Source organism: Dendrobates tinctorius, unplaced genomic scaffold (genome assembly GCF_039654945.1).
Source record: "Dendrobates tinctorius isolate UK_male_01 unplaced genomic scaffold, ASM3965494v1 ptg000014l, whole genome shotgun sequence".
Lineage (NCBI taxonomy): Eukaryota > Metazoa > Chordata > Amphibia > Anura > Dendrobatidae > Dendrobates > Dendrobates tinctorius.
Window position 1 is genome coordinate 17,153,905 of NW_027361682.1, and position 72,089 is coordinate 17,225,993.

Here is a 72,089-nt window from a genome sequence, read left to right on the forward strand (position 1 = left end):
TCTCCAGATCTCAACCCTATAGAAAACCTTTGGAGGGAGTTGAAAGTCCGTGTTGCCAAGCGAAAAGCCAAAAACATCACTGCTCTAGAGGAGATCTGCATGGAGGAATGGGCCAACATACCAACAACAGTGTGTGGCAACCTTGTGAAGACTTACAGAAAACGTTTGACCTCTGTCATTGCCAACAAAGGATATATCACAAAGTATTGAGATGAAATTTTGTTTCTGACCAAATACTTATTTTCCACCATAATATGCAAATAAAATGAAAAAAAAACAGACAATGTGATTTTCTGGATTTTTTTTTCTCAGTTTGTCTCCCATAGTTGAGGTCTACCTATGATGTAAATTACAGACGCCTCTCATCTTTTTAAGTGGTGGAACTTGCACTATTGCTGACTGACTAAATACTTTTTTGCCCCACTGTATACTAGCTGAAGAGCTCGGCGCTGCCCGGGCATAGTAACTAACTGTGGTTAGTTATAGCAAATTATAATTATCCTCCATCCCATAGTCCCGTGCCCATATACCCATCATACTTATCTACGATCCCGTAGGCCGTGCCCATATACCCATCATACATATCCTCCATCCCATAGTCGAGTGCCCATATACCCATCACACATCCTCCATCCCATAGTCCCATGCCCATAAACCCATCATACATATTCTCCATCCCATAGTCCCATGCCCATATACCCATCATACATATTCGCCATCCCATAGTCGAGTGCCCATATACCCATCACACATCCTTCATCTCATAGTCCAATGCCCATATACCCATCATATATATCCTCCATCCCATAGTCCCGTGCCCATATACCCATCTTACATATCCGCCATCCCATAGTCCCGTGCCCATATACCCGTGTCATACATATCCTCCATCCCATAGTCCAGTGCCCATATACCCATCACACATCCTCCATCCCATAGTCAACCATTATGACCTCATAATGAGCGGTGGGTCTTGCAACCTATGATGACATCAGCGTCGCCATGGCAACCATTGTGACATCATAATGAGGGGCGGGGCATGATACGCACACACTTTTTCCCCAGTATAACCACAACCAAAAGAATAAAAAACGGTCAAGTCCATAGTAAATATATAAATATTTTATTGATTGGCAAAAATACAGCAGGTACAAGTGATATACACCAAAGTGCTATGTGCAGTTTGAAATTAAAACCAAAACAAACGGGACACAGTTGTACTGCCATACATATCATAGAACTATCAATTTCTGAATACAGATGACAAAATTGTCTTTTAAATATATATTCCCTCAATATTATGCCGTATACATCACAAAAAGAGGGAATATACATCCCCCCAAAAACCCTGACAAAGGCTCGCCGAAACGCGCGTCGCGGCGACGCGGTTGTGCTGCCATTTGCACTTTCCCCCTGACAGTATCTCCCTCGTAGTTCAGCAGTCCCAAGTGGGTATGTTTTGGGTAATATATCCCTGTGTCCCTATAGCGCTGTATGTGTTAGGTTGAGCTGACCGGGGAGTTATTTCAATCATGTTTTTCGAGCTATATGATATTATATCTACTATACTATGCTGTTTTTGGGGGGATGTGTATTCCCTCTTTTTGTGATGTATACGGCATAATATTGAGGGAATATATATTTAAAAGACAATTTTTTCATCTGTATACAGAAATTGATAGTTCTATGATATGTATGGCAGTACAACTGAGTCCCGTTTGTTTTGGTTTTAATTTTAAACTGCACATAGCACTTTGGTGTATATCACTTGTACCTGCTGTATTTTTGCCAATCAATAAAATATTTATATATTTACTATGGACTTGATGATCGTTTTTTCTTCTTTTGGTTGTGGTTGAATTGTATAGAGATCAGTCCTTTACTACTTGTCCATTATATGGGGTATTATATCTCTATATATGTCATATTACTTGATGAGTTATGCTATCCCCCTGTTTGCTGAGTTATTTGTTTATTTTTCCCCAGTATGTAGATAGGGGCAAAATTGTTTGGTGAATTGGAACACGCGGGGTTAAAATTTTGCCTCACAACATAGCTTAGGACACTCTCAGGGTCCAGACGTGTGACTGTGCCAAATATTGTGGCTGTAGCTGCGACGGTGCGGATGCCTATCCCGGACATACACACATACACACACATACACACACTTGAGCTTTATATAATAGATGTACTGTGTGTATATGTGTATGTATAGATATATGCACCTTATGTGTCTGTATATGTACTGTATATGTGTGTGTATATGTACTGTAAGGCTATGTGCACCTATGCGGATTTTTAGCGGAATTTCCGCAACTCCATGCCGCGGGAAATGCGTGAAAAATCCGCATGCTGATTGACAGGTTGGTCACACTGGTTAATTATAGTGTTTGACCAGTGTGACCAACTTTTTGCTATTGAGGCTGCCTATGCAGCATCAGTAGTAAAACGACATAATGTAAAAAAAAAAAAAAAAAAAAAAAAATCGGAATATTCTTACCTTCCGGCGTTCCCTGCAGCGTTCCCAGGCCTCAGCGATCCTCCCGGCAGCTTGCGTTCCCAGCGATGCCTTGCGACAATGACCCCAGATGACGTCGGTCTCGCGAGACCGCTATGTCATCACAGGTCATTGTCATGCAAGGCATCGCTGGGAACGGGAGCTGCCAGGAGCATCGCTGAGGCCTGGGAACGCTGCGGGGAACGCCGGAAGGTGAGAATAGCAACAATTTTTTATTTTAATTCTATTTTTTACAGGGATATGGTATCCAGAGCCCGGAGGAGAATCTCCTCTCCTCCGAACCGTGGGTACCATCCGCAAATGTTCTGCTTACTTTTCGCATGGTGGGCACAGCCACATGCGGAAAGTAAGCAGAACAATGCATTCCTATGTGGGCGGAATCCCCGGGATTCCGCAAAATTAATGAGCATGCTGCGTATTTTTCCGCGATGCGATTCCATCGCGGGAAAATCCGCAGCATTAGCACAGCATTGCGGAATCCCATAGGAATGCATGGGATGCAGTTTTTTTGCGTTTTCGTGGCAAAAAACGCGCTTTAAAAAAACACCTCGAAAATGCGAAAAAAACGCAACGTGTGAACGCAGCCTAATTCTTTTTTTACAAGGGATATGGTACCCAGAGCCCAGACGAGAATCTCCTCTCCTCCTGACCCTGGGTACCATCCGCACATTTTCCGCAAAAAGAATGAGCCTGCTGCATATTTTTCTGCGATGCAATTTTGCCACGGATAAATACGCAGCATTAGCACAGCATGGGCGGAATGCAATTGAATACAATGGCTTGCTTATTTTATGCGTTTTCACGGTGAAAAAACACAGCAAAACGCATAAAATACGCAGGAATTTCAGACATGTGCACCTAACCTTATAGTTGCAAGTGCCAGAATGTGCTACTTCTTTTAATGGCCTCAGTTTCCAAGCACAGAAGCAGTTAAAAGAAGTAACAGACGGAGCAGGTACAGCAATGTGGTTTTACATTGCTGTGCACTAAAGTTCATGTTTAGCGGCAGGTTTGTGGCGCTTTTTCAATCCGCCTGAAAAAGATGCGTGCACATACCCTTAGGCTAGGCTCACATTGCGTTAATGCAGTCCGTTCAATGCATAGCGTTGACGGACTGCATTAATGCTACTGTCATTTTGTGATTGCGCTTAGCAATCACGCAAGTGCAGCTTCCCTGTCTGTGCTAGCGGTGACGGACCCCCGAACGCTGCAGCCCGCGTCCGAGGGTCCGTCACAGAATGACGGCACATCGCGACCGCATGCCGATTATGACATGCGTTGGCAAGGCGGTCATCTATTGCAGTCTATGGAAAAGAAATAATGAAAACCACAGATAGAACATGTACGTGAGAAATGGACGTCTGAATGAGACTTTACTGTCATTACTGTGCTCTAGCATGTACATGACCACCAACCAGCCATATACACGTTACACGTCAGTCAGTGTCCTATACGGCCTATTCACACAGGAGGACGCACTTCTCTGTGCACACAGCGATTGGTAATATGTTCTGTGCACACAGAATGTCCTGTTCTCAGGAGTGCATGTCCTGTTTACACGGAGCAATGTGCTACCAAGATCCTTGATTTTTAAGCCAGCTAAAAATTGTCCACGTGACTAATAATCATTTTGCTCTTACATCAGGTGATTACTAACCTATTTAAACGAGCCAATAATCAGGAAGACGCGCTCTTACAATCACACATTTCTTGATTATTGGCTCATCTAAATTGACCATAATTTTGTGGCTTTTGGCTATGCAGGTTTGCAACACAAAACGTTTTGATTGTATGCTGCTTAGACTATCTAGAGAGCAAGATTACAGAAGTTACAAGACGTGGGCCTGTGTACTTAAAAAATGCCAGGGCTGAATTTCAGTCCCAGTCCGGCCCTGCTTGCAGCACTGGGATTCTGGGTACAAATCCCACCAAGGACAACATCTTCAAGGAGTTTGTATGTTCTCCTTGTGTTTGCATGGGTTTCCTCCGGGTACTCTGGATTTATCTTTATCTCACACTCAAAAGATATTGATAGGAAATTTAGTTTGTGAGCCCCCATGTGGACAGTGCCGAAAATGTCTGTGAAGAGCTGTTTAAGTAATGGCACTATACAGGTACGGACTTGGGGTGAAAATCGGAAGTGATTGTTCAGCATGTGGTAGGTGGAGTAGTGGACCAAGAAGTCATGATAGCTCGTATAATAGCTGTGGTCCAGCGAGGACGCGTCCTCATAGGAGCTTAGAACGTGGGCCCCGGGGAAGTCACCTTGCCACGAGGGACAGATCTGGCTCTGGTGAAACTACATAAGGGCGAAGTGGTGAGTCAGAAGGAGATGTTTTTATCGCCAATGGAAGGTTCGAGGTGGACCCTGGCAGTCGCTGCGGGGCCCAAAAAGACGCCATCCCCGGAGTGGAATGGGCAGGTCATCCTTGATCAAATGGAAGTGGATATGAAGGCTCTAGGCCATAAGCGTGTGCAGGCGATAGAAGCTATGCTGTGGGAAAATCAGGCTGCATTCGTCCATCATGCCGAAGATTTCGGCTGTACTGAAGCGATCACACATGAGATACCAACCGGGGATGCTTGTCCAATTCGAGAACAATACCGGCAAATCCCACCCAAGATGAACCAAGAAGTAAAGACATTACTGAGGCAAATGCTGGAGTCAGGAGTAGTGCAGAGTAGTCAGAGCCTTTAGTCGGCCCCAGTGGTGCTCGTCAAGAAGAAGGATGGGACCATCCGGTTCTGTGTAGATTACAGGAAACTCAATGCCTGCACTGTGTGAGACTCATACCGTTACCCCGCATCAAGGATTCCTTGACAGCGTTGGGGAAAGCCAAGTACTTCTCTACCTTGGACCTAGCAAGCGGATACTGGCAAGTAGCCGTGGCAGAGAAAGACAGGGCAAAAAACCACCTTCATCCTCTTTATGGGATTGTTTGAGTTTAACCAGTTGCCCTTTGGGCTCTCCAATGCTCCGGGCATGTTTCAACGGCTGATGGAAAAGTGTTTGGGAGACTTAAACTTCGAGGCTACCCTGATCTACCTGGATGACATCATTGTGTTTTCTGCCTCGTTCGAAGACCACCTTGCCCGGCTCGGACAGGTACTCGGAAGACTTCGGGCTCATAACCTGAAAGTGAAGCCAAAGAAGCGCCACCTCTTCAAGAGGGAGATCGAGTACCTGCACCACATAGTGTCACAAGATGGAGTCCTACCCTCACCAGAAAAAGTGGCTGCTATCCAGAACTAGCCAGTCCCTGGAACAGTGAGGGAACTCCAGGCCTTCCTTAGGCTCGCCGGGTACTACCGACGGTTTGTCAAAGATTTTGCAAAGATGGCGGGCCCTCTGAATGAGCTGCTGAGGGGGACCACCAGAGTGCTGAAGAATCAGTGCATCCCTTGGGACCAGAGACAAGATGTGGCCTTCCAGGCTATAAAGAATGCTCTTACTTCAGCCCCTATTTTGGCCTACGCAGATTTCAGTCAACCATTCCTGTTGTACACAGGCGTAAGCCTTCATGGACTCGGTGCAGTACTTTCTCAAATACAGGATGGACATGAGAGAGTCATCAGGTATGCCAGTAGGTTCCTGCAAGACAGCAAAAGAAACCCCCACAATTACAGCTCTTTCTGGTTAGAGCTCCTGGCCCTGGTGAGGGCCATGACAGAGAAGTTTGTGGGCTTCCTGACAGGGACCAAGATTCAAGTTTGAAGGACAATAATCCCCTGGCCCACATTGAGAATGTTAAATTGGGGGCTTTGGAACAACAGTGGCCCTCATAGCCAAGTTTGACTGTACCATCCATTATCGCTCTGCTACCGAAAATGCAGATGCCGACGGGCTGTCATGAGTGACGGTGGAGACTCCAGTGGGGGATCTCGATGAACAACTTGAAGAGGAAGAAACCTCAGACTTTCATAAGTTTAGGTCCGCAGTGGTTGTGATCCAGTCAAGTAGGGAGGCCTGCGCACTACCCCGATTCCTGGGGAGAACCAATGAGGAATGGGGACATGTTCAGGACGAAGACGAAAGGCTAAAACAGATTAAATGGTGGGTAACTCAGAAGTGGAAGCCGAGCAAACAAGAAAGAGATGGTCTGGACGCTGAGATGAAGAGTGTCTTACACCAGTGGGATAGACTGGAAGTGCGAGAGTCAGTGTTATATCGCAAGAGACAACAGCCAAAAGATATGGAAGTAAGGTGGCAGGTGGTCATCTCAGAAGGAATAGCGCAAGAAGTAGCTAAAGAAGCCCATGAATTCGGAGCTCACTTCGGGTCCACAAAGACCTACCAATGGTTACAGCGGTACGTCTACTGCCCCCGGTTGGAGTCTGTGGTGGAAGAGGCTTGCCGGCAATGTTGGGTATGCTCTCTCGTTAAGAGTACCGAACAAAGGGCCATACAAACTAAGGAACCGCTAGAAGTCTTGATGATCGACTATCTCCATGTGAGTCACTCGGCTCGGGGGCTGCAGTACTGTTTGGTGATGACCGACCATTTCTCCAAGTTCGCAGTAGTCACCCCGACTAGAGATCAAACTGCCGAGTCGGCAGCTCGGGCCATATGTCAAGATTTCATCCGAGTGTATGGATGCCCAAAGCGCATCCACTCTGACCAAGGCATATGTTTGCAAGGCAAGGTGATGGTAGAACTGCATATGTATGGCATAGAGCGGTCCTGGACCACCCCTTACCATCCTCAAGGCAACGGAGCATGTGAACGCTTCAACAGAAGCCTACTTCAAATGCTGAGAATGTTGGAGGAGGATAAGAAGGCATGCTGGCCAGACTACCTGCCAGAGTTGGTCTGGACCTACAACAATCGGGTCCACTCCATCATGGATTACACCCCATATCTGCTGCTGTTTGGAAGAGCTGGATGAGAGGTCATTGAGTAGAAGTTGGAACATCCAGAGGAGCTGATGGAGCGAAATGTCACTTCATGGGTGAAAGAGCATCAGCAGCGATTGCAAACAATACAGCGGTTGGTGGGTCAGCAGCGACAGGAAAAAGAATATACGGGATACCGCTTCAAACCATGGACCGAGTATTAGAGAGAAACGCCCCAAGGGTAAACTAAGCGAGAGATGGGAAGTACAAGGTACTCCAGCAAGTATATGCTGACGGCTCGGTCTACAAGGTGCAGATTGAGAGTGGGGCATCTGCCCCTAGAGTACTCCACAGAAATATGCTGCGGCCATGCCAGTCTGAGGCTCGTTCTGTGCCATTGCCTCCTGAAGGCGCTACTCCACTTCCTGAACCTGTGTTGCCTGCTGGTGAAATCAGTGACTGGTGGACCGTCCCTGACACAGTGGGGCATCCTCAGCCGGACAAAGATGGTAATCTTTTGGATGTGCCACTACCGCCACATGTGGACGAAACCCAACAAGAGCCTACTACGTCTCCTGCAGCAAGTGTTCCTCTGGAAGATAGCCAAGAACTCTGGAGATCCTGGAGGTCTACTGCAGGGGTTCCACCTGTCCGATACGTAGAACAGTGTTCTCTGTCTGTTTTTCCTAATCTGTTGCCTCCTCTACCGATTTTGTTGCCTGCTCTATAGGTGCTGTTCCCGCATTGCAAGTTTCTTCATTTCACTGCAACCTTGATGCTGTGATGGCCGAGGACGACCATCCTTAAGTAGGGAGGCATGTAAGGGGATGGCGTTACTATGGACAGCAGAGACACGCTGCCACTTTAAGAGACCGCACCCCCTTGGCTGATGCAATGGAACATTCTGTTCTCCCCTTCAAAAGACTGTATGTGTTGTTCTGCGAGCACTGGAGAGGGGAGGGAGTATTTCCTGGGTGAGTTGAGAGCCGAGATTTCTGCAGGAAGGAGACGTGCCTGGATCTGTGAAGGAAAGACTTTGTAAACTCTTCTGGGGATAACAAGGTGGCTTTCCTGTGTTGCCGTGAGGAGCCACAAAGAAACACAAGAAAGGAATCCAGAGGAGGGAATCCACCGTTTCTGGGAGCATCACTGGACCATCACACAAGGAGAAGACCACGTTGCACAGAGGTTCCAGGAAGATGTGCGCACCATCTTGCAAAGCTGCAGGGGCCCCCCGGGATTGGACTGAGATACCAACGCTACTGTGAGTGTTAAACCCTTCTGTGCACATGCTAGGGTTTAGGATAGGCTGCAGTAGATAGAGCACGGCAGCTGTGTGGACTGCTTAGCAAAGGCCAGATAGGCTATAGTTAGTGTAGCATCATACGTTACTTTACTGTGTTGTCTTGCCAGTTGGATAAATACACTGAGCTGTGATAGTCGGTACTCCGTGCTGTTTGACGGCCCAGCTAAAGAATACCATTCTTGTAAATTGTCTGTTATCATTGCATATCCGTTTTTGCATTTTCCTAAACACTGCATTCCTTGCCTGTAAATAAATTAACCCTTTGCTGTTTGCACCTCATCTTGTGTACCGTAGTCTCCCTGCATTGTGGTGGTTCCCTGGCCATCGCTTCATCTGAGCAGAAGCGAAACATTTCTTCAAAAATACAAATGCTTCACTGGCTGATTTAGACCATCTAGAAAATTCTGTCCTTTTTCGAGTCATATCTGTTAGGGATTTATCCACTATCGAAAAGTCCTTGATGAACCTGCAGCAGTAGCTGGTGAAACCCAGAAACCGACTTTCTCACGGTGCTAGCGGGGATCTTACCACAGTTGAGCACGGTTGGAAACGCAGCCTCAGTGACGTCATTATAAGGGGCTCCTGATTCAATATGGATATTCAAAAACATTTAACCTACTGATGTCTCAATTAATTTTACTTTTATTGGTATCTATTTTTATTTTTGAAAATTAACAGTAGCTGTTGCATTTCCCACCCTAGGCTTATACTCGAGTCAATAAGTTTCCCCAGTTTTTTGTGGAAAAATTAGGGACCTCGGCTTATACTCGGGTCAGCTTATACTCAAGTATATATGGTAATTCTCTTGCAGGAGACAATGGCGTTGGTGGAATGGGTGATGTCGTAAGTATGGTTTAATTAAGATTTATTAAAGGAGTCTGTGTCATTCTTTCAATTAAAGGACTTTTTTCTGTGTGTGTGTTTTTATATGATATGACTATGAGGTTAGTAATGGGGGAGTATTATTGACACCTCTCCATTACTAACCTCTGGACTTGATGTCACCTGACAAAACAAAGGTGATTTCAACCCCTACAACTATCACCTCACTTGTCACCACTACAGGGCAAGTGGGAAGAGCGAGGCTATGTGACAGAATTGGCGTATCTTATAGATGCCCCTTTTCTGGGGCGGCTGAGAGCTGATGTTTTTCGCCTGAGGGGGCAGTATCCATTAATATCAGCCCACAGCTTTCTGAATAGCCTTTGCTGGTTATTAATTACTAGCTATTGAACCCGTTCTATGCCTGGGTGGTGAGCAATTTTATTGGTATATAGTCTCCCATCTTGGTATGTGCTGCTCTCCTCCCATCCTGGTATACATGGCACCCCTCATCCCTATACTGGTATGCATGGTACCCCTCATCCCTTTCCTGGCATGTATGGTACCCCTCATCCCTATCCTGCTATGCATGGCCCCCTCATCCCTATAATGGTATGCATGGTCCCCTCATCCCTATTCTGGTATATATGGTCCCCTCACCCCCCCCAATCCTGGTATGCATGGCACCCCATTCCTCATCCTGGTATGCATGGTCCCCTCACCCCCAATCCTGGTATGCATGGTACCCTCTCATCCCTATCCTGGTATGCATGGTACCCCCTCATCTCTATCCTGGTTTGTATGGTCCCCTCATCCCCCAATCCTGGCAAGAATTGTCCCCTCACCCCCCAATCCTGATATTCATGCTCCCCTCACCCCCCAATCCTGAAATGCATGGTCCCCTCACCCCCCAATCTGTTATGCATGGTCCCCTCACCCCCAATCCTGATATGCATGGTCCCATCACCCCCCAATCCTGGTATGCATGGTCCTCTCACCAATCAATCCTGGTATGCATGGTCCTCTCACCCCCAATCCTGGTATGCATGCTACCCCTCACCCCCCAATCCTGATATGCATGGTCCCCCCCCCCTTTCCTGGTATGCATGCTCTTCTCACCCCCCCTATCCTGGCATGCATGCTACCTTTCACCCCCTATCCTGATATGTATGGTCCCCACATCACTATTAAACTGCACACATGCAAAAAAAAATTTTATACTCACCTTTTTTTTCCTGTGCTCCAGTGCTTTCCCGTTCTGCCGGAGGCCGGGAGAATAGAGTGTAGGGGGAGGAGTGTGGCGCCAGAGTACACGCATGCCCTTACCGTGCTGTCCGGCGCCATGTTGCTGAAGACACATTGCATATGTGCCTTCAGTAAAATGGCGCCGGATAGTGCTATGCACATGCGCGATTCTGACATGCACTCCTGCCCTAGTCTCCGGCGAGAAGAGAAGCTCCTCCCGGTCAGGTAAGTATGTAACTATGGCGCCGGAGATCGCGGTAAGCATTCAGTGTCTACCCGTACCGTGATCTCTGGTGCCATACACACTCCCTATACTGCTGGATGCCTTCTTCTGTCTGGAGCCAGACTGCACAGGAGCGTCGTGCTTGCACAGTCTATAAAGGCTTCGGACAGAGTGACGTTTACAGCGTTATATTATAGATAGGGTGACCCTGCGTCTTTTTTTGGGGGGTCCCCATTTTAATAGCCAGTAAAAGCTATGTATACAGCTGTGAGTTGATATTAATAGCCTGGGAAGCTCTATGGGTATTACCCCCTCCCCAGGCAATAAACATCAGCCCCTAGCCATCAGCTTTCCTTCTGCTGGTTAAGAAAATTACACGGGAGCCCACGCTATTTTTTCAGAAAAATAATCTTTTAATAATTAAATATATCAAATATATCACTAAACAAAATCATTCTATGTGTAAATGTGCATGAGTAGCCCATTCACTATCTCCATCCATCCATCCCTCACTCCCTCAAGATGGCTGGACCATTATTGTAAATACACCTTTGTAAATACACACCTGTTCTTTGTATCTCCCCCACCTCATTGTAGATTGTAAGCTCTCACGAGCAGGGTCATCTTATTTTGCTTTAATTATTGTATTGTTAAAGTTGTTACAGTTTTGAAACTGTTAAACTGTAAAGCGCTGCGGAATATGTTGGCACTATATAAATAAAGATTATTATTATATATGTACAGAAAGCACACACTGTAGTAATTGTATATGTCCCTGACACCTATATATCTATCTATTCTATATTCTGTATGAATTCCATCTGTTCCACCCTGTTGGCTCATGCTGTGATTTCAGTGTACACAGCTGCTGAATTGCCGACTTTTCTTTTAACTATCTATATATGCAGGGCTTCTACTAGGAGTTTCGGGGTCCCATACTGACAAAAATTTTGGGGCCCTCTTGAGACTCTACCCAGGCTCCTCCCCAGCCCCGCCTCCACCCATCGAACTGTCCACAGTCCCTCAAATCTCTCTTGGAAAAACTCCACTTCTCACCAATCACACATTAACAGTTCCCATCACCAAATCACACATATAGCCAGTAGCTTCTGTTTTGGCCAAAAGCTTTTTTAAGCCGCTACCATGACAAGGTAGACTCTTTTGGCTGAGCCCTACTCTACTCTAACCTATTAAACATTTGTTAAAATATGCAATAAAATTTAGGTATATTTTTATTTATTTTCAAATTTTTAAAATGACCAATAATATCACATACAAGGGACAAATACCACCACACCATGACCAGGCACAATATTACCACCACTTAGTGACCTAAAATACCCCATACAAGGAGCAAATACTGCCACACCATTACCATACCACATATTACCACCACATGGTGACCAATAATACCACATACAATAAAAAAATAGCCCACATATTACCACCACATAGTGACCGAGTATTAGCATATACACGGTGACATCATACACAGGAGCTCTGTATACAGTATCAGTGTACAGAAAATACAGTGATCAACAGTGACATTATACACAGGAGCTCTGCATATAGTGTCAGTGTACAGGTAATACAGGGATCACCAGTGACATTATACACAGGAGCGCTGTATATAGTGTATAGGTAATACAGGGATCACCAGTGACATTATACAGAGGAGCTCTGTATATACTGTTAGTGTACAGGTAATACAGTGATCGCCAGTGACATTTTACACAGGAGCTCTGTATATAAACAACAAAAACAAATTGCGACCAAAAATTCCAATACTAAATATATTATGCAAAAGTCAATGCCTTATTAATTACACAGGTAACTGGAAGGGAATGGGTCCACCAAATGACACATGTTAAAAGGGAAGCTCACAGGACATCTAAGTAATAGTCATATTAGTATATACATACATAAATCCATTCCTAGGAACCACAAGTGGGGTAATATTCATCTAATCAATAGGTATATTGCACATTTCCCACGTGGCCTAAAAGGAACTAAACAAACATATAATACCCGCATAGGTAGTTAGTCATCCTTATGTGCCATTACCGGATCAATAAGCGGGAGTATGTCCAGGAGCATCCACCCCCAATGCGTGTTTCGGCAAACAGTGCCTTTCTCAAGGCACTCAAATAGACCACATATTACCACCACATAGTGACCGAGTATTAGCATATACACGGTGACATTATACACAGGAGCTCTGTATACAGTATCAGTGTACAGAAAATACAGTGACCAACAGTGACATTATACACAGGAGCTCTGCATATAGTGTCAGTGTACAGGTAATACAGGGATCACCAGTGACATTATACACAGGAGCGCTGTATATAGTGTATAGGTAATACAGGGATCACCAGTGACATTATACAGAGGAGCTCTGTATATACTGTTAGTGTACAGGTAATACAGTGATCGCCAGTGACATTTTACACAGGAGCTCTGTATATAAACAACAAAAACAAATTGCGACCAAAAATTCCAATACTAAATATATTATGCAAAAGTCAATGCCTTATTAATTACACAGGTAACTGGAAGGGAATGGGTCCACCAAATGACACATGTTAAAAGGGAAGCTCACAGGACATCTAAGTAATAGTCATATTAGTATATACATACATAAATCCATTCCTAGGAACCACAAGTGGGGTAATATTCATCTAATCAATAGGTATATTGCACATTTCCCACGTGGCCTAAAAGGAACTAAACAAACATATAATACCCGCATAGGTAGTTAGTCATCCTTATGTGCCATTACCGGATCAATAAGCGGGAGTATGTCCAGGAGCATCCACCCCAATGCGTGTTTCGGCAAACAGTGCCTTTCTCAAGGCACTCAAATAGACCACATATTACCACCACATAGTGACCGAGTATTAGCATATACACGGTGACATTATACACAGGAGCTCTGTATACAGTATCAGTGTACAGAAAATACAGTGATCAACAGTAACATTATAGACAGGAGCTCTGCATATAGTGTCAGTGTACAGGTAATACAGGGATCACCAGTGACATTATACACAGGAGCGCTGTATATAGTGTATACTGTATAGGTAATACAGTGATCACCAGTGACATTATACACAGGAGCGCGGTATATAGTGTCAATGTACAGGTAATACAGGGATCACCAGTGACATTATACACAGGAGCTCTGTATATAGTGTATACTGTACAGGTAATACAGTGATCACCAGTGACATTATACACAGGAGCTCTGTATATAGTGTATACTGTATAGGTAATACAGTGATCACCAGTGACATTATACACAGGAGCGCTGTATATAGTGTCAATGTACAGGTAATACAGGGATCACCAGTGACATTATACACAGGAGCTCTGTATATAGTGTATACTGTACAGGTAATACAGTGATCACCAGTGACATTATACACAGGAGCTCTGAATATAGTGTCAGTGTACAGGTAATATTGCAAGGTGCTGGTGTAATGGACAGTGAAAGTCCCTAAGAATAAGAGTCAATATTCACTGCACACTCTCTTAAATAAATGCAAAAAGGTGTATTTATTGACGAGACATCAGTAGAAATAATGCAAAGTAAAAAAAAAAAAAATCACAGCAGTTAGGTGCGGGAGCACCGCTCATCTCAAGCCAAACACTAGGTTCCTCATATATTGGGCTATCATTGCCTTTGATAGGCGCCTAACATCTATGTATCCCTTTGGGATTCCTTTGCCCACACTTTCTCTTTAAGACTATTCCTTTGGAAAATAATTGACTCTATGATTAAGATCCGGGATGATCGAACCGTCAACTTAAGTTTAGCTTGGTCTCTTTTTTTGTTATTCTGCTTTTTTTCTACTGATGTCTCTCCAATAAATACACCTTTTTGAATATATTTAAGAGAGTGTGAGGTGAATATTGACTCTTACTGCCAGGTTTTTCTCAGGCTCTGTCACTCCGACTTCGCAAAACGTTTCAGAGTCACAAGTCTTTTCAAACAACACAACTTTATTGGACAGCATTACTTTAATCACATAGGCAGCACATGGCAAGCACAGTGTCATCTTCATACCTGTGACATCGGCGGCTATGTCCGCCGATGCCCCTTCTGTAGCAGCGCGCGCCGCAGCGTTTCCTTACCTGCGCGCTCCCGTCCGGGCGCGCGCCCGTCGTCCACTCTCCCTCACGGCGGCTCCTGGCTCCCGCCCCCTGTCTCGTGCACGCCTCCTCCCGCTCTCTCTCTCCAGCGGTGGGCGGCGCTGAGGGGCTGGACTGGGGGACGCACTTCCGGGGGTTGGTGTATTTCAGGCGTCCTTGCTGTTAGGAGGATGCCTGATGATTGTGTAGTTCTCTGCACCCTCTGGCCGCTACTGTTCTCCTGTAGCTTACCTTTCTCTGCCTTATCTCCCTGCCGTCCTCAGTGTCGTTCCCTTGCTCTTCCCAGTCTGCCCAGGCGCTGCTTCCTTTCCATTCCCTGTGCCCGTCCTCTGTCTCCAGTTCGCCCTGTCCTTCCCCTTGCCATTTCCGTATTGTGTCTTTTCCTGTGCTCCCCGTCCCTGCTTGTATTTCAGTCCGCTGCCTCTCCAGGCCTTTTGTCCGTGGAGCCGTCCCTCTTGGTTCCGGCTGTCGCGCCTCCGTCCTCTGTGGTCCTGCCCCAAACGATCCCTGTATAGGGGTCGGTCATCACCTGGCGTGCTCGGCCCAGGGGCTCCGGATCCGCGATCCAGAGGGTCCACTATCTGACTTAGTTTCTCGTCAGCATTACAGTATCATCAGGCCATGGACCCCGCCGGTGCTGCGGCTGCCACTCAAAAGGAACTGCTTTACCTAAGAGAGAATCAGACCCGTATCATGTCATTCATGAAGTCCATGGACACCCGGCTCTCCGCCCTGCAAACCGCTGACCCAGCGCATGCACCTCTCTTAGTCAGTCTCCAGCAGGAGCTCGCACAGCAGCGCGATGCTCAATCTCACATTTTGGGGTATATGGCGTCCGTGGATGATCGGCTGCTGTCTTTGCAGTCCTCTGCGGCCGCTTCTACCCAAGCCCGGGACCCTGTCTCTTTCCCTCCTCCCCGTCTTGGTAAGCCGCCTAGGTACTGTGGGGACCCAAAATTGTGTAGGGGATTTTTAAACCAGTGCAGGTTGCACTTTGATCTTCTGCCCCAACAATACCCCACGGATCGTGCTAAGGTGGCCTTTATAATCTCCCATCTAGAGGGGGAGGCGTTGGCTTGGGTGAATCCGTTGTGGGAGAGGGATGACCCGGTGGTGACTAACATCCAGAGTTTTTTGGAAACATTCCGTAAGGTTTTTGATGAACCCGGACGCCTTGCTTCCTCTACAGAGGCCCTTTTTAACCTCTGCCAGGGGTCCCTAACTGTAGGGCAATACGCCATCCGTTTCCGGACCTTGTCCTCGGAGCTGGGCTGGAATAACGAAGCCCTGGTTGGTGCCTTTTGGAGAGGTCTTTCTAGTAAAATCAAAGACGAGTTGGCCGGGCGTGACCTTCCTACCACCCTGGAGGATCTCATCTCCCTGGCTGCTCGTATTGACCTGCGTTTTCAGGAACGCGCTAGAGAGTCAGCCAGGGAGAGGAGGTCCTTTAGGTTATAGCAAGCTCCCATTCCGCGCACTGTTGCTCTCCCTAGTAACACTGCCCCCGAGCCTATGCAGGTGGATCGCGTCAAGCTGTCCGAACAACGGCGTAAGGAGAGGATGACTAAGGGACTCTGTCTTTATTGTGGAGGGGCCAATCACTTCGTACGCACTTGTCCTGAGAGACCGGGAAACGCATCCGCCTAGGCCAGGTAGGAGAGGGCCCCCTAGGTGATCAGACCCCCTCTCTCCCACTTACTCTTTCAGCTCTGCTTATTACAGGTCGGGGGCGTAGCTCTGTGGAGGCGTATGTGGACTCGGGCGCTGCAGGCAACTTCATCCGCCAGGAGGAGGTTGACAAACTCCAGATTCCCGTGGTCGTCTTAAGTAACCCTCGAGCAATCACCTCCGTGGATGGCAAACCTCTTCCTGGGCTCATCACCACGGTTACCATTGAAGTAAAGCTACAAATTGGCGCACTTCATTCTGAGAAGATTGCCTTCTATGTCCTGCCTCAATTATCTCATGCCATTCTCTTGGGACTACCTTGGCTTAGGCGGCATGAGCCAGTCATCAACTGGCGCTCCGGAGAGATCCTGCGCTGGGGGCATACCTGCCATGCAACCTGTTTACGTACCCTGGTTCGTTCCCATCCTCAGCTTAGGCCAACGGACCTCCCCGGTCTTCCTGTTCCATACCACGCCTACGCTGATGTTTTCTGCAAGAAGGAGGCGGACTCCCTGCCTCCGCACCGGTCCTATGACTGCCCCATCGACCTGATTCCTGGAGCGGTTCCTCCCAGAGGTAGAACTTACCCTCTTTCTCCTGCCGAGACCTCTGCCATGACGGAGTATATCCATGAAAATCTGTCCAAGGGGTTTATCCGGAAGTCCTCCTCTCCTGCGGGCGCGGGCTTCTTCTTCGTCCGGAAGAAAGACGGATCACTGCGGCCTTGCATTGATTACCGGGGTCTAAACAAAATCACCGTTAAAAATCGCTACCCCCTTCCATTGATTCCGGAGCTCTTTGACCGGCTGAGAGGAGCCCGGATCTTCACGAAGTTAGATCTGCGGGGGGCCTACAATTTGGTCCGGATCCGTGCTGGGGATGAGTGGAAAACGGCCTTCAATACCCGTGACGGGCATTATGAATACCTAGTCATGCCATTCGGCCTTTGCAATGCCCCCGCTGTGTTTCAAGAATTTATCAACGAGGTATTCCGGGATCTACTCTATTCCTGTGTGGTCATCTATCTAGACGACATTCTCGTTTTCTCGCCCGACCTGTCCTCCCATCGCAAAAGCGTACGCTTGGTCTTGCACCGCCTTCGAGAGAACCAACTCTACGCCAAGATTGAGAAATGCCTTTTTGAGCAGTCGTCACTGCCCTTCTTGGGATATGTCGTCACCGATTCCGGTCTAAAGATGGATCCCGAAAAACTCAGTGCGGTACTCAAGTGGCCCCGTCCAGTGGGGATTAAGGCCATCCAGCGGTTTCTTGGGTTCGCAAATTATTACCGTCAGTTTGTGCCTCATTTTTCTACGGTTACCAAACCCATCACGGCCTTGACCCGCAAGGGAACGAAGCCCAACAGCTGGTCCCCTGAAGCTGAAGACGCTTTCCAAGCTCTGAAACGTTCTTTTGCGTCAGCACCCATTCTGCATCGGCCTGTGACCAGCAGGCCCTTCGTCCTGGAAGTGGATGCCTCCTCCACTGGAGCTGGAGCGGTCCTGTCCCAGCAGGCTTCATCCGGACGGCTGGTTCCTTGCGGCTTCTTTTCTAAAGTCTTTTCACCTGCGGAGTGCAACTACTCCATTGGAGACCGAGAATTACTGGCCATTAAGATGGCCTTGGCTGAATGGCGGTATTTACTTGAGGGGGCTGTACATCCCTTTACCATCCTCACGGACCACAAGAACCTGGCTTACCTGCAGTCTGCCCAAAGACTCAATGCCCGGCAAGCCAGGTGGGCCCTGTATTTCTCCCGCTTTGACTTCCAACTTCACTTTCGACCTGGTAATAGGAACATCAAGGCCGATGCCCTTTCTAGGTCGTTACAGTCTTCGGAGAGGGATGAAGCCCCATCCTATATTATCGAGCCTACTAAAATGATCACTGTGGCCCCTGTGAATTTTGCTATTCCTCCGCCCGGTAAGACTTTCGTCCCTCAAGGCAGACGTACTGAGGTGTTGGACTGGGGGCATTCCTCCAAAATTGCTGGACACGTTGGGACTAAAAAGACTCTCTTGCTGCTGTCCCGGTATTACTGGTGGCCCACGCTTCGCCTGGATGTGATGGACTATGTTGCCTCGTGCACAATCTGTGCCCAGAACAAGGTGGCTAGGACTTTGCCCGCCGGTCTTCTTCACCCATTGCCAGTTCCTGAGGTCCCCTGGCAGCAGATCGCCATGGATTTTGTAACTGATTTACCCCGCTCAGCCGGATGTACCACCATCTTAGTCGTAGCAGATCGTTTTTCCAAAATGGCCCACTTCATTCCCTTACCGGGACTACCGTCCGCCCCGAAGTTGGCCGAGATCTTCATCCACCAGGTCTTCAGGCTGCATGGTCTTCCTCAGCGGATTCTGTCGGATCGGGGGGTTCAGTTCACCTCCCGCTTCTGGAGGACCCTCTGCCGGCTTATGGGTACATCTCTCGACTTCTCTTCCGCATACCATCCTCAGACCAACGGGCAAGTGGAGCGAATTAATCAAGTGTTAACCACCTACCTACGTCACTTCGCCAACGCCCATCAGGACAATTGGGTCGCGCTCTTACCTTGGGCTGAATTCTCGCACAATAATCATCCCAGCGAATCTACCACCAAGTCACCTTTTTTTGTGGTAACCGGTCAAAACCCAGGTATTCCATTACCTTTCTCCACGTCTACAGGAGTACCCGCAGCCGATTCTCTTGCTAAAGAATTCTCGCAGATCTGGAGAGAGACCAGGGATGCGCTCAAGGGTGCCAACAACCGAATCAAAAAACATGCAGACAAAAGACGGAAGGACGTGCCTCCGTACCATCCAGGTGACAAAGTCTGGCTTTCAACTCGACATATCCGTCTGAGAGTTCCCTCTTATAAGCTGAGTCCTCGGTACATTGGGCCGTTTGAAGTGATTGGACGTATTAATGAAGTGGCTTACAAACTGAGGTTGCCTGCTTCGCTCCGGGTTCCCAACGCTTTCCATGTCTCGCTCTTGAAACCCGTAGTCCTGAATCGGTTCCAACCAGCTTCCATCGTCCCTCCTTCACCTGTTATCTCGGACAACGTCTTCGAGGTCAAGGACATCTTGGCTATAAAAAGAGTCCGGGGTAAGACCCTTTTTCTTATCGATTGGGTGGGTTTTGGTCCCGAAGAAAGGTCCTGGGAGCCTCGGGAGAATATCAACGCTCCCCGGATTCTGAAAAAGTTTTTGGCTAATCTCAGTAAGGGAGGACTTAAGGAGAGGGGTACTGTGACATCGGCGGCTATGTCCGCCGATGCCCCTTCTGTAGCAACGCGCGCCGCAGCGTTTCCTTACCTGCGTGCTCCCGTCCGGGCGCGCGCCCGTCGTCCACTCTCCCTCACGGCGGCTCCTGGCTCCCGCCCCCTGTCTCGTGCACGCCTCCTCCCGCTCTCTCTCTCCAGCGGTGGGCGGCGCTGAGGGGCTGGACTGGGGGACGCACTTCCGGGGGTTGGTGTATTTCAGGCGTCCTCGCTGTTAGGAGGACGCCTGATGATTGTGTAGTTCTCTGCACCCTCTGGCCGCTACTGTTCTCCTGTAGCTTACCTTTCTCTGCCTTATCTCCCTGCCGTCCTCAGTGTCATTCCCTTGCTCTTCCCAGTCTGCCCAGGCGCTGCTTCCTTTCCATTCCCTGTGCCCGTCCTCTGTCTCCAGTTCGCCCTGTCCTTCCCCTTGCCATTTCCGTATTGTGTCTTTTCCTGTGCTCCCCGTCCCTGCTTGTATTTCAGTCCGCTGCCTCTCCAGGCCTTTTGTCCGTGGAGCCGTCCCTCTTGGTTCCGGCTGTCGCGCCTCCGTCCTCTGTGGTCCTGCCCCAAACGATCCCTGTATAGGGGTCGGTCATCACCTGGCGTGCTCGGCCCAGGGGCTCTGGATCCGCGATCCAGAGGGTCCACTCTCTGACTTAGTTTCTCGTCAGCATTACAATACCTGTCCCTGCCATTCTGACAAGCTCTATCTTCTCCATCAGCTTCCCTTTCCTGGCAAGCTCAACAATCTCTTTGTACAGTCCGTATCCCACTTGTATCCTAGGACAATCCATGTCCCATCTGCATCCTTGAACAATCCCTGTTCCATCTGTGCTTTGGACAGTCCGTGTACCATCTGTGCCTCTCCTGTCACCAGCTCCCTGTCAGCCCCTAGTCCGGTTCCAATAGGAAAAGGTGCCGAGAACACCATCTCAGCTGCTCCTGCCCCGGTCTTAGACCACGGATCCTGCTTGGGGATGATCCTATCCAGCTGGTGCCCTTCAACACTGTTCGCCACCTGGGGCCCCTTACTATGAAAAACATCTTTATCCCCACGGCCTACAATACTCTGCTCCACTACTGCTCACACGACCTACACTTGGGCAGGCTGCCTGGGCTTCTGATTTTGATCAGGAAGTATCCTAATTCTACATGCCTGCTCTGTGCTGCCTCTCCTATTAACTTAACACCTGTGCTGCCTATTTTCTATTCTATTCTATGCTGTTCGCTATCATTAATGTGCCCCCCTTTATTATACTCCACTATTGTCCTATATTATCTAAGTTCCTATTCTAGCCATAATCCTATAGACAGTACATTCACATTAAAATACATGATAATACAGTATATGAACATTAATAAATAGTGAGGTGCCGCAGGTGAATGTGCGAACAGCGTCCAGGAAAGAGGAGGCATGTGGGGGTCCCCACCACCTCCTTACACAGGAATCACCAGTGACAATATACACAGGAGCACTGTATATAGTGTCAGTGTAAAGGTAATACAGTGATCACTGGTGACATTGTACACATGACCTTGGCTCATATGTTCTCTCATCCTGCCCTCATGAGTATCCATTCTGCCCCAATGCTATGTCCCATCCTGCCCCATATGATCTCCCCATCCTGCCCTATCTGTCCAATGATCCTGCCCCATCTGTCCCATGATCCTTCCTCATCTGTCTCCATTGTATCCATCCTGCCCCATGATCCTGTACCATGTGTTTCCATCCTGCACCATGATCCTTCCCCATCTGTCTCCAACCTGCTCCATGACCCTGAACATCATGCCCTATGACCCTGCACCATCTGTCTCCATCCTGCCACATCTGTCTCCATTCTGCCCCATGTCTCCATTCTGCACATAGTGTTTACATCCTGTGTCTCCCATCCTGCACCATGTGTTTACATCCTGTCCCCATGTCTCCCATCTTGCCCCCGTGTCTCCCATCCTGCCCCTGTGTCTCCCATTCTGCCCTGTGTCTCCATCCTGCCCCATGTCTCCATCCTGCCCCCGTGTCTTCATCCTGCCCCAGTGTCTCCATTCTGCCCCAGTGTCTCCCATCCTGCACCATGTGTTTATATCCTGCCTCCATGTCTCCCATCCTGCCCCATGTCTCCCATCCTGCCCCATGTCTCCCATCCTGCCCCCGTGTCTCCCATCCTGCCCCGTGTCTCCGTCCTGCCCCATGTCTCCATCCTGCCCAGTGTCTCTATTCTGCCCAGCATCTCCATTCTGCACCTTGTCTCCATTCTGCCCCTTGTCTCCTAAGTGCCACATGTCTCCATTCTGCACCATGTGTTTACATCCTGCCTCTGTGTCTCCCATCCTGCACCATGTGATTACATCCCGCCACCGTGTCTCCCATCCTGCCCGTGTCTCCCATTCTTCCCCCGTGTCTCCATTCTGCCCCGTGTCTCCCATTCTGCCCCCGTGTCTCCATCCTGCCTCGTGTCTCTATCCTGTTCCCCTGTCTCCTTCCTGCCAAGTGTCTCCATTCTGACCCGTGTCTCCATCCTACCTCGTGTCTCCATTCTGTCCATTGTCTCCATTCTGCCCTGTGTCTCCATTCTTCCCCCTTTTCTACATTCTGCCCTATGTCTCCATTCTTCCTCAGGAAGGATGGAGACACATGGTCGAGGTGTCTCCATTCTGCCACCGAAACATATTGCGGGTTGCCACTTTTAATACAAATAAAAACAAAAACTTTCTCCTTCATGCAGCGATGTCCCTCCAGGCATTTCATGCGCGGACTCGCCGGCTAATGACAATGACATCATATGCTGGCGATGTGCGAGCTGATGTTAGCTGCCAGCCTCCAATTGACTGGAGGTTTTTAAGTATTGCCGTGCGGGTCCACACAGCAATAGAATTTAACTGAACCTGTGTCTAGGATGCAGGTTTAGTTTCTGCATCGGTAGAATCCTGCCGTTGGGGCCCAATGAGCAGAAGAGACAGGGGCCGATGCAGACCCCCTCGGCTCATCAGACCCCATATGCCAGTCAAGGCAGTAATGCCCTGATGGCCTCCCTGTATCTATGTAATATACATACATATATATACTGTATCTATATGTCACTGACATCTATACATCTATCTATTCTATGTGTATATATCTATTCTATTCTAACCTGTCATGCTGTGATTTTACTGTACGCGGCACATGAATTGCCAGCTTTTCAAAGGATCAAGAGGTATGGTTCTACAGGAAGTAGTTTTTTTTATTGTGTGCACTCAACATTATTAGCATGCACAAGGAGACACAAGTTAGCCCCCAAAACGCATGAAAAAACGCACAAAAACCGCAACAAAAAAGCAGAAAAAATGCCCTATCCTTATAGTAGTTAAATTCTTATACATAGGGGGCAGTATTTCAGTAGTTATGTACCTGCACAGTAGATAGGGGGTAGGATTATATGAGTGAGAATCTGACAATATGGGAGTGACATTGAGAACTTCTTAGCATAATTGCTTCACCATAAATATTAATTGTGTTAGGTGTTTCCCTTATGTGACTGTAGGATCATTTGAAGGTTGTACTTCATCATTTCTTTAACTTTCCACCATAAATATTTTAGCCTCTTCCATCAAATATTAATTCTCTAATTACGTGTTGTTGAAGAGGATTGCCGGTTTCACGGCTGTAATGGTCCCAGATGTGGCAGACGGAGTATATGAAATTTGAAAGAACCTGCTTATAAATGCCCTGCTCACATTCAGCAATCACACAGGCTGCAAGTCATTTACATCTGCATAAATACATTTTAGAAAATCTCCTCTAATTGCGACTTCATAATTTACCATGAAGTTGTGCTAAATTATATGTTGAGTAAATTCTTTTAGATCTCACGGCTTTGATATGTTAGTTTCATAACTAAATTCAGCTGGCATTGCATACTTTGCTAAATTTATGTTCTTATAAGTTTATCTCAGTTATTGAGCTTTTAAGATGCAAATATGTGTGAAGTGATGTGTGTACATTTCAGAAAGGCATGCGATGGCTGCAGAGGGAGCTCTTTTGGAATCTAGAAGGTAATGACTAGTGATGGGCAAACTTGAACAGTAAAGATCGGGGTCCGGACCCGACACCTAGTCAGTTTCTGTTCAGGTTTGGCAGCCCGAAGAAAGCTGAGAAGAAGCACTTCTCCTTTGTATTAATGATGTTTATTCCTTTTGGCGGAACAGTGGCTAATCGGCCATGTTGGAAAACTCTGAGCTGTCAGCTGAGCTCAGGTAGTTACTCCCTTCCCTTTTAAAATCTGGGTTCTGATGCAAATCAATGTCAGAGCTAGCATTTTCTGCATGGCTTAGGAGGAAGAGGTGTTCATATGAGGAGTGTTGCAAGAGTTATCTGTGACTGTTGCGTAGTTTGTAAGTGTGATAATTCCCCTCCCTTCTTTACTTTTTTTATTCCCCTTCCTCCACTCCCCAGTGCATTCCTCTGTTATGTGTGAGTGAATATTTTGTTTACATGGATTTTTCAGATAACCCTTGTTTGTGTAGCCTTGTTTGTCGGGTTTGTGTACTGCGGTGCACAATAGCACCCCTCTTCCATGGGGGAAGAAAACAGACGGAGGGCTAACTCAGGGGATAAGGCAAGGGTGAGGACCCTGGCATCTTCACTTTCAGACATATCCTGTGGAATAGGGCGAGCTAGGGTGTCCCCCTAGGCTGATGCTTATCTCACTGTTTTCCTGGGGGAGGAAATAACTGTCAACCAGTACCTGTTCTTCAAAAAGGGGTGGTTATCGCGTTTATATGCTCCAATCTGGAAAAAGAGGTTCTTAATGCTCAGGGGGACAGCCCTGCTTCCTGTCCACTTGGTAAACTATTTGTTCCAGTTAATCTTCATCTTTGAGTACTTAGTGAACATCACAATTCAGTTTTGGCCAGACATCCTGGTAATAAAGCCACCACTGATCTTCTTACTTGGGATTTTTGATGGTCAGGTGCTCATCAGGATGTCCGGGAGTATGTAGCCACCTGCAGTGTCTGTGCGGGTTCTAAGACCTCTCATACTCATTCGTCAGGTGCTCTTCAACCATTGGAGATTCCCAGTAGGCCCTGGACTCACTTGTCAGTCAATTTTATCATGGAGCATCCCGTGTTGGCAAGGAATACTGTAATTCTGGTGGTGGTAGACAGATTCAGTAAGATGTCTCATTTTATCGCTTTACTAGCTTTACCAAACGCCAAATCCTTGGCTCAAATTTTCAGCAGGTAAATTGTTAGATTACATGGGATCCCAACCAATATTGTTTCTGACCAGTGAGTGCAGTTTGTTTCCAAGTTTTGGAGGGCATTTTGCACCTGTCTGGGGATTCATCTGTCATTTTCTTCTGCATTTCACCCGCAGTCTAATGGGCAGACTGAATGGGTTAACCAGAATCTGAAGGCGTATCTCAGGTGTTTTGTGTCTGAAAATCAGGAGGATTGGGTTACTTACTTACCGTTAGCCAAATTCACTGAAAATAATTGTTGTCAGGAATCGACCGGTAAGTAGCCATTTTTCAGGGCATATGGGTTCCATCTTCAGTTCAGTTTATTTAATAAAGATCATCCTTCTGGATTACCTGAAGAGAAACGGTTTTCATCTTTTATTATGTCCGTTTTGCAAGGGGTTACTAATAATTTGAGGAAGATGGGATCCAAATATAAGAGTTCAATTCAAAGAAAGCCCAGATGAACGGCACCAAGGCTCTAATCCACCAGCAACAAGTCGAGGATCACAGGCACACAGTGTGTAAAACACTGCTGGGAATAACGGTGCTCAGCATCAGAAAAAACATGCTAAATTTGTAAAAGAAGGAAAAAGATGCGGCACTCACCCAGATTTGCAGTGCAGTGTTTCTTTATTCAACCGTTAAAGGTCACACAATAAAGGACGGGCAGATAACATGAGGCATGCGGGGAAAAAAGACGGACGACAGCCGTTTCGTGTACACAGACGCTTCAACAGGTCGAGGTGTGTAATTACGTGATGTCATTTCCTTAAATAGGTCTATGACTAACAACAGGTGAACATTTAAAAAAACATGAATGGACATTTTCAATTAAAGACAAGTAACATAATTACATCTTTATGCTGACTGCAGGAACAATCACAACAAGAAATTTTTTCGAAAAGAATGCATAAAGATCCTTACAAACAATTTTTTTCTTTACAGAAATTTTTTTTTTTTCTTGTTTACCAAAGAATTTTTTTTACAAAAATTTTTTTTTACAAAAATTTTTTTTCTCGCTTTGCAAAAAAATAGACAGATCCAACCTATCATTCAGTCCTAAAGGACCCTACGCTTTAGATTTAATTATCCATCTGGCTTCGTGTCTCATCAACAATTTATTATGATTACCACCTTGTGGTGGAAATTTTACAATTTCTAAACCAGCAAAGCGTAATAATTCAGGGTTGGAATTGTGTTTTTCTTGCATATGTTTTATTAAGCGCAAAGACCCTTTTCCTGTACTAATCGAATGATAATGTTCACGGAATCTTGTTGCAAGTGGTCTAATGGTTTTTCCTATGTAAAAAAAAAAACAAGGACGAAACAAAATATATACCACAAATTTATTTTTACAAGAAATAAAATCTTTTACTCTATGCCGAATGGGTCCGATTTTTAGAGGATTGGAAGTCATATGGAAGTGACAGTAATTACAGTTACCGCATTTAAAGTTCCCTTTTGGTGAATTTTTTTGTAACCAGTTTTTATCAAGAGGTAACAACCGATTACGAACTATAAGATCAGCTCTATTATTAGTGCGTTTATATGCAAATTGCGGAGCCATAGTACTGATTTCCTGCAAATCTTTATCAGAGCGCAAAACATGCCAATTTTTTCTGATGGCTGTGTGTATAACCCTATCAATGGAACTATGTTTAAAGCTAAAGAAAAATCTCGTTTGTGGATTTATTTCACTATGTATTTGTTTTTTGTGGCGTTTAGTGACCCTCTTTATTAAATCGCCTTGAGATATAGCTTTAACCCGTTCATGAGCTTCATTCATAACACCAATGGGATAACCTCTCCTCAACAAACGTGTTTTTAATTCCTCAATTTGTTTATTACAGATATCATCGTTATTGTTCAGTTTCCTTAATCTAACCATCTGACTAAAGGAAGCCCTTTATTAGTGTGCATGGGAAGTGCACTATTAAAATGTAAGAGTGAATTAGTTGCGGTTGGTTTTCTATGTACCCTGGTGATCATATTACCATCGACAATATCGATTTTTACATCCAAAAATTCTATATTTTTTGTCCAAAGCAGGAGGTAAATCGCATGTTATCCACATTGATTTCGTTTAGGTATTTAACGAAATTATCAAAATCATTCCGAGAACCATCCCATATGATGAAAATATCATCCACAAATCTCAGGAAGATGCGGATGTGTTTTAAAAAAGGATTGGAAATATTTGTGATATATTTTTCTTCAAATGCTGCTAGAAACAAATTAGCAAAAACACATGCTATGGGCGTCCCCATAGCGGTACCGGTTTTCTGAAGATACCATTGGTTCAGAAATTTAAATGCATTATGAGATAATACAAAGTCCAATCCATCTAAAATAAACGCAATCCAATCAGAACTCTTGTCAGAATTCATCAAAATTTTTTGAATAGCTTCAATAGCATTTTTTTGAGGAATCCGTGTATAAAGGTTCACTACATCAACTGTGGTTAAAGAAAAACTTGACTACCAATCAAAGTTTTTTAAAATGGAGATAAAATCCCCTGAATCTTTTACGTAGGAAGGAATCTGAGAAAGTAATGGTTTAAGTAGCCAGTCTAAATATTGTGATAACGGCTCTGTCAATGAATTAATTCCTGATATTATGGGGCGACCCGGGTGTTGCGTAATAGACTTATGAATCTTTGGAATGCTGTACCAATGAGCAATCTCTGGGAAATCAGGCATCAAATTTTCAGCTCTCTTTTTTGATAAAACGCCATTTTCAACATTTTTTTCTCAAAAAAGTTTTCAATTTGTTTTTAAATCTTTCTGTCGGATTACAATCCAAAGGGACATAGGTCGAGCTATCCTCCAATTGGGACAAAGCTTCCTTTATGTAATAATCCCTATCTAAAATAACGATATTTCCTCCTTTATCCGCTTTGCGGATTACTACATCATCCCACTTTTGTATATCACGTAAAGCCTTCAACTCCTTATCCAGCAAATTTTTTCTAGGTGTAGCATAATAAACAGCTTCACCATCTTTTATTACTAAATCCTGAAATAAATCGATGACATTACCTGGAGAAATTGGGGGCATGTAATTAGATTTTACCCCTCCTATAAAAGGTTCTACAGATGAGACACGAAGCCAGATGGATAATTAAATCTAAAGCGCAGGGTCCTTTAGGACTGAATGATAGGTTGGATCTGTCTATTTTTTTGTAAAGAGAGAAAAAAATTTTTCGTAAAAAAATTTCTTTTGTAAACAAGAAAAAAATTGTTTGTAAGGCTGGTTTCACATTAGCGCTTTTTAAGCGCACGCACGGCCGGGGGTAGCTCTGCCCCCGAGCCGGCTCTCTGCCCGGCGTGCCTGCCCATTGCTTGTAGCGCCGCCTCCTAGCGCACAGCGGCGCCTGCGATCGGCGCACCCTATCTTTAGCATAGGGTGCACAGATCGTGCGCAGGCCGTGCGCTAGTTGCGCTTTGACCTGCGCTGCGCACTTTTGACGGTGCGCCGTGCGCGCCAAAATCAAACTTTTCGGATTTTGGCGCGCACGGCGCACCGTCAAAAGTGCGCAGCGCAGGTCAAAGCGCAACTAGCGCACGGCCTGCGCACGATCTGCGCACCCTATGCTAAAGATAGGGTGCGCCGATCGCAGGCGCCGCTGTGCGCTAGGAGGCGGCGCTACAAGCAAGGGGCGGGCACGCCGGGCAGAGAGCCGGCTCGGGGGCGGAGCTACCCCCGGCCGTGCGTGCGCTTAAAAAGCGCTAATGTGAAACCAGCCTAAGGATCTTTATACATTCCATTTGAAAACATTTCTTGTTGTGATTGTTCCTGCAGTCAGCATAAAGATGTAATTATGTTACTTTTTTTAATTGAAAATGTCCATTCATTTTTTTTTTTTTTTAAATGTTCACCTGTTGTTAGTCATAGACCTATTTAAGGAAATGACATCACGTAATTACACACCTGGACCTGTTGAAGCGTCTGTGTACGCGGAACGGCTGTCGGCCGTCTGTTTTCCCCGCATGCCTCAAGTTATCTGCCCGTCCTTTATTGTGTGACCTTTAATGGTTGAATAAAGAAACACTGCACTGTAAATCTGGGTGAGTGCCGCATCTTTTTCCTTCTTTTACAAATTTAGCATGTTTTTTCTGATGCTGAGCACCATTATTCCCAGCAGTGTTTTACACACTGTGTGCCTGTGATTGATCATCGACTTGTTGCTGGTGGATTAGAGCCTTGGTGCCGCTCATCTGGGCTTTCTTTGAATTGAATTGCATACTTGTCTTGAGAACTGAGCACAAGGTCCATGCTTTTTGAGTTTTCACCTGTGAATTTATAGCAACATGGATTTGTCTGAAGACACTATGGATCAGGCTGAACACAGTGCAACTAAACAAGGACTGTTAGCTGGCAGAGAGGATGCGGGGGTATTTTTTGCTGACTGTAATTACAATGAAGAGTTGCATATCATTAGCACTAAGACCCTGGAGTCTAAAATCTCTTCCCTTGCTGAAAAGGAAATCCGGTTGTTTTGGACTATTAAGTCACTTAAATCTTACATTGAATGTGAACGAGTACCAAGAGGACTTCGAGTTTTCAAGGAAATTTCACAGTTCAACAATGATATGGAATTTTTTAAAGAATGGGAACTTATTCATTTGGATTGTTCTCAATAGTTATTAAGATTAGTCACAAGTCAAAATGAAAAAGAATATGCGGTTTTATGTGAACAGTTGGAGAAAGCAATAAAGGAATTATCTTCACGTTTAAGTGAAAGTCAAAACACCAATTTTCTGAATAAATTAGAAAGGAAATTAGCGGTCATTCAAATGGAAACTAAACAAAAGAAAAAAGAAAAATTTCTGCGGGATAAAATGGATTTTGATACTGGACATATTTTTTCATGGAATTCTAAAAATAAAAAAAGAGCTTTTTATAATAAAAATCGATCTTTGAGATTAAGAAAGAGAAAAGTTTATTCTGATGGCTGGATCACGGACTCTGATTCTCGCGCTACGGAGGAGATGATAGTTTGTCCAAAAGAAACAGCAGGATTGTCAGCCCCTTTAGAAAAAAGACAAGAAGAGGGGGCAGAAATCGAAAATTCCAAGAAAAAACGCTAACAAGTAATGTGGAGGAAGCAATAGATGCGTGTGACGATCTACAAGTTCTGAATTTATCTAAGAGAACTTTAACAGAAGATCACCTGTCGGTGCTCTCTAAGGGACTGAATTTCTGCTTACCTGAACCTTTCGATTTAACGGACTTTAAAATTGAGCTTTTTAAATCAATTAGAAAGTTACATTTACATAAATCTTTTGTTAATGTCAATGAGAACAAAGTCAATAGTGATCAGATTAAGGAGAATCCTGTTACTATAGGAACCTTAGGATTCATGTTTCAGTCATCTGACGTAATAGATGTTAATGATATTGTTACTCTGATTCGCATAGCTGATCTGTCAGTGAGTAATGAGTCAGTGAGCAACACCAATTCTTTAATTTCTGTAGAACCTTTTATAGGAGGGGTAAAATCTAATTACATGCCCCCAATTTCTCCAGGTAATGTCATCGATTAATTTCAGGATTTAGTAATAAAAATGTGGAAGCTGTTTATTCTGATACACCTATAAAAAATTTGCTGGATAAGGAGTTGAAGGCTTTACGTGATCTACAAAAGTGGGATGATGTAGTAATCCGCAAAGCGGATAAAGGAGGAAATATCGTTATTTTAGATAGGGATTATTACATAAAGGAAGCTTTGTCCCAATTGGAGGATAGCTCGACCTATGTCCCTTTGGATTGTAATCCGACAGAAAGATTTAAAAACAAATTGAGAACTTTTTTCAGAAAAAATGTTGAAAATGGCGTTTTATCAAAAAAGAGAGCTGAAAATTTGATGCCTGATTTCCCAGAGATTGCTCATTGGTACAGCATTCCAAAGATTCATAAGTCTATTACGCAACCCCCGGGTCGCACCATAATATCGGGCATTAATTCATTGACAGAGCCGTTATCACAATATTTAGACTGGCTCCTTAAACCATTACATTCTCAGATTCCTTCCTACGTAAAAGATTCAGGGGATTTTATCTCCATTTTAAAAAACTTTGATTGGTAGTCAAGTTTTTCTTTAACCACAGTTGATGTAGTGAACCTTTATACACGGATTCCTCAAAAAAATGCTATTGAAGCTATTCAAAAAATTTTGATGAATTCTGACAAGAGTTCTGATTGGATTGCGTTTATTTTAGATGGATTGGACTTTGTATTATCTCATAATGCATTTAAATTTCTGAACCAATGGTATCTTCAGAAAACCGGTACCGCTATGGGGACGCCCGTAGCATGTGTTTTTGCTAATTTGTTTCTAGCAGCATTTGAAGAAAAATATATCACAAATATTTCCAATCCTTTTTTAAAACACATCTGCATCTTCCTGAGATTTGTGGATGATATTTTCATCATATGGGATGGTTCTCAGAATGATTTTGATAATTTCGTTAAATACCTAAATGAAATCAATGTGGATAACATGCGATTTACCTCCTGCTTTGGACAAAAAATATAGAATTTTTGGATGTAAAAATCGATATTGTCGATGGTAATATGATCACCAGGGTACATAGAAAACCAACCGCGACTAATTCACTTACATTTTAATAGTGCACTTCCCATGCACACTAATAAAGGGCTTCCTTTAGTCAGATGGTTAGATTAAGGAAACTGAACAATAACGATGATATCTGTAATAAACAAATTGAGGAATTAAAAACACGTTTGTTGAGGAGAGGTTATCCCATTGGTGTTCTGAATGAAGGTCATGAACGGGTTAAAGCTATATCTCAAAGCGATTTATTAAAGAGGGTCACTAAACGCCTTGAAAAACAAATACATAGTGAAATAAATCCACAAAAGATATTTTTCTATAGCTTTAAACATAGTTCCATTGATAGGGTTATAAACACAGCCATCAGAAAATATTGGCATGTTTTGCGCTCTGATAAAGATTTGCAGGAAATCTGTACTATGGTTCCGCAATTTGCATATAAACGCACTAATAATATAGCTGATCTTATAGTTCATAATTGGTTGTTACCTCTTGATAAAAACTGGTTACAAAAAAATTCACCAAAAGGGAACTTTAAATGCGGTAACTGTAATTACTGTCACTTCCATATGACTTCCAATCCTCTAAAAATCGGACCCGTTCAGCATAGAGTAAAAGATTTTATTTCTTGCAAAAATAAATTTGTGGTATATATTTTGTTTTGTCCTTGTTTATTTTTTTACATAGGAAAAACCATTAGACCACTTGCAAAAAGATTCAGTGAACATTATCATTCGATTAGTACAGGAAAAGGGTCTTTGCGCTTAATAAAACATATGCAAGAAAAACACAATTCCAACCCTGAATTATTACGCTTTGCTGGTTTAGAAATTGTAAAATTTCCACAACAAGGCTGTATTGTGCATAAATATGTGACTCTTCAGATTTTGTATTAGTCTAGCCTGATGAAGAGACCTGAGTAGTCTCGAAAGCTTGCAATGTGTTACCATCTTTTCAGTTAGCCATTAAAAGGTATCAACTACTGAGGACTCTCAATCCTGAATATTTTTCTATCTACTGGCTAACACGGTACGAAGATATACATCTTTCCTGCACCACAAGGTGGTAATCCTAATAAATTGTTGATGAGACACGAAGCCAGATGGATAATTAAATTTAGAGCGCAGGGTCCTTTAGGACTGAATGATAGGTTGGATCTGTCTATTTTTTTGTAACGAGAGAAAAAAATTTTTGTAAAAAAATTTCTTTTGTAAACAAGAAAAAATAATTTTTTCTGTAAAGAAAAAAATTGTTTGTAAGGATCTTTATACATTCCTTTTGAAAAAATTTCTTGTTGTGATTGTTCCTGCAGTCAGCATAAAGATGTAATTATGTTACTTGCTTTTAATTGAAAATGTCCATTCATGTTTTTTTAAATGTTCACCTGTTGTTAGTCATAGACCTATTTAAGGAAATGACATCACGTAATTACACACCTGGACCTGTTGAAGCATCTATGTACTCGAAACGGCTGTCGCCCGTCTTTTTTCCCCGCATGCCTCATGTTATCTGCCCGTCCTTTATTGTATGACCTTTAATGGTTGAATAAAGAAACACTGCACTGCAAATCAGGGTGAGTGCCAATTATAAGAGTGTGGCTGATCGGAGACGTTTGGTGGGTCCGGACCTGTGTGTTGATAACTTAGTGTGGCTGTCCTTTCGGGAACATTAAGCTGAAGGTTCCATCTCTCTTCCACTTTATCTGTCCTTATAAGATCCTAGCCATCGTCAATCCTGTAGCATTCCGCCATGCTCTACCACCTGCCTTTAGGATCCATAATGTATTTCATCGATCTCTCCTCAAAAATTCATTGCATCTTCAGTACCATCACCACTACCACCATCTCCTGTCATTGTCAATAGAAGCTTGTAATTTCAGATAGCAAAAATCTTGGATTCTCGTCTTGTCCGTCAATCGCTTCAGTATCTGGTACATTGGAGGTGGTATGGTCCTGAGGAGAGTATGTGGTTACCAGCATCTGATGTTCAATCGGCTAGACTGGTCCGGTCCTTTCACATGGCACACCCCGATAAACCTGGTCCTGAGGTTCCAGAGGTCCCTCATAGAAGGGGGGTACTGTGACGGGGTTACTGTGACAGTGTGGAGCCAGAAGAGCATCTGATTGCTCCTTCTCCGACGCTGAGAAGAAGCACTTCTTCTTTTAATGGTGTTTATTCCTTTTGGCAGAACATGGGTTAATTGGCATGGCTTAGGAGTAAAAGGTGTTCATATGAGAAGGAGTGTTGGAGGACTGTGACTGTTGCGTGGTTTGTAAGTGTGGCAATTCTCTTCCCTTCTCTACTTTTGTACATTCCCCTTCCGTCACTCCCCAATTAATTCCACTGTTATATGTGAGTGAATATTTTGTATGCCTGGAGTTTTCAGTTAACCCTTGTTTGTGCAGTTTTGTTGGATTGGTGTACTGCAGTGCACAATAGCACCCCTCTGCCTACATAAATAATTTAAAAATGGTTTATGTCCCCTCTATTTTTGATAACCAGTCAAGATAAAGCAGACAGCTGGGGAAAGGTGTTCTCAGTCTAGGAAGGTCCATGAATATTTGTGTTCTGGCTGCTTTGGTGACCGGTCACATTACTCATGCCACTGCTCAGTCAGCTTATGGATGTAGCAGGGTCGGGAATCATCATGGGATGTTGTATGGATTTACAGTTGACACCTTTGGATTATTTTAATTTTTAAAGGTAAATTGGTAAAAGAGGGTCGGGGAGTGTTTTGTACAATTAAAGTACTTTTCTCTTTGTGTGTGTTTATTAGTTTTGACTATGGGGTTAGTAATGGGGGTGTCTTATAGATGCCTCAACATTGCTAACCCCTGGACTTGATGTCAGCAGGCATTAAACAGCTGACATCAAAACAAAAACCATTACTCAGGAAGAGCCGAGTTTAAGTGCCAGAATTGGGGCATCTAAAGGATGTGCCATTTCTGTGGCGGCTGTGGGCTGGTGTTAGTAGTCTGGCAGAGAGAGAATGTACATGGCCCCTTTCCAGTCTATTAATATCAGCCCACAGATGCATGCTTAGCCTTTGCTGGGTATTTAAAATAAGGGGACCCCAGGTATATTTTTGGGATTCCACTTACTTAATAACCAGTAAAGGCTATGCAGACAGCTGTGAGCTGATATTAATTGCTTGGGATACTCCATGTTTATTGCTCCCTTCCCAGAAAAAGAACTCCAGCCCCCCCAGGAGTCTTCTTTCCCTCAGCTGGTTATTAAAAATAAGTTGTACCCCACACCATTATTTTCTTTTATTTCTTTATTAGCTAAATACATGTACAGCAAGCTACACATGCACTGCACTAATTATAAATCTCACTGACATATTTATTACTAAGTGTCGGCGAGTGAATACTCTCATCAGTATCACCTGCTTTCACTGATATTAGTAAAACCAGGAGCACGATGATGAGAGAAGTAGTCATTAGCCAATGCCTGGCCGGCGGTAACCTTTTCACTGCCGATCACAGCTGCTGGCTTTCAAGTTGTCCTCTGTTAGACAGTGTGAGAAACTGCAGCAGTCCGCGATACCCAGTGGCTTTGACCAGCGTTGAGTTCAGTAAGGTTATCGAAAGTCAGAGCTGGTGTTTCCCATAGTGTCACACACATGACAGCATGCGAATCGCCAGATGTTTGGGCCCCGCATTCACTTGATAGGGGTCCAGGATCAAGTTTGTGCACCGTTCTGATACCCGAACCAAACTTTTTTATAAAGTCCAGCGAAAGCTGATGGATCTGAACATCCACGGGTCCGCCCATCCCTAGTACTGACTCACAATTATTACTGGATTGTTAGTGATAGTGAGACATAGTGAAGTACTCTAACATGGCTACCTGAGGGCAAGATGTCCTTTCGAGATGAATGGATCTATTTTTAAAAAATGAAATTTTGACAAATTTCCACCAAAATTGTAATTCTAATTAATTCTAACTTTAGAGAATTCCATTTTTGAAAATCTAGCATGCTCACTTCTGCTCGCTCCACCCCACACATGTTCTGATACCATGTCCTGTGTTAGAACATGTAGGGGGAGAGTGGTTGTCTTCAACCTACATCGAACCCAAAGTTACTGTATGGAGTCTAGTTACTGGTGAACTTGCTGGAAGATCCAGAAGAATAACATTGTAACAGAGCTACTTGAAGAACAGAGTAGGGAGCAGTGGACATGGGTAGCTATGGGAAGGACTGAGGAGAGGCAAATATATGAGTTTATTGTTTTTGTGGCCCCTTCCAAGCAAGGAAAGGAGTTTATTTATTTGGGAGATTTGTTCAATTCTCGTGTCCATATGTAGGGAAGTGGACTGACCTATGGACCTGTCTGAAACAGGAACATAGAATGTAAAATGTGCAGTAGACATACTTTAAGTGAATTTGTATGGACATGTGGGGAGACAGCTATAAACAGTGAAAGATGAAGTACTGGGTTTTGGCCACTAGGGGAAGACCAAGAACAGCAGGAAGATGAGACGGTGCAGTACTAAAGATTGGCCACTAGAGGGAGACAAGGGAAAGGGAGAAAAGGACTTAACAGCAGCTTAAAGGGAATCTGTCACCCTTTTTTTGCCCTATCAGCTGTTGGCACCGACATTAGGGGTTTATCTACAGCATTCTGTAATGCTGTAGCTAAGCCCCCAATGTAACCTGAAAGATAAGAAAAAACACATTGGATTATACTTACCGGAGGGGGTGGTCCGGAAAGGAAACCGCATAGTCATGGTGGGCGGAGTTACGGGGACTCGAGAGGGGAATTCCCAGGGAGGGGAATAAAAGAAGGAGAGGGCAAGTCCAGACAAGCCAGTCCAGGAGGAGGAGTTCAACAGAGAAGGAGACTGAAGGAGAGAGAGACGGAAAGAGGAAGAGCTCCGGAGGGGACTGGAAGGAGAGACGGTCAGGGGGGTGACCCTGACAGGATAGCCGCAGGACAAAGGAAACCCAGGGGTACCAGACGGACGTACTCGAACAGGCGAAGCGCTGTGGTGGTAGGCCTAGGGCAGCCACAGAGATAGAACCAAGTGGGACGTCAATTCAGAAAGGAAAAAGGTGCAAGGTACCCCGGGCCTGTGTGTACAGAGGCTGTCATGTTGCTGTGGTCGTCAGGAGGATGGCCAATAAAGAGGACCTGTTGAACGTACACCGGTTTCTGTCTCCAGTCTGTTTGCGGCGAAAAAGGGACCATCCCCCAGTCGGCACACGATCCTACACATATACTGTATTATTCTTGAAAAGGAGTCAGCTCTGGTGGTATGAGGTATACATCCTGCTAGATGTGCATCACTAGTGTAAGGGATAAAGTTGACTTTTCTATTCTATATTGTAACGGATGTATAAATTATGATGTACAGTGATTCTTAACATGTAGAGAGAATGACTGCCCCCCAGTTTGTAAAAGGTGAGGTCAACACGCACTGTGTAGAAGATGAGGTTGACTGTTCTGTAGCGTAAAGAACATGAGGTTAACTGTGTAGAGGATGAGGTTCAATGTTTCACTGTGTGTAGAAGATGAGGATGACTGCTCCCCAGTTTGTAAAAGGTTGGTTGTCACTTACACACTGTGTAGAAGATGAGGTTGACTGTTCCACAGTGTGTCAATGAGGTTGACTGTTACACAGTATTTAAAAGATGAAGTTGGCTGTTCCACACTGTGTAAAAGATGAGGATTAGTGATGAGCGAGCACACTTGGTAATGCTCGATGCTCGCCCGAGCAATGTGGTACCCAAGGCACTCGGCGAGCCCCGAGCATTGTTTGGCGGGAGTTCATGTTTTATGCAGGGATTTTCTGCCATGCACTGTAATGCTGCAACCATGTTGGTTGTGGTATTACAGTGATTGGCTGGCCGCCCAGTGTCATCAGGTCTATATCGGACCTTGTGCCACCCTGCTCGTACCAGTCAGCTCTGGAATCACCAGTGTAGGGAGACTTCCTGCAGCGATAGGGACAGAATAGGTGGGGTATCAGTTGCTGTGGGTACACCATTGTTGAATGCACAAATCCAGCTAAACCAACAGTCCTTCTAAGGACTAATTACAGCGGAGTAAATAGATATCAGTGATAGGTAGGCAGGCAGTGTATGTAGCTATATATATAACAGTGCTAGGCAGCAGGCAGTATATGTGGGTCTATAGATATCATTGCTAGGCAGGCAGACAGTGTATGTGGCATACTTTATTGCATATAGCAAGAGGGTCCATTCCATTACTGTGTGCTGCTGCCTATTACAGATATTGACCGTATATACATAGCCCCAGGTATCAGTGGCCTGGAATAATTTTTTTTTTGCATCTTAATCCTGATTATTTTATTCAAAAGCAATCCAGAGCATACATTTTTTTTCTCCATTTGCTTATTGACACTGCAGAATACAGCCAGATCCTTTTCATAGTAAAGCATGAAAATCAGCTATTTTAAATGGGTTTGCCCGTCCAAGCGATCACATATGAGTGCACAGAAAATGCTGCCACTTTTGTGGTACTGTAACATTTTTTTGCGAGTGTCTTATACAATTTCTTGACACCATTTTGCTGCCAAAAATATTTAGCTGCCAAAAAAATATTTAGCTGCAGGGCAGATATTTTCCATGGGGTTTTGTCCACCATACAGATCGCGTATCATTCTGGTTAAAATTGTGCCATTTCTGGCCTCCATAGAATTGTTTTTGTTGTATCTTAGCCTACTTATTGACACAATTTTTACTGGCCAAAAAAAAAATACATTTCAGATATTTGAAAGTGTGGTATCTCCATCACACGCCTCATCTGTGGGCTACAAAGAGAGGCATTTGAGGCCTCTATTTAACTGTTTTTGCTGTGCGTTACCCTAATTCTTGACACTATTTTCCTGTAAAAATATAAAAATACAGGCCACATACTTTACAGTGTGTTATCTCCGTCACACGCCTCATCTATGTGTGGGCTAAAAATTGTGGCATTTCAGGCCTACATTGAACTATTGTTGCTGTGTGCTACCCTAGTTAGTGACACTATTTTGCTGTATAAGAAGAAAATACAGGCCAAATATTTTACAGTGTATTATCTCAGTCACATGACACAGCTATCTGTGTGCTAAAAATTGAGGCATTTTTTGTGCTCCATTGAACATTTTTGTTGTGTCTTAGCCTAGTAATTTACACTATTTTGCTGTTTTTTTAAAAAAAAAAAAATACAGGCCAGATAATTTAAAGCAGGGGCTCTCCATCACAGGCCTCACCTATCTGTGGGCTAAAAGTTGATGCATTTTGGGTTCAATTGAACTGTTGTTGCTGTGTCTTAGCCTAGCTATTGACACAATTTTGCTGTTAAAAAAAAAAATCCAGGCCAGATAATTTAAAATGTAGGATATCCGTCACAGGCCTCACCTATCTGTGAGCTAAAAATGTGGGCATTTTTGGGGCTCAATTGAACTGTTGATGCTGTGTCTTAACCTAGTTAATGACACAATTTTGCTGTTAAAAAAGGCCAGATATTTGAAAGTGGGCTTTCTCCATCAGATGCCTCATCTATCTGGGCTAAAAATTGTCATTTGAGGCCTCCATTCAACTGTTTTTGTTATGTGTTACTCCAATTATTAACACTATTTTGCAGAAAAAAAATACAGGCCACATATTTTACAGTGTGATATATCCGTCACACGCCTCATCTATCTGTGGGCTACAAATTGTGGCATTTGAGGCCCCCATTCCACTGTTTTTGCTGTGTTACCCTAGTTCTTGACACTTTTCCTGTAAAAAAATAAAAATACAGGCCACATATTTTACAGTGTAGTATGTCCGTCACACACCTCATCTGTCTGTGGGCTACAAATTGTGGCATTTGAAGCCTCCATTCAACTGTTTTGCTGTGCGTTACCCTAGTTCTTGACACTATTTTCCTGTAAAAAAAAAAAAAAATACAGGCCACATATTTTACAGTGTGGTATCTCTGTCACATGCCTCATCTATCTGTGGGCTATAAATTGTGTCATTTCAGGCCTGCATTGAACTGTTTTTGCTGTGTGCTACTGTGGTATCCCACAAAGTGGCCATTTCTATGGGATACCGTATATATAGTGTGTTTTCATATAAATGCTGTGAATTTTTATGTGGACCATGCATTTCAAATACATTGTGAGACCTGCTGACAGGCAGCACAAAAAGGGTTAATATTTTGCACCCCAGCTTGATCAGGTTACCCAGCTCTGTTTTGACATGCAGAAGGTGGCTCAGTGGTTAGCACTGCAGCCTTGCAGCGCTGGAGTCCTGGGTTCAAATCCCACCAAGGATAACATCTGCAAGGAGTTTGTATGTTCTCCCTGTGTTTGCAAGGGTTTCCTCCCACATTCCAAAGATTAACGGGCCCCTCACACATAGCGAGATCGCCGATTTTGTGATGCGCCAGCGATCTCGCTGTGTGTGACACGTATCAGTGACCGATCCCCCCCGCCGGGTATCGCTGATCGTCCTGGGCCATTTTTTGAACGTTGGTCTCCGGCGGGCCAGCACGCAGTGCTGCGTGTGGCAGCGGGAGACCATCGATCAGCGAACTCCCAGCACTGTAAGCAGACGCTGGGAGCTGGTATCCAAGGTAAATAATTGGGTAACTAAGCCTGCGCGGCGCTTAGTTAGCCACTGTGTACCTTGGATACCAGCATGCTAGCCCTGGGAGCTGGTATCCAAGGTAAACAGCGGGTAACTAAGTGCCGCGTGCGCTTAGTTACCCGATATTTTCCTTGGATACCAGCTCTCAGCGCGAGCACGCTGGTATCCAAGGTACACAGTGGGTAACTAAGCGCCGCGCGTGCTTAGTTACCCGATATTTACCTTGGATACCAATGTGGCGCCCTGCGTCTTTATCGCCACAAAAGGGTTAAATATGTACTGTTTTGTGAGCAATGGGAGTTATGCTTTCTCTGCTAGAGACCACAACACACACACACACAATTTGCCTCACTCCCTCACTTGTCTGAAGCTTGGAGCTTTGCAGACATGCCCTAACTGGGAGGGGGAGGAGCAAAGTTGTTTCAGTGAACAAGGAGGAAGAATGTCTTGGAGGCGATGTTTAGACATGTGCTCGATCCAGGAGTGAGAGCTAAGAAGCATCAGGGACCAGCCCCTAGACCATCCATGCTTTCAGAGCAGCGTGGTAAGCTGAGAGACTGAGTGGGATTATACGAACAGCAGAAAAGTGTTTTCCCTCAGAAATACTCCAATAACCTAGGATCAGTGAAGGATAGTGCAAGTGGGAACTTGAACTGCTTCACACAGGATTCACGCTGCAAGTTGCTAAAGGAGAAATACACAGTGAGTAGAGGCAATACTGGGAAGTTCTAAACTCTGGGAAGCCTTGGTCCCAGAAGGGATTGGAATAGCAGGAAGTTACACTGAGTCACAGCAGGGAAAGATAACTCCCATTCTCCAGAGCAGACTGTAACCTGGTGAGAGTTGTAATATCTCCTCTGAACTGCACCTGAACTACAGTAAATGATAAAGTGACTTTCCTTGTCTCCTGCCTCATTACTCCGTGCCTTTCTACTTGCATCACAATCTCTGGGGGTCTGCCCTGGTTGGAGAGGGTTTAACATCTGCACTGCCATCACCATCTACTCCCCCAGGGATCATCTGCTGTGCCGGCTATACTACAGTCGAACACTCCAACTGGCGTCACGAATCACTACATAAACTTTATCACCATCCAATCCTACCCCTTTTATATGACCGCCTGAGGCCATGGACCGTGGGCCGGGTCACCGCCACTGTGACATCTCCCATTGAAGTTAACGGGCCCGGCGCCGAGTATCCCACGGCCTCGGGCGCGTCACCAGCGTCTTTGCTGGTCCTGATCGCTGGTGTGTCTGCCTGTTTGGCAGCTCACCAGTGATCATTTAGCAATGCACCAGCGATCCTGACCAGGTCGTATCATTGTCGGGATCGCTGGTGCATCGTTTGGTGTGACGGGACCCATACTGATAGGGAATTTACATTGTGAGCCCCATCAGGGACAGCGATGATAATCAATGGGTCGATTCATTACTCCAACCCTTAGTTCAGAGAACACCGGGATATATCAAAGATTCAAAACAAATTCTTGGAATTTTTCTAAAAAAATCTGGTCCTCTAAACCTGTGTGGTTGACCTGTGATGTAATATCATTGTATACTTGTATTCCCCACGATATAGCAATTCGTGCATTACAGTTTCACCTACAGAAATTTAGCAACTATTCTTCCAAATTGCAAGATTACATTTTACAAGTTGTTCATTTTTGATGTCTCACAATTTTTTTGCATTTAATGGTGAATTTTTACTACAACAAACAGGTGTGGCAATGGGGGCAAAATTTTCACCTTCTCTTGCCAATTTGGTCACGTCTTTCTGGAAATCAGAATTCATTTACTCTGCCACTAATCCGTTCATTGAGCACATCCATTGGTATGGTAGATACAATGATGATACCCTTATCATATGGGGTGGAGATGTATCTGCCATACCAAGTTTTATGCACTTCCTTGATTCTAATAATAATAATATCAAGTTTACCTATAAATATGATCCTAAAAATATTTCATTCTTGGATTTAAATTAAATTGGAGTAGATGGTCATATCACATCCACAAAAATGCATCACAAACCGCTCTTAGTGGGAACACCATTTTACATGCTACAAGCAGTCATAATAAGCATACCATCAAATCAATTCCAGTAAGGGAATACACTCGAACCAAATGAAACTGTAGCTCCAATAATGATCTGAAACAAGAATTTGATCTAGTAACTAATAAACTTAAAAATCGCAGGTATCCTCAATGGGCTCTGAACAGAGCGCAAAAAATTGTACAGCATAAGAATCGCAGTGAATTAATTCTGACATCTAGTAGTAAAATAGGCATTCAAAGTAGGGAAAAAAAACCATATATCTGCTTTCAGTATAGTCCACAATTTCCATGTATTAAAAAAATTATTAATACATATTTACCAATTTTGTATGAGGATGAAAAACTTGTGCAGATTTTAACATCAGGTATCAATGTAGTTTCGAGAAGAGCTCCTTCCTTGGCTAATAGCTTGTCACCTAGTTTATTCACATTGGATTAGAACAAGAAAACTCAGAAAAACTGGCTAATCTGCACTGGCTTCTATAAGTGTGGTGCTAATAGTTGCAAAACATGCGAACATGCACGTATTTCTAAAGAATTCAGTAATAATGACAGCACATTAAAATTAAAAACTACATTAATTGTAATTCCAAAAATGGGGTGTAGAAAATAGACTGCGCTGTGTGCAATGTCTTATATAGGTTGTACTTCCAGGAATCTTAAAGTACGAATCAGAGAGCATTTATATGATATAAATAATACAAATACTTTTGGATGAAACATCTCAGCAGCAGCCAAACATTTTATAACACATCATGCCAGAAATGCTTCATGTCTCCAAGTACAGGGAATTGAACATGTTAAATCATTACTTCGGGGAGGAGATGCCAGGCGGCGTCTTCTCACCCGAGAAGCTTTTTGGATTTTTCAATTGAATACTAGGTCTCCTAGTGGCCTCAATAAACGGCATGACTTAATGTTACATTACTGTTGAATATATATATTTGATGATTTTATATTTACATTTATATTTTCTTTTGTATACGGCTTTTGCACGTTTACCTTTTTAGAAAGGACCTTTCAGAATGTGTCACATGATCTTATAATGTTTTCTCATTGGTGAGCTCTTTCTATATAGATAATCTTGTATAGAATTCAGTATGGCTTTGACAAAGACCGCACAGGTCGAAACGCGTAGCCTTTAACTGGCGTGTGGCTATAATGTGGAGAGTCTTTTGAAATTAACCAATTTTAACATGGCTTAATAAAGAAGAATTTTACGCAGCTGGAGCTATCAAGGTTTTTCATGATAATGTGAGCAAGCTGCAAAGCTCTGTGGCATATGTTATCGCTATATAAAAATAAAGTAAAAATATACTTGGCACTCAATAGTCGAGAAGCATTTTTTCTTATATTGTGCATCCAGACAAAAATAGACTCATATCATAAGAATTTTTTCAGTCCTGCAAGGGACCTTCATCAGAAAATTTCTTTAAATTCTTTAACGAGAACTGAGAGAGATATTTAGGGGGAGGATGGCGGTACCCTGGATCTTTACTGTGGGCACACAGCGTCAGCCCTGATTGCAAGTGTTGCATATTAAAGTGCTGCATCTCTCTTTCTTTGCCCTTCGTGCCCCACTATATCCAGCATTAAACACTTAACAGCTCCAGCACCAGTCAAATAGACGCTTGTTCCAGAAACTTCATATTAACTAGCACTATATACCTTGATCCTGTCTCAGGATATCTTCCTCCCCCTAAATATCTCTCAGTTCTCGTTAAAGAATTTAAAGAAATTTTCTGATGAAGGTCCCTTGCAGGACCGAAAACGTTCATATGATATGAATCTATTTTTGTCTGGATGCACAATAAAAGAAAAAATGCATCTCCACTATTGAGTGCCAAGTATATTTTTACATATTCAATGGGTTGGATACCTGACTTGAGCACCGATTAACTTCCCTTTCTCAGGAGTGCCGTGTTTTCCACCAATATAAAATAAAGATTATTATTAAGGTTCTGGAAAAAGGCCTCAGGGCAGTCAGCCAATTACTGCATCTCTACAGTCACATAGAAGGGGGAGGAGCCAAGTCCTGGGGGAGAGTTTTAAAATTGAAGTAGCAGTTGGTGGTTGGACATCTTGAGAAGAGGAAGCCATTTTGTAGGTGAAGGAATTACCTAATTTCTACCTCACGGCTTTGCATAAAAAGGGGACTGACACGAAAAATGAAGTTAATAGTCTTCATATGAGGAAGACTACCATTGCTCCTCTAGGAGAAAGAATTACCTCAGGGCAGAAACAGAGTACAGTGCTGAAGAACAGATAATCTGACTTAATAAAACCATAGGTTACTAGTATGTGCCTGTCTGCAGGTACACAGCAATCATCAACCGTGAGTGTAATCCTGTAGCTTAGTTTGCTGCTGTTTGTAAATAATAATTTACCTTCAGCAAAATGACTTTTGTTTTCAAATTCTTATTTCTGCTTCATGACTGGGGCTCAAATGCACCAACTACTACCACTATCATCATCTTCTGCCTAGAAGCAGTTACTGTGCAGATTGAAAGTCTTAGGAACAGAGGGTGAAGACTTAGGCTGTTTTGTATTCTGTCAGCGGATTATGAAGGTGAAAGCTTCTAGATTAAATCATGACTGGAAGAGCCAGAGCAAGAGCACGTGGAAGAGCATGGGGCCAGAACTCACAAACACCCAAGCATGGGGTTCCTGGGCTGAATTGTGACATGCCTACTAATATTGAACTTATTGGACGAGTTTGACAAAAAGGAGCCCCTGCAGTTGCTAGACCAGAAACTAGAGATTTTGACTGGATTTCAAGATGTGTCAATTGGTGAGCATGGTGGCCGTAGACTTGACTTCCACGATATGGGTGTTTCCACTAGACAATCCATCCAACATGTCATAGAATCAAAATCTGTTTTTTTCTGGCAACTCTATTCAGTCAAACATAAACTATGTCAAATTGATTGCTAGACCCCAGAGGGTCTTGTACCAGTACCATGTTGACTACAGTCCACAGATGGATTCTAGATCCCTGAGGTCAGCTCTATTTTACCAGCATTGATGAATTTATAGGAAAAGCATGTGGTTTTGATGGAGCTGTTCTTTTCTTGTCAAAGAAAGTAAATAAGATCAATGCGGTGGTTAGCCACACACTCAATGGAGAAATAGTAAAGATTACAATTACTTTAACAAATGAGTTACCACCAACTTCAACGACCTGCTTTCACTTTTACAACATTATTTTCCAAAGGCTTCTGAAGATGATGAATATGAATCAAATAGGTCTAAATTATTATCACCCAAATGATGTTACAGAATTCAGCACACAATCTATCTGTGTGGTAAGGATTTACCATCTCAGCTTTGCAGTATGAGACTAGTATCATGTTGTGCATTGATGTGAGCCACAAATTCCTTTGAAGTGAAACTGTTCTGGATGTAATGTATAATTTGAACTCGAAAATTGGATCACATACCTTCTATGATGCTTGCAGTAAAGAACTGATTGGACAGATACAGTAGTTCTTACCAAATACAACAATCTTACATATCGTGCTGATTTTATCAAGTGCGATTTAACTCCGGAGTCTACTTTTGAGCAGTCAGATGGTTGTGAAATCAGTTTTATCAATTACTAGCTGAAGAGCCCGGTGTTGCTCGGGCATAATATCCCCAGTATATAGCATATACCTGTATGTCATCTCCTTTTGTATATAGTATATACACCTGTATGTCTTCTCCCCCTGTATATAGAATATACGTGTATGTCTTGTCCTGTATATAGTATATACCTGTATGTCATCTCCCCTGTATAAAGTACATACCTGTATGTCTTGCAGGTTCCCTCCCGTCTGTACACGGTGGAGGTGCAGTTTCTGCTGAGACGTTTCAGTGGCCCTTGAGGAAGCAGCTCTTGCCTCCCTTTCTTTCATTTCTGTACTTCTTTTTGTAAGTCTTGGCTCCCTTTCATCTTTCTGCAAGTCTTGCTCATTGAGGCATAATACAGCTTATCTCTTATAGCAATCAGATTTCGACCTTGTGGGTGTGTAATAACATTTAGTTAGAAATTGTAAAGAAGGACTAATTTAGAGTGGCATTAGTTGTAGCTGTATAAGTAAGTTTAAAGCGAATCAGGCATTGTCAGGTTGGCACTGTTAAGGCCCTTTTACATTAAGCGATGCACCAGCGATCCGACCAGCGAACCGACCCGGTCAGGATCGCTGGTGCATCGCTAAATGATCGCTAGTGAGCTTTCACACAGATAGATCTCACAGCGAAGCAGCAGCGACGCAGCGCATGATACCTTTCACACACAGCGATCCTGACGTCCTCCCGCCCACGTCCAGCGTCGCTCGTCTCACACAGCAGGAAGCCCAGCAGGAAGCAGACGACGAGAAATGGAGCCGCCCGATCTCGCGCGATCAGCGATGGACAGCGGGGGAGCCGGTCGGAGGTAAGTATCACACATAGCGATATCACTAGCACGTCACAAAATCAGTGACGTTTTAGCGATATTGCTAGCGATATCGCTATGTGTAAAACCCCCTTTACACTGATTAAAATGATACCTGGGTTGGAGAAATCCATCTTGTGCTTCTTTTTTTAATCTGTGTTTGAATTTTTAAGTTATTGAGATGCTCCATGCCAGACAAAGAGAAGTTCCCGATCCTGGGCTCCCCCTGCAGTCTGTGTCGGCGGGTGGTCTGTGTCGGCACGTTAATAAAATGTGTTATTTCAAGCTTTACAGAAAGACAATGACACCATAGAAATGATAAGAATAATAGGCCTCAGTTATCACAGCTGTCTAGGAGGAAAACTTGTTCATAGCAACCAATCACAGCTCAGCTTTCATCTTTTAAACATCTCTGGTGAAATGAAAGATGCTTACTGATTGGTTGCTATGGGCAACAAAGGCAGTGTAACCTGTTGTGGTCAAGATGTGCCTATGAAATAGATATATTCTATATATATATATATATATTGTATATATGTATTCGATGAGATATATAATATACTGTATATACAGTATATATTAGATATTTATTATACGGGGCTTTGCGTGTGTAGTGAGTGTGGCTATGTGGAGTGGGCGATGCTATGTGGAGTGGATACCCCCCCACACACATACATATATACACTCATTTTTCTATATATAAATTACAAAAATCAATCAAGCAAGCAGATCACAGACCTGAAACAGCTTACTCTCATACACAATCCCAAAAAAGCAATAGGTCCGGGAAAAATGCCAACAGGGCCTATTATTCTGATTCTAGAATTCTGCAATTTAACAGGGTTAACTAATAGACTGAGAGCTGATTATTCTGTAATGAAAGATCTAGCAAATCACACTCGACCAGTACCAGAACAGAGAGAAAAACAAGTGGGAACAGTTTTGGACCATATTCACAGAGATGACAATGTACAGAAAGAACTTTGGGATTGGAGACTAAGTTTTGACAGTAAACTTCTGTTCTTCACTGGAGTTTTTCTGCTGTTTGCAAATAATAATTTGCCCTAATACCTTTAGTAAAAATACTTCTGTTTCAAATTCTTATGTCTGCTTCATGACTGGGGTTCAAATACACCAACTACTACCACCATCATCATCTTCTGCCTAGAGGCAGTTACTGTGCAAACATTGTATTGTGGAGTTTCCTCTGTGTGTGTGTAATTTGAGAAGGAACGACTCTTCTCCTGACAGAAAGTTTGGCCACTGTAAGATACATCACACCCTGTCAGGAGTACAACCCTCAGCCATACACCACATGAGAACGCCATACTACCCTAGTTGATGACACTATTTTGCTATACAAAATAAAAATACAGGCCACATATTTTGCAGTGTGGTATCTCCGTCACATGCCTCACCTATCTGTGGGCTAATAATTGTGGCATTTCATGCCTATATTGAACTGCTTTCGCTGTGTCTTTGGCTAGTTAGTGACACTAATTTTCTGTTTTTTAAAAAAATACTGGCCAGATAATTTAAAGTCTGGTATCTCCGTTAAACGACTCACCTACCTGTTGTCTAAAAATTGTGGCATTACAGGTCTACATTGAACTTTTTTTGCTGTGTCTAAGCCTAGTTATTAAAACAATTTCGCTGTGAAAAAAAATACAGGCCAGATATTTTAAAGTGGGGTATCTATGTCAAACAGCTCATCTATCTGTGGGCTACAAATTGTGCCATTTGAGGGCTCCATTGAATTTTGTTTGCTGTGTCTTAGCCTACTTATTGAAACAAGTTTGCTGTAAAACAAAAAAAATTGAAGACAGATAATTTAAAGTCTGGTATCTCTGTCACACCACTCACCTATCTGTGGGCTAAAAATTGTGACATTTTTGTTGCTCCATTGAACTGTTTTTGCTGTGTCTTAGCCTAGTTATAGACACTATTTTGCTGTTTTAAAACAAAATTCAGGCCAGATATTTTAAAGTGTGATATCTTTGTTACACACTTCACCTATCTGTGGGCTAAAAATTGTGTCATTTGAGGGCTCCACCAAAATGGTGAGCGGTGATGATGCCATAATTAGCATCACCAGCCCACTTCTCTGTGTTGTGAAATGCTCTCTGCTCACAATCAAAGAGGATGCATTGCAGGCGGAGATTGATGAGACGGAGCAAGGAACCATACAGGGTGATTACACACAGCCCTGTTATGAATGGGTCACCGAGGAGGATAGCAGGCCCAGGCTAAGCCACAGAAAACCATAGAGGTTGGTAACTAAGCGGATTGCAGACCCCTGATCCTGTCCACACAACTAGCCGTGGAGCGTACCTACGATGATCCTAGACACCTCGGCACAGCCGGAGAGCTAACTAAGCCTAAAGCAAGAAAGGGGAAATCTAAACTAGGCCGGAGCACACCCAAAAGGAATAGGTAGCCCCCAAACATATTGTCGGTGAGACAAGATGAAAACACAAACCCAGGCAGAAAAATAGACTGAGCAAATGATGGGGCCCACACTGACTAGACAGGAGAGGAAAGGAAAGACACTGTCTGCAATCACGCAAAAAACCCTGCAAAAAGTCCAACACATCTGATGCACAAAAAACACTGAAGTCACACGACTTCACCCTCACTATATCAGCACTCTGTTATATTCTGAAAGTAGAGCAAAAAGAGACCAATATAACAGTGGACAAAACAAACTGGCAAATGCAGTAGCATATGGGCGGTGATTCAGCACAGCCCCAGCTGGAGCTGGCTGACCCGCACAAAGCAAAGATAGACAAAACCAGATCAAATGCAAACAGAATAGCGAATGAACCACTTAGCTGAACATGCAGGGAAAGAGCAGGAGACATCAGACATCAGAAGGCACAAGAAGAAAATCACCAGCAGGGATAGAGGGAGTCAGCTGTCTTAAATCCCAATCAGAAACCCCAGATCTCCAATCGTCTTTCTCATTATCAGATGGCAAGCCTCTGTCAATCAGATCAGCTCCACTACCTCCAGTAACCACCAGAGGGAGTCCAGAAAGAGAACTCGCAACCCCTCTGTCAATCTGACCAGCTCCACTACCTTCAGTAATCACCAGAGGGAAGCCAGAGAGAGAATTCACAACACATCTCAGCCTCATCTCATCCCAACGTGGATTGGGAGACAATGAGGAAGAGGAGGAGAAGGAAGAACAGGAGCTACTTTCATGTGCTCTAGACGGTACTACAAGCACAACTGTCTTATCTGTTCAGCGTGGATGGCCTGAGGACAGTGAGGAGGGGGAGGAGTAGGAGAGCATGCATGGTCAGTCGTCCTCTTGGTGAGGACACAGAAGTGTTGCCTGTTAGCAGTCTGGCACACATGGCTGAGTTTATGTTACGCTGCCTTTCCAGTGACCCTCGCGTTCTTAAAATTTTGTGTGTCAGTCATTACTGGTTGGTGACACTGCTAGACCCATGCAACAAGGAGAACTTTCTATCTCTCATTACAGAGGCAGACAGATCTACTAAAATGGTGCAGTGCCAGAAGGCCCTTGTTGTGAAATTATTAAAAAAATACCCATCTGAAAACGCTGGCGGCAGAGGTCACAGTTCGTTGGACAACCAAGGAGTACAGGCGAGAGAGACACAACTCCAATCCAGCAGAGGCAGGGTAACACTGGCAAAGTTCTGGGACAGTTTTCTCAGACCTCCCATTGCACTGGCCCTGAGGAGCAGGGTACTCTCACAAGGAATGCAAAGTTTTGGAAGATGCCGAGGGAGTACCTTGCTGACTGTACCAACGTCCTCTGTGATTTCTCTGTGACTTTTAATTATTGGGTATCCAAGCTGGACACATGGCATGAACTGGCTCTCTACACCTTTGGAAGTCCTGGCCTGCCTTGCTGCTAGCGTTTTATCAGAGCGGGTTTTTAGTGCCACTGGTGGAATTATAACTGATAAGCGCATCCTCCTGTCCACTGAAAATACTGACAGGCTGACTCTTATAAAAATGAACAAGGGCTGGATTGGGCCAGACTTTTCTACACCACTGAATGATAACAGCCAAACAACCTCAAATCCAGTGTCAGTTTTTGGGAGGTATATTCCCATGCACCTCTTCACACCCACACATGGGTATGCGCTTCCTGATTTTGCCTATTTGCTGTTATCCTCCTTCTTCTCATCATTTTCATCAGCCACCACCACTAGATCACCATGGTGACCGTGGTCCGTAATACAACAGCCACGCTATTGTGGTATTTTTGATGCCTGTAAATTTTTTTTACACATTATGTTGATGTGTACCCCCCAGGGGGAAATGTTTGTCAGCCATACACTTAGTGTAAACGGAGTCAGCATGGGTTTGTAACTAATAAGTCATGTCAGACTAACTTAATTTCCTTCTATGACAGAATCACTGATTGGGAGGATCAGGGAAATGCTGTAGCTATAGTATATCCTGACTTCAGCAAAGCATTTAACAAAGTATCTTACACAATCCTTATTGAAAAATTGGCTAAGTATGGAATGGACAAGGCAACTGTTAGGTGGATTCATAACTGGCTTAGTGATCGGACCCAAAGAGTGGTCGTAAATGGCTGCACATCCAGTTGGAAGAATGTCTCAAGTGGGGTACCACAGGGCTCTGTCCTGGGCCCTGTATTGTTCAACATCTTTATCAATGATTTAGATGAAGGAATTGAGGGTAAACTGATTAAATTTGCTGATGACACAAAGCTAGGAGAGATAGCTAATACTAGAGAAGAGAGAGAGAGGATTCAAAAAGATATAAATAAACTGGAGAAGTGGGCAGCAACTAACAAAATGGTTTTTAACAGTGAAAAATACAAAGTACTACATCTGGGCAATAAAAATGAAAAAAGCATATACAGAATGGGAGGAATAGGGCTAAGCAACAGCACATGTGAAAAAGACTTGGGTATACTAATAGATCACAGACTGAATATGAGTCAACAGTGTTATGCAGCAGCAAAAAAGGCAAATGCAATTCTAGGATGTATTAACAGAAGCATACAGTCTAGATCACGTGAAGTCATTATTGCCCTCTACTCCTCTTTGGTCAGACCTCATCTGGAATACTGTGTCCAGTTTTGGGCGCCACATTTTAAAAAAGGCATCAACAAACTGGAGCAAGTTCAGAAAAGAGCGACCAGAATGGTGACCGGTCTGCAAACCCTGTCTTATGAGGAAAGGTTGCAGGATTTGTGAATGTTTAGCATGCAAAAGAGAAGACTGAGAGGAGACTTAATAGCTGTCTACTAGAGTTGAGCGAAACGGGTCGAAAAATTTCAAAAGTCAACGACTTTTGGCAAAGTCGGGTTTCATGAAACAAAACCTGACCCTAGGATGAGGTCGGCCACGAGGTCGGCGACTTACGTGCCAAAGTCGCGTTTCAAAAGTTTGTTTTGCGCTCTTTTTCAGCCAATCAGGATCCACGGACACTGTGGGCAACGTGATGACATAGGCAGGGGTCACCACCATCTTTCAGAAGGGCATGCAAGTGATTGACTTGCTTTGGTGGGCGTCACAGGGGTTATAAAAGGGCGTGCACGCCGACCGCCATCTTACTTCTGCCGATCTTAGCATAGGGAGAGGTTGCTGATTCTGTAGGGAGAGCGTTAGGCAGGGAAGAAGAAAAAAAAACTGCTTCTGCTGCTAGCGATTTTGCCTGTGCAACACACCAGTCACTGTGTGTGCAGTGCAAGGGGAGGCTATATTGTGGTGGATCAGCGGTGTTGGTTGTTAGGCTGCCTTCTAAGGCTTCCTGACAGCTGCATTGCTGTTTCCCCACTGCTCTGCAAACTGCTTTTTTAAAAGCAATCCCAATTTTTTTTTTTGTCCTGCTGAGGTACTGAGCGTGCATTTATTCACACCATACAGCGGTGTACGCTCCTCACACAGTACCGTGTAACGGCTGTTATCACAGCCACAGTGAAGCTATCTGTGTGTCACTGTGGAAGGATAAGTGGAGGACTTGTTCCGTTCTTACAGACCTACACTCTAGGGAGATTCCTATTCTGCCCAATTCTACATACATCTTGTAGTTTGTGATACACTAGCTAATTTCTGCCTGTGACATAGCGCTCTGATATTCAGTGGGCCTCACACAATCCAAAAGTGTCCAGTGTCCACAAGTGTCTGCAGAAATTCAAAATCTCCCTTATCCTGTAGTCACTTTTTTCACACCTGTGCCATCGAGCCTGTGACATAGCGCTCTGATATTCAGTGGGCCTCACACAATCCAAAAGTGTCCAGTGTCCACTAGTGTGTGCAGAAAATCTAAATCTCCCCTGTCCTATAGACACCTTGTACCTTGTTTTACATTACTATATAGTTTGTTGGATTTTGTCTACATTTCTAACAAAAATGAGGAAGGCTGGTGGAAGAGGCCGTGGAATTGGGCGGGGGTTGGCAGCTGGTAATGATGGTGTTGGTGGTGGATCTGATGGTAGTGGCAAAAGCAAAATAGGACCGAATGCAGGAGGTGTTGAGCCTGCGTCATCGTCTGGCTCCATAAGGCTTCGAAGGCTTAGTTTTCTAGGAGTTGGCAAACCGCTTTTAACGCCAGAGCATCAGGAAAAAGTTTTGTCTTACATTGCTGACTCAGCCTCCAGCTCTATCGCCTCCTCTTCTGAAGTTGTAAAAAGTAAAAGCACTGAGTCGTCATTGGAGGCTCATGTTCATGAACCACACCTTTCCTTGTGTCCTTCACCCCAACCAAGATTGAAGGATGACGCAGGCCATACTACTGATTACTCCATGGAGCTGTTTTCACATACCATGCCTGGATTATCAAGTGAAATGGTGAATTACCCAGGCCAAGATGAATCTGACATGGAGTGCACTGATGCACAGCCGCTGATAGATGATTCTGCTGGTACATTCACTCAGAGCACTACATTGTCCTCGCAGTGTACAGAGCCAGATTCTGACCCTGATGAGACTCAGGTGCCCCTTCCCGCACACTATACCACCATACACGGTGACACAGAGGAAGGTGCACATGACATTGAAGAGGAGGTGATGGATGACCCAGTTGTTGACCCAGATTGGCATCTATTGGGGGAAGAGGGTGCTGCTTCCAATAGCTCAGATGAGGAGCATCCACCGCAGACATCGACATCGCAACAGCTGTTATCTGGCAGGCCCGGAGCACTCCAAAGACAGGTTCCAAAAATCAAAAGAGTTGCTGGACAGCTTGTCCAGAGGGTCAAAACATCACAGCGTGCTAGGCCGCAAAATGTCTGCCAAAGTAGGAAGAGTGCAGTGTGGCACTTTTTTGAACAAAATCCTCATGATCAGGCCAAGGTTATCTGTAAGAAGTGTGCAAAGACCTTTAGCCGAGGGAAAAATCTGAAAAGTTTGAATACCAGTTGCATGCTTAGACATTTAACCAGCATGCACTTGCAAGCGTGGACACAACACCAAACCTCAAGTGCCACATGTGCAACTGATCACAAAGAAGGTAGTCAGCAACGCTACATTGTTTCCCCCACTGTAAGCCCACCGGTTAGCACAGCAGCAAATGTTGAGGTGTCGTTGCAAGGCCACAGCAGTCAGGGAATCCCACTGTTATATCAACGAAATACTGAATCTAGGCCATCAGAAAGAACACCAACTCCATCACCATCATCAACCCTCTCTCAGTCCGCCCTGTCCACCGCTACTTCCACCATATGCAGCTCTAAAGTCCAGCTCACCCTCCCAGACGCTATGAGTAGGTCAAGAAAGTACTCAGTCTCTCATCCGCGTACACTGGGTTTGAACGCCCACATTGCCAAACTAATCTCGTTTGAGATGATGCCCTATCGGTTGGTGGAAAGCACAGCTTTCCGCGAACTCATGGCCTATGCAGTACCACGCTATGACCTACCCAGTCGCCACTTCTTCTCTCGCAAAGCCATCCCAGCCCTCCACCATCATGTGAAAGACCGCATTGTCCATGCACTCAAGCAGTCAGTGAGTGGAAAGGTGCACCTCACAACTGATGCATGGTCCAGTCGGCATGGCCAGGGCCGTTACGTGTCCATCACTGCGCACTGGGTTAATGTGGTGGATGCAGGGTCCACAGGGGACAGCGGTGGTGGGACAGTGCTGCCTAGCCCACGGTATAGGAAACAGTTGGCTGTAGGCGTTCCACCCTCCTCCTCCTCCACCTCCTCCTCCAGAAGCGAAAGCTCGTCCACAGAGCGCAGTCGTACGAGCACTCCATCTGCAGCTGCCACTGTTGCACACGAGGTGTCCCCCTATCGAGCAGCTAGTGGAAAGCGTCAGCAGGCTGTGTTGCAGATGATGTGTTTGGGCGACAGACACACCGCCGAGGTGCTGGCCGAGTACTTGAAGCGACAAACTGAGTCATGGCTGGGCAGTGTACATCTTGAGGCAGGCAAGGTAGTTAGTGATAACGGCCGTAATTTTGTGGCAGCCATAGCCCTTTCAAAACTCAGCCACATACCTTGCTTGGCTCACACCTTGAACCTGGTGGTGCAGTGCTTCCTCAAAAATTATCCGGAGTTAACAGCCCTGCTCCATAAGGTGCGAAGACTGTGCGCGCACATCCGCCGGTCGCCTGTACACTCCGTTCATATGCAGAAGCTGCAGCGATTGCTCCACCTTCCCAACCACCGCCTCATTATCGACATTGCAACAAGGTGGAACTCCACCCTGCACATGGTGGAGCGGCTGTGCGAGCAGAGGCAGGCCATAATGCATTTGTGGGAGGATACACAGCCAGGCACTTTGAGAGCAGACATGGAGTTGACAGGTGTGCAGTGGTCGAAGCTGAAAGACCTCTGTAAAGTCCTTCAGTGTTTTGAGGAATGCACATGGCTGGTAAGCGCAGACGACGCCATCCTAAGCATGAGCATCCCACTTATGCGTCTGCTCATGCAAACTTTGACGCACCTTAAGGAGCAGGCGTCTGCAGCCAATGTTGACGAGGAGGAAGAGGTGGAGGGAATCCTTGATGACATTCAGCCATTGTCTGCTCAGGGACCTCTCCTGGACGAGTTGGAGGAAGAAGAGGAGGAGGAGGATGATGATGGGGATGATTACTTAGGGGAGGAGGATGCATCTCGTGGGGCAAGTGAAAATGTTGGCGTGGCAAGGTCTGGTACAGGGTTTGTGCGTGACTGGAGGGATGTGGATTTGCCAGAAAGTGCTCCTCCAACCAGCACTCGCAGTGCATCATTGACACCGGGAACATTGGCCCACATGTCAGATTATGCCTTGCGGATCCTAAAAAGGGACCCCCGCATTGCCAAAATGATGAACGTTGACGACTACTGGTTGGCCAGCATCCTGGATCCACGCTATAAAGGCAAATTCCAAAACATTATGCCACAGGAGAACCTTGACCTAATATTGGCTAATAAACAAGCAACTCTGGTAAATCGGTTGCTTGAGGCATTCCCAGCACACAGCAGCGGTGATGGTTCTCACACGAGCCGTACGGGCCGGGGGCGGCTTGGCAGAGGTGTTCATGGTGCACACAGCAGAAGTGGCGTTGGAGACAGGGGTTTCATGACAATGTTGTGGACTGATTTTTCAAGTACCGCTCACACAACTGGTAATACAGCATCGATGGAAAGTGACAGGAGACAGCAGTTGTCAACTATGGTTACAAACTACTTTTCCTCCCATATCGATGTTCTCCCACACAGGTCATTCCCCTTTGACTATTGGGCCGCTAAACTGGACACCTGGCCTGAATTGGCCCAATATGCCTTACAGGAGCTCGCTTGCCCAGCTGCAAGTGTGCTATCGGAAAGAGTCTTCAGTGCAGCTGGATCAATCCTGACAGAAAAAAGGACCCGTCTGTCAACCCAAAATGTGGATGATCTAACCTTCATTAAAATGAACCATGCATGGGTTTCCAAGGATTTTGTCCCACCTTCCCCTGATGACACATAGGGTGACAGAAAAATGGCTTGCTTTGGTCCACCTCTTCCTGGGACTTGACCTATTTCACCTTTTGCATCAGCTGAATGTCCAACATCAACATATGCCACTTTCTAAAACTCCCTAACTGTGCTGCCTCCCCCCCCCGGCCGGGGTCACCACCTAGCGCACGACACCGTGCGAGTGCCGTTGCCCTGGACAGGTGGGTAGGCCGACTCTTGAGCGCGGGCGCTGGCACAGGGTCCCTCATAGTGCAATCAAGTGTCTCTGACGGTGGTGGTGCACACCCGCCGTCAGACACACCGCCGTACTATGAGGGGCCCAGTGCCAGTACCGACGCCCACGAGTGGGCCCCCCTTGCTTGGGCAGAGCCCCAGCATTTGCAATCTTTACCTCTCCCTGCTCCTCCGCTGTGTAGTCTGGGCCGTCAAATCCATACTGTGCCTGACACCATCTGAGCCTGCCTCCTGATGTATAGACATATCTTTTGAATGTGTACGCTATCCATATATGTTATCCGGGGATACGGTACCCTTTCTCACCTTTGTGCAATCACGTGCAAGCCATACTGGGCCTAACACCGTCTGAGCCTGCCTCCTGATGCATAGACATATCTTTTGAATGTGTACGCTATCCATACATGTTATCCGGGGATACGGTACCCTTTCTCTCCTTTGTGCAATCACGTGCAAGCCATACTGGGCCTAACACCGTCTGAGCCTGCCTCCTGATGTATAGACATCTTTTGAATGTGTACGCTATCCATACATGTTATCCGGGGATACGGTACCCTTTCTCACCTTTGTGCAATCACGTGTAATCCATACTGGGCGTGAGAACGGCTGGCGAGCTGTTAAGCAAGCTACAGCACCTGTGGTTTGCACACGTAAGTTTTTCATTTTTTCAGGAATGACGGTTAGGCCTAATTCCAGAACTGCGGTTGACCTGCACTTACTGGGAAATCATCGTTCGCGAGTAATAATTGTAATCAGTGATCCCCATCACTAACGTTGTTCAGCGGGTTATCTGCACCTGTAAGCGACAAACGCTGGCCTTTTCAGTGTAGTGCACATGCAGCCACGGATATGTAAGGGCATGACACACCAGTTATTGGCCAATCTCATGTGCCAGAGCCTCACGTGTCCCTCTAGTAAGCCGGACTCGGACCGCGGGGCATGACAGAGTCTCGTTCGTTAACGGAATTAAGCTTGCAATGTGTGCATCTGTTCTGTAGCTGGCATGGTTGAGGTTGCCCGTGTTGAGTCAAATTACTCCGTAGGCTCCACTCCTGGTGGTGCCCTTCTGGACATTCCTTTAAGGTTCAGCTTTGCAACCATACTGCCCACGTAAAACAAACACTTTGCCTTCATGAACGCTGTTTGGAGGGTCATGACTCGTGGGAATAACGCCGCCCAATCAGTTAACCTGCTAGAGAGATCCTTCGTTGCTCCCAAGCATGACATCACACTCCCTAGGAGGAAGGTAATGCCACTGTGGCGACCGTACTCCTGGGGGTGACACAAGTGCACTGATGCCCAGCCACTGCTCGATGAATCTGCTGGTACATTGACCCAGACCACTACATTCCCCTCGCATGCTACATGGCCTGAATCTGACCCTGATGAAACTCAGGTTACCCTTCCCATATACAGTTCCATCTTACACGGTGACAAAGAGGAAGCTGCAGATGAAAGTGCAGGTTCGGCCCACCCGCCATCAGACACACCACCGTACTATCAGGGGCCCTGTGCCAGTGCCGTCGCCAACGAGTGGGCCCCCCTGCTTGCTCAGGATCACAGCACTTGCAAGGTTGAAATACTGTGCAGTGAGATGGAAGATGGGGATGACGAGGAGTCCAGACTAGTACAGGGATTCCCTAGCGAGGGGACTTTATTTGATTGTTTTCAATGTTGGGACAGCAATTTTTGGGGAGCACTATACTCTGGAGAATGATAGATGGGACCCACCATACACTGGAACATTCCAAAGATGGACATCAGACACTGGAGCAGCATTTACAGGGCCCATTATACACTAGAGCATTAGAAATGGGGCCCATTATGTTTGGAGCATTATTTGGGCCCATAAGACAGTGGAGCTTCATCCATGGGGACCAACATATACTGTAGCATTATGTGGAGCTCATCATATACTGTTTCAAACATTATATGGGACCAATGATTCTGTATGGAGAAATAGATGGGCCTCGTCATGAGATGTAAAAAGTGAAGTATTTTTCATTGTACTATACCGCTATTTCTCTGCCGTATCGGAGCATGATGAGTTGTGGTATGTGTTAAAGGGGCGCTCTTTCGCCCAGGGCACATGAAAACCTGGAGCCAGCCCTACCCCCCCACAACTTTAACCAAATAACCCCCATTTTTCAGTGCGTAACTTGTATTATGAAGTTAATTAAGGTTGACCAGCTTAAGTAAGAAGAATTGATGCTTTTGGCATTCAAATGGGCACTGTAGGTGTGTTTCCTGTCCTCCTCTCACTGCCGACTTTTATTCCCCATTGACTTACATTGGGTTTCGTGTTTCGGGACGACCCCGACTTTTCCCTATAATCGGCCGATCTTGCTTGACCCGACTTTTGGAAAAGTCGGGTTTCACGAAACGAAACTCGACCCTAAAAAACCAACAGTCGCTCAACTGTACTGTCTACAAATATTTCAAGGGCTGTCACACTGTAGAAGGATCATCTCTATTCTCATTTGCACAAGGAAAGACTAGAAGCAATGGGATGAAACTGAATGGGAGGAGACAGATTAGATATTAGAAACAACTTTTTGACAGTTAGAGTGATCAATGAGTGGAACAGGCTGTCACGAGAGGTGGTGAGTTCTCCTTCAATAGAAGTCTTCAAACAGAGGCTGGACAGACATCTGTCTGGGATGATTTAGCGAATCCTGCTTTCAGCAGAGGGTTGGACCAGATGGCCCAGGAGGTCCCTTCCAACTCTATGATTCTATTCTATGATTCTAGTGTATGCCCATTACAACCATAGGAGACCCGCTTCTTTAAATTGGGAAAAGATTTTTAGTAGGCCATACTCCACGTCTCTTCCGACACCACCACTAGATCACCAGGATGAATGTGTTCCGTGATGCAACAGCCAGTTTTTTTTTTTCCAAGGGTGTTTATGATGGCTATAAAGAAAAAGTTTCCACAGTATGTTGATGTGTAGCCCCCAGGGGGAAATGTTTGTCAGCCCATACACATAGTGTATGCGCATTACAACCATAGGAGACCCCCTCCTTTAAATTGGGAAAAGATATTTAGTAGGTCATCCTCCACATGTATTCCAAGAGGGATTGGGGTGCATGTAACTGTGAGGCAGGGCAGGCCTTGCATTCAATGCAATGCATAAGCATACAGTATGGGAGTGAAAAATTAATAATGGGAACTTGGTTGCATGTGGCCATCCAGGACGTCAGTTCAAAGGGTATTAGGGTGCGTCCAAATTTGGAGCAGGCCTTGCATTCACTTCCTGGGCAAATATTATGGGAGTACCAAATGACTAATAATGGAAACTTTGGTTTAATGATGCCATCCAGTGCGTCGGTTCAAAGGCTTATTGGGGTCCATGTAACTTTGGGGTAGGGCAGGCCTTGCATTCAATGCATGATCAAACAGTATGGGAGTGCAAAATTAGTAATTTGAACTTTGGTTGCATGTGGCCATCCAGGACATCGGTGAAAAAACTTACTGGGGTGCATGTAACTTTGGGGCAGGGCAGGCCTTGCATTCAATACATAGGCAAACACAGGGGTGGATTAAGGGTAGCCAGGGCCCCGGGCTGTTCAGACTCTGTGGGCCCCCCGGTCAAGCGACAGGGTCATGCGACGGGGTCATCATTATTATTATTATTATGGAGCCTCCACACCGCTACCTTCATAGGAATTACAAGGCAGAAAGTACTTAGAGGTGAACTTCAACCCCAAAGACCAGTGAGCAGCACCTGTGCTCTGCTGACTCCCCCCCATCACTTACTGATGGATTATCCCAAGTCCTAAGGAAAGCGAAGCGAGTTTTCTGATCTCTCCCACATTCCATCATATTGGTCACCCTGTGGGGGCCCCTGAGAGCACACACAGTAGGTGATGGTGCATCACTGTCCTGTCACAGCCATGCTCCATGCACAGCGCCATGAGACCTGTCACCCGGCCCCGCCCCCTAACGGGCTCTCACCTTGACAGAGTCCACCAGATACATGACTGTGTGCACCAGAATCCCAGCCACAGCTCCGGCCGTCATGTGTGTCAGTGGAGAGACTCCCTCCGGTAAGCTCTCGTATTCGTCACCTTCGCCCGGCAAGGCGGGAACTCCCTCCCTTGCTTCCATTGAGAGACCCGGGCTCCGTAGCTTCATGGAGTTGACAGACATCGGAGAACAGACCCCTCCCCATAAGTGTAGCGAGCAGGCCAAGCTCTGCCCGCCAACTGAAGCCAAAACTCTCCTCTCCAGCCTACTTGCTTTCACGTGACGTCATGCAGAGGGCGGGGCTACCTGTTGGTCCGCTGTCCTCGTCCTCGGCTGCAGCGTCCTCTCTCTACCTTGGAGACCGGAGTGAGGGGCGTTCCTGATTGGCTCTTGTAAAGTTACAACTTTTTACTCTTGCCACGCCCACTCTGGTAAGGGCACAAGTGTGTCACGTGAGTGCTGCCTCAAGCGCAGTCGCTATTCACCAGCGCAACCCAGGCCAATCACCAGCACAGTCATTAATTGCCGGCACGGCCACATATCGCCAGCACAGTCACTAATTGTCGGTACGGCCACATATCGCCAGCACTTTCACTAATCACCGGCACGGCCACATATCGCCAGCACAGTCACTAATCACCGGTTTGGCCACATATCGCCAGCATAGTCACTAATCACCGACACGGCCACATATCACCAGTACAGTCACTAATCACCGGCATGGCCACATATCGCCAGTACAGTCACTAATCACTGGCACGGCCACATTTTGCCAGCACAGTCACTAATCGCCGGCACAGCCGCATATCGCCACTGCTAATTGCCAATCACTTATCTATGGCCACTAATTGCCAGCACTGCACCCTATCAATGGGATGGGCAGAAGTTCCCGAGTTGCTGCAGGGTCAGGCTGGGCGCAGGGCGGTCTTCCTATCAGTGCCATCAGTGCACACCTGGGGTCACTCGCTGGAATACTGGATACACAATGTAGTGTGTGTATAGCAGGTCCTGCCATCTTTACATTGTTATATATTCACTATTTTGCAAATTCTTGTTTTCCTCATGTAGATGAACTGATATTTGCTTCAATGGTCAATTAGTAGCTGCAATTATTTAGCTGTGCCATCAGTAGGATCAGATGTGCTGTCAGCAGTGCGCCATTATTAGATCACATGTGCCACCATAAACAGATAATGTGTGCCATCATGCCCAGCTCAAATGTGCCACTACTAGATCATGTCTTATCATAAACAGAACACATGTGCCACCAGTAGATCATGCATATATAATACGTGTGTAATACATGGCACACACAGTAACATACAGAAGGCACACAATACAAGCCTCTACATTCGCATACAGTGTATGTGTTAGGAGCCAGCAGCCCAGATTCTGACATGATGGCTACTGACCCCATGAAGACATGCATCGAAGGAGCACAGGTGACAGCCCACTACTGCCAGTGTACGGGAGTGGCGCCCAGGTGTACACTCCCGTACTTGCCCTCACCTTCTGCCTGATGGTTCATCAGGATGGTGTCACTGGAGTCGCTGCCCTCAGAGCTGTCCTGTGCCTGCAGCCTCCTCCAGTGTCCCAGGCTCTCCCCTTCCTCATCTTCCAAATCAGCGCACAGGCCTGGCCAGCTCAGCAGCTGCTCTCCCCGGCACCTCTCACACTTACCGCGCCTGTCACTGCCCGCTGAGCCTCCAGTGAATCCCGGCTCCGGTCACCCTGTCCCGGGCGGCGCCGTCCTCTCCGCATTCCCAGTGCCAGTGGCGGATTATAATGATCAATTCACAGGGCTGGTGGCCCCCCCATATCACTGGGCCCTGGGCTACCGCCCAGATTGATCTCATTATAATCTGCCACTGGGCAAACAGTATGGGAGTACAAAATGAATAAGGGGAACTTTGTTTGCATGGGGCCATCCAGGACGTCGGTTCAATGGGTTATTGGGGTGTGTCCAAATTTTGGGCAGCCCTGCCACTCACTGCATGCGCAATGACAGTATAAGAGACCCACTGTTTAATAATGGTGAACAACAAAGCATAGCTGGCTGATGGCTCTCTAAAAATACTGAGGGCTGACTGCTGGCACTATAAAAATAGGATTGGTGACTTTCAGAGTCCCTCTTTCATAAATTAAACAGGATGTGTCTGATGATGTGTCACACACCACATGGCCAGATAAGGTTATAAAAAGATCAAATGACATTTCCCAGTGAATGCATTTTTCTTGGTTGAAAACAATGCTAAAGTTGAAAAACGCATTAAAAATGCTATGTGTGAACATAGCCAAGTGGTTGAGGAACATTTTTGTTTTGGGTTATTCACTTGGCCTTACATACAAATCATTACCCTGGAAAGGATGTTCCTTAACATATTTCCCAGGAAAATTCATTTTGGTTTCGTTTTTATATGTTTTATTGTGCGCCTGTAAAAGTGGCTCTAACAACATTGTTCACAGCTGTGACCTAGGAGTCAGAAATGGTTCCAGGGGTCTTCCCCATGATGTTCCCATTGATTTCGGACATTTTTAGACTCTAAAAAGACCCCTGGGGGGGTCGCGGCAAAAATGCTCGGGTTTCCCATAGGCTCGTTGCTCGGGTTGAGCACCCGAGCATTCCAATTTGCTCGACCTGAGCAACGAGCACCCGAGCATTTTAGTCCTCACCCATCACCAATGAGGATGACTGCTCCACAGTGTGTAGAAGAGGACGATGACATTCCACACTGTGTAAATGAGGTTGACTGCTACACAGTCTGTAAAGGATCAGGATTATGGCTCCATCATATCTAGAAGTAGAGACTGACTGTTCCACAGGTTGAAAATAAGTTTGACATTTTCATGGTGTATAGATGAAGTTCACTGTTTCACATTGTGTGTAGGATGAAGTTGATTGCTCCACAGTGTGTAGAAGATGACATTGAATGTTACACAGTGTGGAGAGGATGAGGTTGACGTTTCACAGTGTGTAGGGGATGAGTTTTACTATTCCACAGTGTGGAGACGGTGAGGTTGATAGTTGGTGCCCAAGTTCCTGCTCCTAGCCTACTGCTGTATTGCACTGTTCTGGTCATGGGAGGCACTTTTACTGCCTTTCGGTCTCTTAAAGATCCAAAACACACTAATTGCAGCTGAATGCCCAAGTCACCAAGGCTTCTCAAAGGGAACCATTCACCTTTAAAAAAGCTTTTTACCTGCAGATATAGTGTTACTCTGCAGGTAAATAACATTTAAAAAAAAATAGTAATTTTAATTTTTGTTCCATAATTCAGTAATACACATGAAAATAAGCAATGTTGTAATATATCTTATCAGAAAAATTAGTTTCTTTCTCTGCCAAAATTCATCGTTATCAAAATTCACAATTCTGAGGTAAAATCTGCATTCAGTGAAGGCAATCTTCTCCATTACCGAGATAGGTTTTCTAGAATTCCATCGACAAATGTTTATGCAAATTGCATGGGGCATGGCCAGCACTTATAGCTCTCTGGTCTTGATCCCTCTTCCTCCTCCTGACTGTGACCTTATCCCCTGACCAAGATCTCTCACAGGTACTGTCATTACTCGCGTATGGCGCATTTGCAGATCGATAGTCTGAAGTGTGGGAGGAAACCCACGCAAATGTTGAGGAAAACATATAAATTCCTTGCAGATGTTGTCCTTGGTGGGATGTGAACCCAGGTCCCCAGCATGGCAAAGCACAGTACTAACCACTGAGCCACCATGCTGCCCACTTTTCCACTGCCTTAACACAGATGGCAATGGTTTAGGGTCTAAAAACCTGCTGACAGGTTCCCTTTAAACGCTATTTATTTGCAGATTACCACAATTATTGTAGTTAGTGTTCAAAGTGTTTCTTGGAGAAGACAGGTTCCCTTTAAGTATTTTTTCCCTATCTCTCCTTGTCTGGGCAATGAGATCCGTTTGTTCCCTGAAGTCTTAAGAAATATTTAATCCATTTGGCTTGAGTCCTTGGTCATGTTTTCTTGTCTTTCGCCTCTACTGACCACTGCTTGTTTACGGTTTGCCATAATGTGCCGGCCTTAACCCATTCTCTCTGAGTGTGATTTACGTCTGTTGTCTCGACACTCCAACTAGGTGTTTGAAGACCTCTTTTGCGCAAGCTGTTTCTAAAGGAGAGTACTCCAGGGTTTGCATTGCAGCCTGGAAATTACCTGTGAAAAAATCTATTTCCCTCTATAAACGTTAAGGCTGAAGCATGTATAATCCTGTAAACTCTGCTCCCTGGATTAGATCAAACTCAACCCAGTAACAAATCAGTGGATCCATCTCTCCTATTGTCCACATTACATCAGCAGGTAGATTGCCTTTTCCTCAGTGAGTGGGAGATGAGCTGATGGTTCCAAAGTGTGTGGAAAATAAGATTGCCTATATTACGCACTGTGTAGTGGATGGGATTGACTGTTCACATTGAGTAGAAGATTACACTGTTTTATTTCCCTTTGCGACAGAAGTAGTTATGCCTTTTCACATTTCTATCTTCTCTCAGCATGGTCCACTGGTGCAGCATGACATATTAAAGTCCTTTACACGCTATGGAAGAGACAGCATTAGCTTTTCCTCAGCAAACTCTGGGGACTTCTTACCAATTGATGTCATTTATAAATCCAAGGGCTGGGGGAATAGCTCAGACTGACAGAATACACATGATTGTAATGTTTACAGCGCATATACAGAACCTGATTTTCATTAGAGCCTCTCTGGAGAGATACATGTTATCCCTACGTGAGCTTGGCATTTCAGGTCATGGAACAATGACCCACTCCACCAATGTAAAGACAGATTTCAAAACATAATACAAACTACATAGCATCATGGTTCTAAATTTTTGGATCATGAAGGCAGTTTTTTTCCTATTATTTCACCATTGCACTCCCTTCGTTCCTCCAACTGATGCAATAAACATTTCATCATGGGCTGCAATTAGAGATCAGCTAAAAAACTGAAGTAGAATTCTACTCAAATTTTACAAATTTGTGTCAAAATGCAGATTTTTTTCAATAGCTTCTGTGCAGATTCAGTAAAATGGCAGCCACTCTAAATGGCCATCAAAAGGTTAAAAAAAATTTAAAAAATCAATACGCACTCCTTTCCACTCACCTCTCTGGCCCCTCAGCTCCTCACTGTCACCGGCTCCAGTCTTTGGTGCATCTCCTGATCCCTGCCGCAAGCACTGAAATATACAGGCCTTTCACATTGTTCCATGACTTTTGGTTCTGATGAGGCCTGGGATGGTTCTGTGAATATGTGCTCAAGGTTACACATTGTGAGCTATCGTACTCTTGCACACAACCATTCAGGGCCTTATCAGCGCCATAAGTCCCATCTCTGTGTTGGATATCAGTTGGTTCAGAACATGCGCCGACGGGTGACGGTGAGGAGCAGAGAGGCTGGAGAGGTGAGTGATTAGAATTTTTCTATTTTTCACATATTTTACATTTAATATGCTTTGGGGGCTGTAAAGACCCCAGAGCATATTAATTGAGATTAAATTTGCAGAGAATTCCTTTTCTGCAAATTGAATTTCCTAACAACATTTGTGCAAATAGCCGAATTCAAATTTTGCCTGAACTTCTCATCTCTCGCTGCTTTGGATACTGGGTGGCACAAATGCCAAGATACTGTCCAATATTAGGGCAATTTAGTCCAGTACATTTTGCTCATGGTAATTTGACTGCTATAGTTTTGCTATATCAATCATGGGCGGACATACAGCATGTGCAGCCTGTGCGGCTGCACCGGGGCACGGTGGTGGAGGGGGCCCCTGCAGGGTGGCTATTATGTGCGGTGGGCAGGGAGCGATCCCTGCAGCTCCGCTACCTACAAGAGAAAATAGGAGCGGAGCTGCAGGGATCTGTCCTGCTTCCTGCCCGTGCTTCGTCTCACACTGACAGCAGTGCCGCTGGATGATGTCATCATTCAGCAGCCAGCTGTGCCAAAGAGAGAAAGGCAACAGTGATGCTGTGGCAGAGCGTGCGAAGAGGTAAAAGGTGCTGTGTGTGTATGTCTGTGTGTTGTGTGTGTTTGTGCGTGCATGCGTACCATTGTGCTGGAATGTTTAGAGAGGAGAATGGTGCTGTTTACCTGTGTGTGTAGGAGAGAGCAATGATGGGGCTGATGAGGAGAAGGCAATGGTTGGGTGATTGAGAGGGCATTGATGGGGATGGTGGGGGAGGAGGAAATAATGGAAGTGGTGAAATGGGCAAGGATGGGGATAGTGGGGGAGGAGGAAATGATGGATGTGGTGGAAAGGGCAATGATGGGGTGGTGGAGGAGGAGAAAATGATGGAGGAGGTGGAATGGGCAATGATGCTAGTGGGGGAAGGCAATAATGGGGGTGGAGGGGGAGGAAAGGTTGTAGGTGGTGGAATGGGCAAGGGTGGTTGTGGAAAGGGCAATGATGGTGGTGGGGGGAGAAAATGATAGAGATGGTGGTGATGGAAAGGACAATGGTGGTGGTGGAAAGGGCAATGATGGGGATAGTGGGGGAGGAGGAAATGATCGATGTGATAAAAAGGGCAATGATGAGGAAGGTGGGGGAGGAGGAAATGATGGAGGTGGTGTAATGGGCAATGATTGGGGTGGTGGCAGAGATGGCAATGATGCAGGTGGGGGAAGGCAATGATGGTGGTAGTGGAAAAGACAATTACGGGAGTGGTGGGGAAGGAGGCAATGATGAGGGTAATGGAGGAGAAGGCTGTGATGGAGGTGGTGGAAAGGGTAATGATGGGGGTGATGGAGAGGGCAATGATGGGGTGGTAGGAGAGAAAGCAATCTGTAACGAATGGAAGCGGAGGCACAGGTGATGAAGTTCACATTCATTTTTTATTTTTTGAGTGGAACATAGAGACCTCGGTCCGGGGGGCTCCAAAGGGGGCGTAACTAGTGAGCCCCAGGTATCCGTAGTAAGATCCCTTGAACAGGACCAGAGTGGAATACCTGGGGGTCACAGGTGCTACCTCCAGTTAGACCCTGGACACGTGGCAGCTGTCCCAGCGGGACAAACAGATATTACAGATATGGTGGAGCTGACCAGTGGACACCGGGTATATGAGATGAAGCTGGCTCTGGTAAGGATAGTCAGGTTGCGAGTAGACGGCAGGAAGCTGAGTAGATACACGTTGCTCTGACACTCCCCCTATGGCGGAGTGGTCAGAAATAATAATCAGTGCGCTGCCTTTGGCTAATTGATATTTTCAAAAAATGTGCGCTGTCCCTTTAAGAGACAGGAGGGAAGCACGTGCGCTTACTAAGCATTCTACCGGGAGGCCTGCTGGCAGCATGCCAGGAAGTGGGGGGAAAGAGAAGCAGCAGCATGACGCCAAGGGACAGACAGAGCGAGGATCCTGACAGGGTCCTCGCAGAGGTACAGGGGCAGCCTTGGGAGCAGGAGCGGGTGAGGGACCAGAACTGGGGGCAGCACCAGAATCAGGTAGAGGGCTAGAACAGTAACACAATGATGGGGTTGTGGAATGGGCAAGGATGGTGGTGGTGGAAATGAAAATGATGGTGGTGGTGGAAAGAGCAATTTTGGGGATGGTGGGGGAGGAGGAAATTATGGAGGTTGTGGAATGGGCAATGATGGGAGTGGTGGGGAAAAGACAATGATGGGAGTGGTGGGGGGAGGAGGAAATGATGGAGCTGGTGGAATGGGCAATGATATGGGGTGGTGGGGGAGAAAGCAATTATAGTGGTGGTGGAGAAGGCAATGATGGAAGTGGCGAAGAGGGCAATGATGGGGTGGGGGAGAGGACAATAATGGGATGTGGGGGGAGGAGGACAATGAGGGGTGTGGGCGATTGGGATGGGAGGAAGGGGGATCAGGAACAGGGAGAGGTGGAGGAAGACATTATTATCGCTTATTATGTCTAACATAGTCTCTTATTATAGAGTGTACATACTTATGTATATCACAGTCCTTTAGTATATAGAGTACTCACTAATTCTGTATAACACCATCTTTAGTTACATAGTTTCCTCTTTTATTATGTATAATATCGTCCCTTATTACGCACCATTCTCTCTAGTTACAGTGGGGCAAAAAAGTATTTAGTCAGTCAGCAATAGTGCAAGTTCCACCACTTAAAAAGATGAGAGGCATCTGTAATTTACATCATAGGTAGACCTCAACTATGGGAGACAAACTGAGAAAAAAAAATCCAGAAAATCACATTGTCTGTTTTTTTTTCATTTTATTTGCATATTATGGTGGAAAATAAGTATTTGGTCAGAAACAAAATTACATCTCAATACTTTGTGATATATCCTTTGTTGGCAATGACAGAGGTCAAACGTTTTCTGTAAGTCTTCACAAGGTTGCCACACACTGTTGTTGGTATGTTGGCCCATTCCTCCATGCAGATCTCCTCTAGAGCAGTGATTTTTTTGGCTTTTCGCTTGGCAACACGGACTTTCAACTCCCTCCAAAGGTTTTCTATAGGGTTGAGATCTGGAGACTGGCTAGGCCACTCCAGGACCTTGAAATGCTTCTTACGAAGCCACTCCTTCGTTGCCCTGGCGGTGTGCTTTGGATCATTGTCATGTTGAAAGACCCAGTCACGTTTCATATTCAATGCCCTTGCTGATGGAAGAAGGTTTGCACTCAAAATCTCACGATACATGGCCCCATTCATTCTTTCATGTACCCGGATCAGTCGTCCTGGCCCCTTTGCAGAGAAACAGCCCTAAAGCATGATGTTTCCACCACCATGCTTTACAGTAGGTATGGTGTTTGATGGATGCAACTCAGTATTCTTTTTCCTCCAAACACAACAAGTTGTGTTTCTACCAAACAGTTCCAGTTTGGTTTCATCAGACCATAGGACATTCTCCCAAAACTCCTCTGGATCATCCAAATGCTCTCTAGCAAACTTCAGACGGGCCCGGACATGTACAGGCTTAAGCAGTGGGACACGTCTGGCACTGCAGGATCTGAGTCCATGGTGGCGTAGTGTGTTACTTATGGTAGGCCTTGTTACATTGGTCCCAGCTCTCTGCAGTTCATTCACTAGGTCCCCCCGCGTGGTTCTGGGATTTTTGCTCACCGTTCTTGTGATCATTCTGACCCCACGGGGTGGGATTTTGCGTGGAGCACCAGATCGAGGGAGATTATCAGTGGTCTTGTATGTCTTCCATTTTCTAATTATTGCTCCCACAGTTGATTTCTGCACTCCAAGCTGGTTGGCTATTGCAGAATCAGTCTTCCCAGCCTGGTGCAGGGCTACAATTTTGTTTCTGGTGTCCTTTGACAGCTCTTTGGTCTTCACCATAGTGGAGTTTGGAGTCAGACTGTTTGAGGTTGTGCACAGGTGTCTTTTTATACTGATAACAAGTTTAAACAGGTGCCATTACTACAGGTAATGAGTGGAGGAAAGAGGAGACTCTTAAAGAAGAAGTTACAGGTCTGTGAGAGCCAGAAATCTTGATTGCTTGTTTCTGACCAAATACTTATTTTCCACCATAATATGCAAATAAAATGAAAAAAAAAACAGACAATGTGATTTTCTGGATTTTTTTTTCTCAGTTTGTCTCCCATAGTTGAGGTCTACCTATGATGTAAATTACAGACGCCTCTCATCTTTTTAAGTGGTGGAACTTGCACTATTGCTGACTGACTAAATACTTTTTTGCCCCACTGTATATATGGTGCCATCCCTTATTATATAGCTTCCTCTGCTGTTATATACAGTATTGTCTCTTACATAGTGTATTCTTCTTAATTTTGTTATTCACAGTGCCCTCTTTTACTACATAGTCCCCTCTCTTTTTAGATATGAAATGACTGCTGATGGAGGCGGTGACCAGAAGATCAGTCCATCAGCTGCTCCATTAGAAAAGAAGCTTTCCCATGTTCTATCAGCCATCACTGCATTATACAGCTAATAAGACAGGACAGTATGTAATAAAAAATATGGCTCTATATAATCCAATATGTAAGGGATGGTACTGTACATAACAAGAGAGCACTGTATAATAAGGGTCGGCAATATACATAATAAAGGAGACTGTGTAATATATACATGTACAGTATGTGTGTGTTGCTATGTATATATATATACAGTATATATATATATACAGTATATACACTTCTCAAAAAAATAAAGGGAACACTTAAACAACAGAATATAACTCCAAGTAAATCAAACTTCTGTGAAATCAAACTGTCCACTTAGGAAGCAACACTGATTGACAATCAATTTCACATGCTGTTGTGCAAATGGAATAGACAACAGATGGAAATTATTGCCAATTATCAAGACACCCTCAATAAAGGAGTGGTTCTGCAGGTGGGGACCACAGACCACATCTCAGTACCAATGCTTTCTGGCTGATGTTTTGGTCACTTTTGAATGTTGGTTGTGCTTTCACACTCGTGGTAGCATGAGACGGACTCTACAACCCACACAAGTGGCTCATGTAGTGCAGCTAAATCAGGATGACACATCAATGCGAGTTGTGGCAAGAAGGTTTGCTGTGTCTGTCAGCGTAGTGTCCAGAGGCGCTACCAGGAGACAGGCCAGTACACCAGGAGACGTGGAGGGGGCAGTAGGAGGGCAACAACTCAGCAGCAGGACCACTACCTCTGCCTTTGTGTTAGGCGTCAGGTTCCTGTCACTGCACAGCAGGAATCCCGAGCCTTGGCTTCGGCGGTCTCCCATTCCTCTCTGACCGCAGAGGAGGCTGCTCAGCAGTCTCGTCGATCCCGGCGCTCTGCTCAGACTAGCACTGTGGGTTTGGTTGCTGCTGCCACCTCTGGTCCAGATATAGCAATGCATGCTGATCAGCATCGAGCTACTCCAGGGACTCCAGTCCTCCTTTCGGTCCACTGAGCATGCCCGTGGGACGATCTCTCATTGGAGATCAGAGGTCACATGCTCAGGTCCTTCTCCAGCTCGGATTGGACCAACAGGAAGGTCCTGGAAGGACGCTGCTATAAAAGGGTCGCATGGCCGCTCGGCCATGCCTTAAGATAGACTTTTGTTGAGACTTGTGTGAGTGATGATGGATGCATGGAACTGGTGACTGACTCATTAAATAACCCCTCCCTTTGATGCATATGTATTAGGGTTAGTTTAGCTTGAGTCA

The 72,089-nt window shown here is 45.1% G+C and overlaps 1 pseudogene; it reads left to right on the forward strand.

Annotated features, from left to right (window-relative positions):
• Positions 1-6,630: 6,630 nt before the first annotated feature.
• Positions 6,631-47,941, forward strand: LOC141070789 (piwi-like protein 1 pseudogene; annotated as a pseudogene).
• Positions 47,942-72,089: the final 24,148 nt, after the last annotated feature.